The sequence below is a fragment of the Vicia villosa genome, unplaced genomic scaffold (genome assembly GCF_029867415.1).
Source record: "Vicia villosa cultivar HV-30 ecotype Madison, WI unplaced genomic scaffold, Vvil1.0 ctg.000321F_1_1_1, whole genome shotgun sequence".
Taxonomy (NCBI): Eukaryota; Viridiplantae; Streptophyta; class Magnoliopsida; order Fabales; family Fabaceae; genus Vicia; species Vicia villosa.
In genome coordinates, this window is record NW_026705143.1 from 91651 (window position 1) to 163739 (window position 72089).

Below are 72089 nucleotides of genomic sequence, written 5' to 3' on the forward strand. Positions count from 1 at the left end.
AGAATTAAATCTCGGTCTTGATTATTTCTGAACTATCTCTGGAAGAAATCCAAAATTAAGTATCAGAATTGAATCTTTGTCTTGATTATTTCTGAACTATCTCTGGAAGAAATCCAAAATTAAGTATCAGAATTAAATCTTTGTCTTGATTATATCTGAACCATCTTTGGAAGATATCCGAAACTAAGTATCAGAATTTAGATTTATGTGTTGATTATCTCTGAGCTATCTTTGGAAGATATCCAAAATTAAGTATCAGAACTAAATCTCCATCTTGAATGAGCGTCAGAATTAAATCTTTGACTTGATTATCTCTGCACTATATCTAGAAGACAATGTTTATTTGATTGCAAAAGTAGGCTGAAAAAGGAACATTAGTTTTATGCAATGTTGTGATGCATGCATTATAAATTTTTTTTGAAATGAATGAGATTGTTATGCATATGTTATTAATTAACTATGATATATGATGTATGAACATGAGTTATGCTATTTTGAAGTATCTTGATTGAGAAAATAAATCTCTAGGTCGTTGCGACTCTGATGCCTGATTTTGTTTTGAAGATACACAGCTGGGGATTTATGATTTCTGCTTGGGGATGATCAGTAACTTGATATACCCGGACTGGGGATTAGAGATATTAACAAACCATGTTTGGAGCGGAGAAGCAGGTCGGGGAACAGACGATGTCAAATATGTGAACTCTATTGAGGAGCTATGTCTTTGTCGGGACTAGAGCATTTGAAGATATCTTCTTGAGGATTGCTCTATGGGGATATGATCTTGTGAAGTTAGGAAGGCATGGATGCCCTGAACATTGCCCCCAGTATTATAGTAACTACCATTCCTGGATTCGTATTGATTGGGAGACACCAATTTGATCGAAGTGTTGAACATGCCTTGTGTACTTTTCCCTCAGCTAGTAAGAACTTGAAGAGATTCACCTTGCGAGGATTTTATGAAGTGTATATTGTAAGTGACATGCCCCTAGTAATCGTACACTTAGGATGGTGCCCCTGACTGTTTGGCTTTTGAGAGATTCTTGGAATCTTGACTTGATTGCCCCAGATTGATTGGGAAAAACATGTCATGCCCCTTGTATGCGTAGGAGACATTGCTTCTTGGAGTAATATCGTCTGTCGGGATAACTTTCAGTCATTAGTTATACCCTGTGCAAATTCTTTCTGTTGCTAACATTTGAAATTATGTAGCAGAATTTGTTTAATAATGAATTCATGAGATGCAATGCATACGTTTGTCTTGAGTTTTTGAAAAACATTAAAACAAGAGATGTAAAAGTGTGATATTTATAAAAACATGATTTTGTAAAAATATGAAATACCAACTCAGTATTTGTGGTAAACCTTAAGGAGTCGGGATACCTTTTTGGTGACAGTACGCTTTCGAACTAACCATGCTTCAGTTAGGACTTTCAAGGGTTGTAACGTGGCTCGGTTCACGGTTTTAAGAAACAAAGGATAATGGCTCAAAATTTATTTATACCCATCCTCTTCTTCGTGATGTTCTTTAGTCCTAAGCTCAGCTAATTCAACTTATGCATTCAGGTTCCAAGAGACTTTCGGATTTGCACCTATGATCATGATGATGGTTCACAAGCAAAGAGAACCTTTGAGATGGCAGACACAACATTGTGTTGTTTAGGAGTTTATTGACTTCTCTGTTTTCATCTTTTTGATATCCCTAACTTTTGCCTAAACTGTTTATTTTTGAGCTTACAGTCAGCGGGATGCCTTGATTTTTTGCCTAAGTCATCTTTTGATTTTTTGACTTAGCAGGCTTTTCTTTGTAGATATGTTTTTCATTTTTTCTTCTTTTGAAAGATAATGACTGCCTTGCTTAATGATTGATAAACCATTATTGGATTTTGATTGACATCTCCAACACTTCTTTGATGTATGCGAATGAACGCTTGTGATTGAAACCCTTGTTGAAAGGTGTACTGAATGATTCTCTTAAAATAGAATGCACTGCCAAATTAACTGAGCACTACCCTGCCCCAAGTTATGATCAAGGGTTTTAATTAGTACAAGAAAGAAACTTCTACTTTTTAGGCTCAAAGGGGTTGACGAGGGATTAACATCCTTATATCTCCACTATTTAGGAATTGAAACAATGCCTGTACATCGTCAGCATAGTCCGCTCAAAAGCATATTGTATGAGGTTGCGGTATCGTTTTCGTCATCCTCCCTCAAAAGGCTTACAGCTTAGCAAGAGTTGAATAAACACAAAAGATATGCAAAGTAAATACGTGATTTGAAACGAATGATAACGAAATAATGTATTCAAGACAAACATATGCAATGCACTGATGATAATTATTAAAACAGATAATGTCTATCATAAGTCGAATGTTTAAACAAACAGAATAGAAATTGCAAACAAAAGTAAATCTAATAATCTAAAAAGTTCATCCTTCTAGCCATCCATAGCATTAGCAATCTTGTTGTGATTAGGCCTGGGAGCAGTGATCACATTAGGAGTTGCAGGAGGGTCGAACTCGATTTCACCAGCGTCGATCATATCTTGGATCTTGTTCTTCAACGGCCAACAATTCTCTGTGTCATGCCCAGGACTATTAGAATGATATGCGCACCTCGCATTGGGCTTATAACTAGGAGCAGAGGTGTTAGGATTCTTAGGAGGATCCCTCAGGGTGATCAAATTTGCCTTTAGCAGATGTTGTAAAGCTTGAGCTAGCGACGTGTTGATCTTTGTGAATTGACGTCTGGGTGTAACTTGTTTGTCTTGATGACCTTGTTGAGGCACCGGTGTGGAGCTCAGAACTGCCCCAATAGATTGATCATGGTTTATCCTTTTCTGCCCATACACAGCATTGGAATCTGACCTCCCATTGAAATGCTTCTTTGTAGTACCTGGGGATGTAGCCACTTGAATCTTACCACTTCGAATGCCATTCTCGACACGTTCCCCAATCAGTATGAGTTCAGTGAATCCAAATGATGAACTTCCCAGTAAATGATTATAGAAAGGTCCAGTCAGTGTATTCATGAACATATCAACCAATTCTCTGTCAGTCAAGGAGGGTTTGACTCTTCCAGCTAGATCTCTCCATTTTTTAGCATACTCCTTGAAACTTTCCTCGGGTCCCATAGACATGCTTTGTAGTTGTATGCGAGTTGGTGCGAGGTCAGCATTGTATTGGTATTGTTTATAGAAAGCAACAACCAAATCTTCCCAAGTATGGATGTTGGTACTTTCCAGTTGATAGTACCATTCGAGTTGAGTTCCAGATAAGCTTTCCTGAAAGAAATGGATCCAGAGCCTCTTATCAGCAGTGTGAGGCTGAATCTTCCTTACATAAGACCTCAAGTGTAGTTTAGGACAAGAGACTCCATCATACTTAGCAAAGGCGGGAGTTTTGAATTTTGGAGGAATAACGACCCCAGGCACAAGTCCAAGTTCTTCAAAATCCAGCCCAGGTACCTTCTGAATTTCCACACTTCTCAGACGCTCTTCTAACATCTTGTATTTGTCAACGGGATGTTCGCCCTCATGGTAATAATCCTCTTCTTCTTCAGAGAGTTCGGCAGAATCGTGGTTACTTTTTGCATCGGTTTTGATACTAGCATCATCATCTTGCTCATCCTCATCACTGTCTTCAGAGGTTTCGGCATCCCTGAGTTGCAAGATTGGTCTAAGCTTTTTCACTCGAGTCTTCTTACCCTCTTTGGGAGCTTCAGCTTCTTCAACCTTTTTGAGAGGGCCTTTGAACCTTCTTCCTAGATTGAGAACACCTTTAAGTTTCTTGGTCTTCTTTTCCTTCTTAGTCAGAAGGGATTTCAGCTCATCTTGCCCCTTGGACAAATTCATAATCAAGGCTTGGAACTTAGTGTTTTGAGCTTGGAGATCCTTAACTGATTGTTCGAGATTCATGATGCTGAAATAAACAGCGAGGAAGGATGAGAGACCTATTGTAAGAAACCTGTTATGCGATGTTATGAATGTAAATGCAATGCTTTCGAGGATCTATAGGAAATTTAGTTTGCAACGTTTAGACATTGAATCAAACACAGCTATGTCTAGAGAATTCTGGCTTTCGTCTTTGGACGTCCTTCTTTGAGAATCAAGCTCACCATATCGAGTGGGTCATCGCCTCTGATTCGGGATACTTCTGAATTTAAAGGTACATGGCTAGAGGAAAATAAATCCTCTTGCCCCTTGATAGGTATCGAGTCTTTGAATTGGAAGGCACGTGGCCAGAGGAAAATAAATCCTCTTGCCCCTAGATAGGAATTCAGTCCTTGATAAGAGCACCTGAAATTGTGCGCCCTAAATTCCTAAGATCCTTGAAAGGGTTAGTTGATCATGTTATGCTTATGATGTCATGATGTTATGCGAATGCAGTTCATTAGTCATAGTGTGAGATAGTAAGGACAAACAAGTCCTTTCAACAAAACCTGCGAGAAAATGAAGGTTAGTAGCAAACACAAACAAGTCACACAAGTCAGGCAAGTCACACAAGTCACACAATTTTGCCTCATGGTTAGGCTTGCACGTGGTTCACAGGTACGTACCCTCCCCCTGAAGTTTAGTTGGTTCAACCTGTCCTATATAAAGATCGGGTTCTAGGGAGCTCATATCATTGACCTTTCTCGAAGGCGCTTATCTCAGTTCGGCAATCGAATCACCAACCGAGAAGGTCCTGAAAGTCCAGTCCATATGAGTGTAGCTTCGAGTATCAACCAACTTCAGTCGGAACCAAAGCCAGCCATCTCGCTACTTTCTAATAGGCCAAGGTCAAGTTCGACTAAGGTTCTAAGGGCGAATTAGTGCTTAATGACACCACGCGGCAGCCAAGCATTTCCTCAGGTCGGATCCCAAGGAACACCAGGACAAACCAATGTGTCACACTAACGATGGCCATCAAGTCAACCACATCAGTATACGCTGTGCAGTCTCATTGATCTCATGCCATTTACCTAAGGTACTCAGATCCGGGTTAGGATCTTTCACACAACAGAATACCCAAAACAGCCCTGCAAAAGTAAAGCAAACAAAGCAAACAATAGAAAACATTTAAGTGATTCCTAAACTTTTAAGGTAACCCCTCTTTTATCGAAATTTTTTCCCCAGCAGAGTCGCCAGTTCTGTAATACGGTGAACTGACTTTTTATCGATCGGAATGTCGCGGTAAGCAAGAGTCGCCACCGACTTTTATTTTATCCAAACAAATTCGGAAAGGCAAAAAGAAACAGAAAAAAACCTTTTTAAAGAAATCTAAGTTCGGGGGGTAATTTATGCAAAGGGAAGGTGTAAGGCACCCTTTGCATCCATGGTTTTCCATGGGCTCTTAATTGCTTTGCTTGCTCGTTTGTTTTTTTAAAAAAGGTAGATGAAAGAAAAAAGTGGACTTTAGCTCGTAAATGAGCGTAGCCAGTTTTCGAAGAATTGTGAGAAAGAATATTAAAGACGAGCATTGCAAGGCAATTAGGGGCAATTACCTTAAACTCAGATGATAGGTCTCTTTTTAGTCTTTCAGAATGAAAGGGTCTATCCTTGCCATAAGAGGGCAGGAAGCCTTTCGTTTGGAGGTTGAAGGGTCGTCGAAGCATCCTTTGCCATGAGACTGTCCCATGCCATAGAAGGGCAGGTAGTCTAAGGCAAGAATCAGAATAAGCCATTTTCGTTAGGCAACCAGAAGATACCTCAGCCTTTTTCCGTAGGCAACTTCCGAGGGTCGAGGTCATTTGTGTATCGAAGGCAGCATCATTTAGGGTCGTGACCTTTTTATCGAGGCAACATGACTGAGGTATCCTCGTATTCGAGGGACTTGGCTTATTCTGCAAAAAACACAAGGCAACAGGCAACAAGGCAACAGGCAACAAGGCAACAGAGAGGTTACCCAAAAGCGTGCGTGTGTGCACCAATCACGTGATTATATTCAATTATATTATCTTGTAAATTAGCGATTCTAAATTCAATTCATGGTTGCCACTCCCTATTTTACTAACCACGCAGATAATATAAGGCAAGAAACAGTAATATGGGGAGGGAAATTGTAACCAGCGGATCCCTTAATAGGGTTTGACACAAGTAATAATTAAACAGAAAAATAAAAGGTTAGGGTTTAGGGTTACCAAACTCGTGGCTTTGGCAATTTGACAAACCCTGGAAAAGGCAAACAAAATAGGGTGAGTGCATTTATCGGTTCGAAAGCGAACACAGTCAACCCTAAAAATAAGGATATAATGTATTTAAAATAAAATAAACAAAAGTACTTAGCTTGATTTGATCTGATATGGTTAGCGGGAAGCCTCGGAGGTAACCCTAAAAAATGGCAAAGGCAGACAATAGGTGAATGTATGCATAGTTCAAGAAATATAAGGGCAAACCTTAAAATCAAAAGGAGACCAAATAGGCTTTTAAAATAAAATAAATTAAATACTTAGCTTTGATTGGAAGGTTGATAATCGAGGGTTGTCTGAAGCATTGACTCTGACCCTCTGAGGATTGATAGAAAAATAACAGGAAGCAGTGAGTGTATGGCTAATTCAATGGCAATTAAATTTAACCCTAATTTGACAAAAAAACAAAATTAAAATAGAATGATTATTTAAAATAAATACGAAATATGACTTAGCTTTTAATTTGATTTGATATGATTCGTAGTCGGAGGTAGCCTTGAGGTTAACCCTGAAAAGGCACAAAGAAAGAAAGAAAAATTCTCAGTGTGGGAAGGATCCTTGTAAATCCTGATTAGGGCGTAAATTAAATAAGATAACAAATTGATTTAATTAATTATTGGTTTTCAGCCTAATTAATTAAATCGGCAAGAATAAAAAAAATTAATTATCAAACCCATTTATCTAAACCAATTTTAAATCAAATTTAACAATAATAATAATAATAAAACTAATTACCAAATTTTATATGAAAAACATAGAACACTAATTTACAAACCTAAATTACATTTAGTTATAATAAAAACAATTTAAAAGTAATTATGTAAAAAAACAAATAAGAGTAATAAAAATTAAAAAATAAAATCAAGAACTCAGCTTTGCTTATGTGTGGTTGAATGCTGATGGAACATGATGGACTTGCGCCCTCCTGGTCGTCAGATCTGAAGTAGGTGTTGATCCAACGGTAGATATGTGAGGAGTACCGTGTGCGCTGATCAATGAGGAGCGTTGGATCTTCGAGTCATGCCCTTGATAGAAAAATAATACCAGGGAACGTGAAGACTGGGGATCGAACCCGTTCCCTTAAGGTTGCTAGCGCTTCCCACTTGCCATCAAGCCAGATGCGTTTCGTTGCTTAACATGTACTTCGCAAATATTATAATGAAACAATCAAATTAAAACAACAATAAAAAAAATGAACTCGCGCGCAGTAGCCAAGGAGTCATCTTCTTCATGGCCTTTTTTCTGCAAAACGTGGATGCTTATACCCACGGTTTTCATGACTAACTAAAAACCTGCAATCATCAAACTCGCCATATATTCCAGATAAATTCCAATTGAACACATAAATCGAGTAGAAACTACCTCCTGAACATGATGAGGCTATTAATTTTGGCTAATTTTGTCCCTATTTACGGTTCCCAAATCAAAGGTCATGAACCCTAATAATGGCGAATCACTCTAATCGCAACAAGAATCAAATTAAACACAAAGACACGATCTAAACATTAACCTGAACATAAACACATAACCAGAATTCGTTTATGATGCATAAAAGACCGTAATCGAAAAATTATAAAAATTGCAAACCGTGAGGGTTGAATGAGTCAATCCGGAAAGCTCTGACCGTTGATATTGATCCGGTTGGCTTCAGAAAACGCCCAAGAATCTTGTTTGATGCTTGGAACGATTTGACTCGGCTTGGAATTCAGTATGCAAATTGCTTTTTCTTCACGTTTTTTTTCTTGTTTTTCACAGAGTTCTGCCACCAAAATCCTCTGTAAATTCGTCCTCTGTTACGGTTATATATTGGAGTCCATTAGGTTAACTATTCTTGGTCCAAATCCTTGCAATTATGGAGATTGAAAATATGATTGAAAGAGATTTTAACATTTTATCAAAATTTTCTGATTTTGTATCCAATTATCCCAATCAGCTCCAATCATCTTCTTTGGCCTTTTAAAATAAATATTTGATTAAATAAATCAAATCATGCGCCTCTCTCCCTCTTTAATGGATATTTATTTGATTTATTTATTTTTTATTTAATTTGTATTTAAACAAATAAAATCCAAAACAAATAAAATAAATAATGTAGCTATTGCAAGGTGGGTTTAGAGGTCATGGGCCTGGATCAATTTAAGTTTAATGGACTTCATTTCTATTTGCACGCTTAAAAAAATCTGGAGGGCAATTTTTGGGGTATGACACCTTATTTAAGGTGTGATGTAAGTTTCATATTTGTCCATTCACAAAAATGTAGGTGTTGAATGTGTGATCTCCGAAGCTGTTAAGCAAGGAGAGTAAGTGTCATTTCTCATAAGCTTTTAAGCATTGAGAATTGTGTGTCTTGGAATAGTGTCTTCTACTTTTGATTGTTTGTGTTTTTTGTCACTGGTTGTGATTGAGGGGATTTGACGAGGGCCTCATACCTAGGTGCGTCTTAGGTAGAAGTCATAGGAAGGGTAGTAATTAAGTGAAAAGTTGTAAACGGGAGAGTTTAACTTCAAATTGATACTATCGTATATTGATTTCATCATTGGCTTGGTAGCCCCCAGAGTAGGAAGGTTGTTCCGAACTGGGTAAACAATTCCTTATGTCTTTTACCTTTCTGCACCATTTTTCGTTATTATTACCAACTTGTTCCATAGGCGTTTGTTCTTAGATATTTGTGTCGTGACATCTCATTCGACATCACATATCTGATACCAGAATTTCAATTTCAATTATTAAGGTCATGTGGGCCTTTACCTTTTATAAAGTTTATGCTTAGTTTATTTTAGTTTCAAGTCCGGGTGGATCATTGCCTATAAAAGGATCATTTGTGTCTTGTTAAAGGCATTTGAGTTTTCAATCTTAGAACTTGGAATTCTTGTTTTGACATCCTTTGTAAGTATTTTTTATAAATAAAATCATGTCTTTTAATATTTTCAATGCCCTTCTGCATCTAATTATTATTTTTATTAATGTCCATATATATATATATATATATATATATATATATATATATATATATATATATATATATATATATATAGGGGACGACTCAAGTGAGAACACTTGGTTATTATGAGAAATAAGAACAATAAATCACAACCATTAGATTCAGATTTGTTGATTTTAATGGGCAGGATATGTTTCTCTTTTTATGTTGATTTAAAATAAATAATAAGAATCCTAGAAAGAGAAACAAATCATGTCCATTAAAATCAACAAATCTAAATCTAATGGTTGTGATTCATTGTTCTCATTTCTCATAATAACTAAGTGTTCTCACTTGAGTCGTCCCCTATATATATATATATATATATATATATATATATATATATATATATATATATATATATATATATATATATATATATATATATATATATATATATATATATATATATATATATATATATATATATATATATATATATATATATATATATATATATATATATATATGCGCACAACAAGATTGAACATAAATTATTTCTCATCCTAAGCTTTCATACATAGTTGTTGTATTGTTCATAGACTTGAGAGTTTCTTACACTTGTATGTCCAAGAAATCTCATGTAACAAGATCTTTGTTTGTGCAATATTATTTGTACCTCTGATTGTATATCAGGTACATCTTGTTGTAATCCTAAATATTTTGATTAGAATTTGTAAAAGTCTTAAACAGTGTGTTTGAACAAGTGTTAGCTGGAGATTTCGTTTAAGAAGTTGATCTTCGAAGGTTTTAAGTTCGAAGAATGATGGTTACTGATGACCATCTTCGAAGATTTAAAAAATGGCTACTGATGGCCATGCTTCAAGAAAATGTCTAAGTTGAAATGAAGGAGAGAAGTATCGAAGCTAACACGGAAGATATCTTTGCCAAGACTTAGACATTTCGCGGAAAATTACATAAAGTACTGAAGCTTAATGTATTTCCGTAACATTTTCGAATATAATTATATGGCCACATGTCGAAAAGGACTTGAGCGGGAAGATTTGAATTGCGAAACGGTTTATGTAACTGCACATAGACAGATGGCATCCCCAGAGTTCTCGTGGATAACGTGGCATTAGATTATTGTATGACCGTTAGGGTCAAATTTAGTATAAATAGGAGTCTTAATGATAGGATTTCGTGTGTTCATTTTGTACAAATCACTCACATATTGCTCAAGTATCAAGTGTTAAGAGAAAGAGTTCGCTGAGAAATGTACGTATGACACCACCAATTTGAATACATGTGTATTTACTTTTATCAAATATCTTTTCGATTTCTTTACTTTCCTTGTTTAAACTTTTACTTTCGAAGTCATTTAATTTCATGCACATTACTTTCCTGCAATTTATATTCTTGTGACTTACATTCTTGCATGTTAATTTTCTTGCAATTTACATTCTCGCAATTTACATGTTTTCTTATTACGATTTATGCGTCGAAGTTACACTAACTCATATAACTAGCGTTATCTCGAATGATTAGTCATTTGAACATAAATTTCTCGAAATCAAAACAAACAGGTATGAACCAAATCATATCAATAAACCTTTCGTTTGACCATGTCCTAGGATCAATCTAGTCGATCCTGCGAGTAACCAAATCATATTTATTATAGTTTGGAGGACTAGCGGTTGTTTACCGGAAATCACCGTAAACAACAAGGAAGTCTTGATTTGTGAGTTTAGGCAAGAAAGTCTCTTTCTGGTTAGATTGAGCAAGGAAGTTCTGAGTTGTGAGTTAAGGCAAGAAAGTTTCTTTCAAGTGTGATTGAGCAAGGAAGTCTCTTTCAAGTGTGATTGAGCAAAGAAGTCTTGAGCAGTGAGTTTAGGCAAGAAGCCTCTTTTCGGTTAGATTGAGCAAGAAAGTCTCTTTCAGGTTGATTGAGCAAGGAAGTCAAGAACGTGTGTATTTAGGCAAGGAAGTCTCTTAGTGCGATTGAACAGGAAGTCTTGGACTGGTATGTATAAGCAAGTTGTAATCAGGTTTTGATTATAGTGAAAAGCTCTTGTGTGACAAGGGAACTGAACTACTCTCGTTATAGAGAAACTAGGATAATTGTTGTATGTGATTTACTTATTGCTTCTGCACTTTAAATTATTTCGTTGCTGCTTACTCTAGCTTAGAATTCGAACTTGGTTAGATTCACAAGCTGTTGATTCTAGAAAAGCAAAAGTTATTAGATACACAATTCAACCCCCCTTCTTGTGTATTTTCTCACCTTCTGATATATGAGATCTCTCTTTCTTGTGGTTCTGGAGCATTGGATGCGTGTTATTGCACCTAACTCTCCAGTCTCCTTAATATGTGGTATCAAAGCCATGATTCACATTGATGGGGGAGCGAAAGCTGGATCATGTGTTAGATCTTGTTATAGGATGTGGAAGACTCACATTTGTCAAATTAAGGTCTCACTTCCCAGTACGCATGTTCCATTATATCCTTATCGGTGTAGAAAGACTTGGTTCATAGAACCTCGTCATCCACCCAACAATAATATTCAATGCCAATGGATAGTTCCATGGGTGATAGTGACGCCTTTTTCACTAGGTCTTCTTTATTTTTTTCATGCACTTGAACTTTCTTCCAACCACCATCTCACTTCATAAAAAACAACCTTATGCTTGAATTGAATTTCTAAACCCCTGGAAAAGGCACACTAATCACTCATGTACAAGTATACCCTTATCCTTGAGCACCAAATAAGAGCACAACCCTCAATCCATCTTGACTTTTGATCCTCGTCTAACGGTTGCCCACACACCATGTCAAACAAGTTGAGAATAATTAAATTGTCTCCTCTATATAAGTGTGGCTCTGAGTTATATTTAAATACAAATTCACTCTGATTTATAAAGTTTGAGTGATATATTGACTTAAACGTCATGGTGATAACCTTTTCTGCACATACCTTTCTAATAACTGAAAATCATCACCACCGTATGCCGAAAAACTTATCAAGGTAGTCGTTCTCAACACATTATCTATTTTCTATTCTAGTATATCTATTTTCTATTCTAGTATGGAAAAGTTATATTAAATACTATTGAAAATTTTCTATTATCAATGTCAATGTCATCGTTTATGTATAAGTTAAATGGTTTGTGTCTTATAAATAAAATTCATGTGACATTTGTAAAATACACCATTAATGTCATTATTCATGTATAAGTTATATGGTTTGTCTTATAAATAAAATTCGTAACATTGTAAAATACACCATTATGAAAAGTTGTTCTATAATCCTTTTTTTCCCTTCTATATTTTATTTTATGTTTTCGTTTAAGTTTAATTCCTTATGACGACTTTTGGGTAGTTTTAGTCTTGGTATTTGTCTTTAATTTGTCCTTTTCACTTATGAGACGAGAATGCGCCATAGTGAGTCTAATAAGCTACTAGTACTCTTGTATTATTGAAAGTATGAAAATTCTCTTCTAAATCGAATGATAATGAACCACCAACCACATGATTAGCAGTAACAAAACATACCTATTGCCTATTAATCTACAATCTCAAATAATTGGTCTATTTTCCAGCTAATATAATACTCAATCCAAAGCATATAAAACTCATATACTATAGACTATGGTCATGGAGTAAGTGGGTCTATTTTTGACCTTTTCCTCAAGTTTTTTCTCCCACGCTTGAGACTTTTCTTCTTGGACTATCGCCCCAAACATTTGTTTTTTTCTTTTTTTTTCTTCACATTATTTTCAACTGTCTCAATTTGAAAACTTGAAAAATACCCTCCATTCACTTTGAACTTGTGAATGGAATAATGTACCTTACAATAGCTGTCTATACATTAATGGCAGTCATAAATTCTAAGGTAAGAGTAATGAGGGTAGATATACCAACATAAATGAAGATAACTTTTTCTTGTGTATTTTATTTTAAACAAAATCTTTTTGTTCCAAGAGTAGTACTATTACATTTCGAAAAGAAGGATCCAAGGGGACCAGAGCTGATAACTTCAAAAATTTGAAAATCAAAACAGAATTGATTTGGGGATTGATATCAAGCAACTATCTTTAATATACCATGTGCTACTTATAGCAAGTTTTCAATCCATTTAGCTACATCTAACTACTAAAAATATTGCTATTGGGTTAGACTCTTCCCAAATACATTTACAAACGGTGCTAGTATAATTTATTCTCTATCAATGACAGCTAACATGTACTAGTAAATTGCTAATCACATTAATTGATAATTATATTTATTTAATTTTTAGTACTAAAATAGGAAATGACTTCATGAATTTGATGCTCTAGTGAAGACAATTATCATTAATAATTATATATTACTCCATTGGTTAACAAGCTTAAGTGAGATATTGTCTCACCTATTCATTGTAATATATCGTTAATTGATAGCGATAATAAATTATTTTAAGTGGAGCAAGTCAATAGGTCATGAATTGAGAATTCCATTTTAAAATATCCATAATTTACGCAAGTGTAGTAAACTGGTTGGCAAGCAATGAAAATATGACATATGGGCTAATAAGTTATTATTGGCTTTTCAAGGGTTTAAAGAAGAAAAATCATCAAAGGCCCCTTCTTTTTGTTGAAATGTATTTGCCCTAATAGAGAGTAATAGTAGGTGGGTATGAGATTCTGATTTGATTCATAGAAAATAAAAAAGGATATAAGGTTTGGTAAAGGGAGGAAAAACGTTCCAATTTGACCCCTTTTAAGAATTTTGATCAAGGTTCATTTGTCCTCTTTGAGTTTGTGGATTCCATTCTGTTTTACCGCTTTTTTTATTTTTTATAATAACTTTTTATTATTATTACTTTCCTTTTTCTTAAAGTATAATTTCTTCCTTTGTTTTGTTTCATAAAAACCTCAGCATAAAGCACAAACAAACAATTTCTTTCATTCTCCTCTTCTATTCCTCTTTTTTCCAATTGATATTGAATTGCTGAGTACTAGTAGTACAAGTCAAGTCCATTTCACCTCTTCAAGACTATCATAATTCTGGGTACTATCCACCCCCACATAATATTTCCAGTGTCTCCAGTTCTAACTGAAAGTTTTACTATCCTTGTGATATTCATGGATCTGACTTTTCACTAACCTAGTTTGAGATTCCTAGAGAAGAAAGAATCATATATAACTTACAGAGGAAAAATGTCATCATCTGAAAAACAACCTAGCTCCAAAGGACAGGCATGGTTCTGCACAACTGGATTACCAAGTGACATTGTTGTTGAAGTGGATGACATGACCTTTCATCTCCACAAGGTAAGTTTAACAAAATACAGAACTAATCAATTTTGTTTTATGCAATTGAAAATATATACACAAAAACTTGGGTTATTTCTCACTATAGTAGCTACTGAAATTTGTTTTCAATATCTATTTCAGTTTCCTTTGATGTCAAAGAGCAGAAAGCTTCATGACCTGATAACCCAGCAAGAAGCGGAAGCAATAACGCATTCTACCGTCCCACAGGAAGAAGATGATGAAATCGTGGAAGAACAGTGCCATGTGACGTTTACTGATTTCCCTGGCGGCTCTGAGGCGTTTGAGATGGCGGCTAAATTCTGTTACGGTGTTAAAATGGAACTGTCACCGTCCAATGTAGCTTCGCTCCGTTGCGCCGGCGAGTTTCTTGATATGACAGAAGATTACTCCGAGGATAATCTCATCTCCAAAACAGAGAAGTACATCTCACAGCATGTGCTAAAGAGTCTCGGCAACTCAATCAAAACCCTAAAATCCTGCGAGCGGGTGTTTCCTATGGCGGACGATTTGGGAATCACGGAAAGGTGCATCGATTCGGTTATCACCAGAGCTTCGACGGCGGATCCTGCGTTATTTGGTTGGCCGGTAAGTGAAGCCATTGCGTCTGCGTCTAAGCAGATTCTTTGGAATGGAATTGATGCTGCCGGGAGAAGAAACGGTGCCGGTGCCGGTGCCGGAGAGTCTTGGTTTGAAGATCTGGCGCTTCTGCGTTTGCCTCTGTTCAAGCGATTGATTCTAGCAATGAGAGATGCAGAGCTTAACCCTGAGATTATCGAAACCTGCGTAATGTATTACGCTAAGAAGTACATTCCTGGTGTTTCGAGATCGAGCCGGAAGCCATTATCGTCGTCCTCGTCGGTTTTATCAGAGACGGAGCAGAAAGAGATTCTGGAAACAGTTGTTTCGAATCTTCCACATGAGAAGAATTTGAATTCTTCCACGGCGACGAGGTTTCTATTCGGATTGCTGCGAACCGCGAACATACTGAACGCTTCGGAAGCATGTAGAAACTCGTTAGAGAAGAAGATAGGGTTACAGCTTGAAGAGGCCACACTCGATGATCTTCTCGTACCGAGTTATTCGTATCTGAACGAAACGCTTTACGATGTTGATTGCGTAGAGAGGATTTTATCTCATTTTCTGAATGCCTTCGAAGCGAGAAACGCCACCGATGAAACAGTCGTAGACGTTATCGAAGGAGGTGAAGCCGCCGCCGCGAGGACTCCGGTGATGATGCTCGTCGGAAAACTCATAGACGGATACCTCTCTGAAATTGCTTCAGACGCGAATCTCAAGCCAGAGAGATTCTACAAATTCGCAATCTCTCTTCCAGATCAAGCAAGACTCTTCGACGACGGTCTCTACCGTGCAGTTGATGTGTATCTCAAGGTATGAATCAATTTCCGTTACGAATTTTCATTTTACATTTTGAGAAACCGAATATTCAGATTCATTGTGTTAATTGCATATTGCAGGCACATCCATGGGTTTCGGAATCGGATAGGGAGAAGATTTGCGGATTACTAGACTGCCAGAAGCTAACGCTAGAAGCATGCACACACGCGGCGCAAAATGAGAGGCTTCCACTACGCGCGGTGGTTCAAGTACTTTTCTTCGAGCAGTTACAGCTTCGTCACGCCATCGCCGAGACGCTGATAGCGGCGGAGACAGGTACGGAGATAGGGCGTCAATCGGCAGCACTGAAACGCGAAGAGGAAGACGGAGGAGGAGGAGAACCATTACGGTTAACGTTAGAATCAGAGCACGTGCAGGAAGAGAACAGCACGTGGCGTGTAACGGTGAGGGAGAATCAGGTGTTGCGCTTGGATATGGATAGCATGAGGACGCGAGTGCATCAGCTGGAACGTGAGTGTTCCTCGATGAAAAAAGTGATTGAGAAGATTGAAAAGCCCGCCACACACGGCGGTGGCTGGAGGGCGTCGCTGGGGAAGAAACTCGGTTGCAAGTTTAAAACTCAGGTTTGTGACTCGCATCAATCGGCGGTTGTTGATACGCGCAAGGGACGACAACGCAACTCGCAGCAGCAACAACAGCATTCTCATCATGAATAAGCACCACGCTCAATTTCTCGCGTGAGGATCATTGTAGTTGGTAGAGTAAAGCTGATACGGGTCCCACTTGTAATTGTTCATTTTTCCCTTTCTTTTTAATCTTCTACATAAAATTTTAATTTATCACCATCATAATTTTACTTTATTATAGTTAATCATCATAGTTAAGTTGTTAAATCTGAAAGTAAAAAACACGATTATTTGTAAGGGAGTGTTTGACTCCTGTGCGGCAATTATTGGGACGACTAGGTTTGAAATGTCGGGGTGACCCAGCTTTTAAAGTGATGGTGATGTGGTGAGAAGCACAAGACATGAAATTATAGAAAATGAATTATAGTGGGTGGCATGGTGGAGACAGATAATAGGTGATGGAAGTTTTAGATGCTTTTTGTTCGAGGTTTATGTGATTTTTGTTGTTTGGTACATTGCTGAATCACACTCATTCTTGCTTCTAGTAAAAGATGGGGATACATCAAAGTGCTTTTTCTAAACTGAAAGCACACATGGTGATTAATCATGAACCGCAGAAACAGCAAGAAAGGTTTCTTCTACTACGCTTTATGAGTTTGATGCCGGAAGAATTGTTGCATTGCTTCCATATCTTAGCAACATTAGCCTTTCTGTGATTAGGTTTTAGGGAGCAGGGGGGAAATGTCATGATTCAAATAAATGGAATAAAGGATCACTCTCTTATTACTAATCAAATTAAAGGAATAACTCTCCTAGTGTATGAACTTAGGAGCACCAGTGAGTGATTAGGGCTGGTCAAAAAATCCATAAAACAGTACTGAACCACAGAATTAAACCGAATCGTTGTTAAAAAACTTAATTATTCTCATTGGTTTATGAATCGAACTAATGTTTGTCAAACAGTTCAATAACCAAACCGAACCGTTAATCGAACTAAAGTTTATTGAACTGAACCACTATTAACTAACCATATTTATAATATGATATTAATTGTTGCAACTTTAGTTCATGATATTTTCTCCAAATTAACTTTTTAACATTGAAGTTTATTTTAAATATTAAAAATTAATTTTATAAAAAATTAATTTTTAGTAGTAATAGTATTAAATTTCTTATATGTGGTAGTATGGTAAAAAAATAAACTGAAAGATAAATTATTTTTCATGTAAATTTTACTGGTCCTTCTCTTGCATTTGTTAAAGCTCCCAATGAAATTTACAAGAAAGCAGAGATACTGTATCCAATAGCAATAGCAGTTCAGTTTCGGTCGATGCACCGAAATTGAAATTGATTAATTTGTCTAAAAAATTAATCTATATAAATAATATTACGTCTATTAATATTTTATTTTATATGATTTTTAATTTTTTAAATAAATTTATATATTAGTGGTAAAAAATTACTTACAAAAATAGTTTTAAAAAGTTTTAAATGATTTTTTATTAAAAAATTCAATAAAAATATAATATGTTTTATTCATTATACAAGTGGTTCTCTTAAAAAGTGGTTACTAATAGTTTGGTACGGTTCAGAATTAAGAACCGGTATACTGAACCAAATTATTTGGTTCAGTTCAGCTCTTAACAAATTTAAACGGTTTGGCTCGATTCTTACAATCTTTTATTATGGTTCAGTTCGGTACAGTTTGGTTTTCTTAATGAACTATACCATGATCAACCCTACTAGTGACCTATAAAGTTTCAACGAAGTAACAGATAAAAGCTTCTCACAAGGGACATTATATATTTCGCCTCCAATGAATAGCCTCGTTTAGTTACATAATCCATTCGTCCATAATATATATATATATATATATATATATATATATATATATATATATATATATATATATATATATATATATATATATATATATATATATATATATATATATATATATGTATATATATGTATATATATATTGCTCTAACTATATTGATTTATGACATTTAGGTATGAAGTCCTTACAATACTTTCACCATTAACAACAATTTTGTCTTTAAAGTTAAAGTTGAGATAGTTCAAAATGAACTCATGCAAATTCTTTCATGTAGCATGTTGCTCATTTAAGTTACACATAATTTGACATGGATCTAACGCACGAGTTAAGAGCCTTGAATAATAGTGTGACGCTCCAAAATCATATATGGTTGCAGCACTAGGCCAAGCTAAATACTAAAAAGAGACATTGGAGCGTAAGGAGGTGCGCTTGTACCATAGAATGACTTTGATTGCGAGCCATGAAAAACACATTGACTTTTCTTCTTGGAGAGAGGTTTAACCTTGTAAGTCATGGTTGAAGGATAGAAAAACACTTAGAAAGGGGGGGTTTGAATAAGTGTAGCTTTAAAACTTGTAAGATAAAAACAATTTGCACAATGATTTTTATCCTGGTTCGTTGTTAACTAAACTACTCCAGTCCACCCCCTTGGAGTGATTTACCTCACCTGAGGATTTAATCCACTAATCACACGAGATTACAATGGTTTTCCACTTAGACAACTTCTAAGTCTTCTAGAGTATACTGATCACAACCTGATCACTCTAGGAACAAACTGCTTAGATATCCTCTAAGACTTTCTAGAGTATATTGATCAACAACCTGATCACTCTAGTCCTTACAACTTAATGTAAACAAATTCTAAGAGTTACAATGCTTCTAATAAAGCTATTATCACAACTGTGATTTTCTGTTAAGTTTAAGCTTAATCTCACTAATATATTACAACAGCAATGTAGTGAGGTTGATGAAGTTTGGGAGCTTTTGATTTGAACAACGTTTCAACGTTTTTGCATAAAGTCTTGTATTCATAATTCGTAACTTAGCTTCTCATCAGAACTTCATATATATAGGCGTTTGAGAAGATGACCGTTGGGAGCATTTAATGCTTTGCATATTCCGTACAGCATTGCATTTAATGTTTCACTCTTTTGTCAACTACCTCGAGCCTTGCTTTCGCTGTGTCTACTGACGTTGCCTTTAATAGCTTTCAACGTTCCTTTTGTCAGTCAGCGTAGCCTGCCAGCTAGTACTTGCTTCTGATCTGATGTTTGTGTAAACAACGTTTGAATATCATCAGAGTCAAACAGCTTGGTGCAGAGCATCTTCTTGTCTTCTGACCTTGAAGTGCTTCTAAGTGTGATACCATGAGAACTTCAGTGCTTCTGCTTCTGATCTCAAGTCCTTCTGATGCTTCCATAGACCATGTTCTGATTCTGCTTGACCATCTTCTGATGTCTTGCCAGACCATGTTCTGATGTTGCATGCTGAACATTCTGAGTCAGTGCTTCTTGCGCTGATTTTGTGCATACTCTTTATATAATTCCTGAAATGGAAATTGCATAGTATTAGAGTAACACATTATCTCATACAAAATTCATATACATTGTTATCATCAAAACTAAGAATATTGATCAGAACAAATCTTGTTCTAACAATGGTATCATTGCAAATAACAATAGGTAGAAGTCTAAAATACTGTAAACCCAACTTCTGATTTTAACAAAATGCAATAGAGATTTGTCTTTACGACTGGAGGTCTACAAGGATCTAATCACATATTTAAAATTCTAAGGGACGAAGCGTTTTATCTGCATTAAAATTCTTTCATCGTTGGTCATTTTCTTCCATAATATGTGTATATGCTCTAATTGAAATGATTTCCTCACATTTGCTTGAGTATTTGTGGTCATTGAAGTGTGGAGTCCATACGATACTTCCTCCATTAACAATAACCTTTCTTCAAGGTTGAAGTTGAGATAGTCCAAAATGAACTCATACAATTTTTCTCATATCGCATGTTGGAACGTAATGAGGTGTGCTCGGTACTAAAAAGAGACATTGGAACGTAATGAGGTGTGCTCGTACCACGAAACGACTTTAATTGCGAGTCATGAAAAACAAGGTGATTTTCTCCTTTTAAGATAACTTTAACCTTGTAAATCATGGCACCATTATGGATAACACTAAGAAAAAGTCCAAAAATTTTTAAGCCCAACTTCTAATTTTAACGAATTGTATGTCTATACGATTGGAGCTTTACGGGGACTTGATCACCTATTTGAAATTCTAAGGGATGATGACCTATATTTACATAAAACCTCTTATATTGTTGTTCATATTCTTCCATAATATATGTATTTGCTTTAAGTAGATTAATTTCATCATAATTGGTTGAGTATTTAATGTCATTGAAGTGTGGAGTCCTTAAGTTGCTTGATAACGTGCGATGTCACATGCAAGTATACATGTATGTTTTAAGTATCAAGTGATACAATAGTAAGGATTTCAATCGCACAGGGAATGGAAAGTAACTTAGATTAATTTTGTAAAGAACTATCTATTGTAAATAAGCATAAGTAGGGTAAAAATAGTTTATGGTTGTCATAGGTTCAGTTTAGATCAAACAAAGGTTAGAATAGTTTTAAGAAAGTAAATGAGTTCAGTAATTGAGAGCATGTTGGACAATGATCCATCAATATAAGTTTGTTATTTATGTGTGCATGATGTGTTGTGTGATGCCAGGAAAGGTCAGAAAGTGATCTAAGGGTGTATCTTTACATCATTGAAAACATATACATCAGGGCAAGAGAACAAATCTAAGTCTTGCTTATAACCCTATAGCATGTCGTTTTTATTCTAAAGGTCCTTTATGATTGTAGCTATTTATCTCTGAGTAGATAATCTAGTGAATATCTCTATCATACTATTTTCAATCACTCTTATCATGAAGTCTACTTGTTTTTGGATCTCTCACAACAACAAGCTTGTATCTTTTTTCATGTTGATCAATCAAACAAATTTATAACAGTTTAAAAGATGATAAAACAAAGCATTAACAACACATCATTTAATCATAAAGACTACATAATATTAACTTTTCATTGGTCCACATAAAAGGTTTAGCTCATAATGAGCTTATTACATGCAACAATATTAGTTCTTAAGCTAATCATTCTCAAACACATAGTGAAAAAGAAATAACAATCTAAGAGAAACTTCTTCGTTTTCTTTCAATGGTTAATCACCAAGAGAGAGCTTATGTCATGTCATATATCAGCAGTAGGCACTTGAGGTGATGAGAAGAAGAATCTCCATTTTCACTCTACTCATTCTCTTCGCTGGTTTCTTATAAGTGTTTTTCTCTACCAATGTTGAACTCTTTTTCATATTACCAAGAGTTGTTTTATAATTGCTATAGCTAAGGTTTTGCACATTGTCTTGGATCATGGGCTTGAGAATAAATATCAAATCAGGACCACAAGAGAATCAGTAACATTCTCTCCATTTCTTCCCATTCGTACAATAGTGGAATAAGCTACAGACAATAGTGAGAAACAAAGTGCAGCGTGGGAGTCTACTGACACAGACAAGCAGATATTGTTGTCCTTATGGAAGTGTGGTGAGTTAGTGGTCGTACTATGTAATGGCTTTTGTCTTCTAGTGTCTCGTTCTTATCCTTTCAAACCACACTACTACCAAAAGCACTTCTAACATTGGACGCGAATTGCATTTTACCTCGGCAAAAGAATCGAGGTAACAAAGGGCGTCATGAAAAGTAAAGACTTAACACCTCAATTTTTAAATCACCAAGGTAAAGGGTTGATTATGGCATGAGTTTGAACTCCAACTTCTGCACTTTTATTATTTACAAAAACTAGCGCCTTTTATGCCAATGGCTTTCATTTCTTCATTACTCCATCACTGATTGCAATGACAATCAACTGTCTAGAGACAGTTTATTGTGTTGAACACTTTGAAAATAACAATGTCTACCCAATCCAACTTCACCGAATTTATGCCAAAAAAAACCTCTCAAGTCCTACTTCTCTACTCCGTATTGCAAAATTTTGGTTTCAACTTCTCATGGCAAATCTCTGTCCAAGAGAGAAAGACTTGGAAACGCTTACTTGGTATGACAAGTATCTCTTGTTATTCCTCATCTACAACATGATAGTTAATCTTTCTATTGTAATTTTCAACTTCTTGAAGGAAATGATAAATACTTCTCGGGAGGAAACGACTTTCCTCATACCTTATGTAAGAGTTCTTTCTAAACTTTTCCATAAGTTAGGGATAGTTAGGGGTAATGTTGAAGTTGAGTGGACTGAGAAGTTTGAATTTGTTAAGTAGTTTTCTTTGTTGTGTTATTTTTTTATTATTATTATCAAGGGAATATTTCTTTTTTCTTTTATTGTCTATTCTTGTTTATTGATAACAAAGTTTTAAATGCAAAAACGGGGATTCAAAGCGAGGTTCTTATAGCTATATTATCTCAGTTCTCAAGAAAAATGAGATAACAGGTTTATTAATTTGTTTATGGATAAATAAAGGCGCTAATTTATAGATGTGTTATCTATGTTATCTTGGTTTTAGTTGACAAGAGAACCTTCACTTTCAGTTCCAATGATTGCTAATTGCTATAGTTTCATTTTGTGTATTGATAAACTATTAAGTATAAATTTTGTAAAAGTACAAGGTAATAGATTTCTATTTACCCTTAAGCGGGACTACCATTTATATGATTTATATTAATATAGTAACGACAATAAATTTGTTGCTAAATTCTTCCCTAAGATGAACATTATTATAAATCCAAAAATATTCGCTAATTCAATATCTAAATATATCACTAATTTAAAACATCTTTCTTGAATATTTTCAATCCTAAGGAGATGCTTATATGACCAGAACTTCAAATTTTTTTAATCATCTTTTACATGAAAGTTTATTGTATTATAAGCATCTCTCACAAAAATTGATTTTTTTATGGGGATGAATTAAAATATGAATTTTTAAGCGTCGATTTTTTTATTAAATGGAAACAATACAAACTTTGACCTATGATTGAATTTTGAAATAACTGTTTTGCATGGACTTCCCTCCTAACACATAAAAATAATCTGCAATATTTTGTGGCATTCTAAATAAATCCCAATTTGTGTTGATTTTTTTAATACTTAACACATAAATAAAGTTTTTTCTACAAGCAGAAACAAAATAAACATAGACCTACACATCAAATTTTAATCTAATTTTTTTATAGATTTCTATTACAACAAATAAAAAGCAGTGCAAAGTTTAATCGCATTCTAGCAATGCCTCACTCTATTGTTTTAAGAGGAAGAAACAACGAAACTATATGTCTACGCATCATATTTTTATCTTGTTTCTTGTAGGAATTTCTCTGACAACAAATAGAGAGAAAATGCAGAATTTCATAGCATTATGGGATACCTTAATTTATTTTTATTTGTTTCCACCTCTTGAAAAAATATATTTATATTTGTATCAATCGAAAAATCAAAATAAATCAAGACTTATTAAAAAATGACATGAAACCTTGAAGACCCTTTATATGTATTATGAGGTAAGTTCGTGCAAAAAGTTCGTTCAAAATTCAATCAAAAGCTAAGGTTTGGGTTGTTTCAGTTTCATGAAAAATTGACGCTTAAAAAATTCATATTTAATTTATCCCACTTCAAAAAAAAATCCAATAATTCTAAAAAAGTTACTTAAAATGTAATAGACTTGCTGCAAAAAAACATGAAAAAAAAAACAAAGTTTATGTCCTTATATATAATTGTTTAGGATGAAAAAAATTATTAAAAAAATTGTTTAAATTAATGATCGATTTAAAGACTGAATTAATGATCATCTATAAGTTTAAATATGATATTCGTCGAAGAATTTACCATCGTTATATAGTTAATTAATGTTAATAATATAAAATGATTTTAAAAATTGACACATGATATTATGCTATGTTGGCATCTTTATAATGACATTGTCACGTGTATGTTTAATCACCCAAAAAAAAACTTCTATGCAATATTTCACATCAATTTCTGTTAATGAAAAATTATAAAAAACCAAAAATATTGATGAGAAACATTAGGACTAAGATTGTTTAAAGAAAAAAATTTAAGAAAACAAATAATTTTTTGGTATATTTAACAACTTATTTACCCCAATAATAATAATTGATATTGTAGCACATAATGTATCAAACCAAATGTCGTCGTGGCTATTTAAAAATAAAGATCATTGTGGAGATACTAATAAGCATTTGTCACTCTACACGGGCATAGAACTAGGAACTGAAAGAAAACATGCGTCACAAAAAATGGTCAAAGCTTAGCAAACCTGTGGAAATAAAATAATAACGGATCTGAAACTTCGCATTATTTTATTCCCTTACCATTGGTTCATGAAACTTTTAATAACCACCGATCAACACTTTCTCAATTACCATCTTTTAAACTTCCACAATCAACTCATTTTCACTTGCTAGTTCCGTAAACACAACCTTAACACTTAGTACATTGTCATAACATTGTACTTATATCTATACATTGTGTTCATATATAACTAACTTTTTTAGTTTTTGCAACCGTGAATACAATGGGGAGAATTTTAATGCAGTATTTGACCTCGAAAACGGAACCTGTTGTAGCCAATTTAATAGATTCTGATTTCAATGAACTCAAACTTGCAGCAACAAAACTTTTTAATGATGCAACTATGTTAGGAGGCAAAGGTTTTGGCATGTCTCTCCTTAGATGGATCGCTTCCTTTGCTGCTATGTAAGATCAAATTATTCAAATCACGCTGTTCAAACTAGGATTTTCAATTTAGTTATAAATATATAATATGACGGATTATTTACGTAAGCAAATGTTGATTTCAGTTATCTACTGGTTCTGGATCGCACCAACTGGAGAAGCAATATGTTGACTTCATTATTAGTGCCTTACATATTCTTCAGTTTTCCTGGTTCTTTATTTCACTTTTTCAGGTAACTGCTAATACTCCCTCTGGCCGTTAATATAAGAAAAAAATGTTTTTTAGATTCATTGAATAACTAATATATCTGGTTTATATTAAAGTGGAAATTTCATTTTTATTATTCAGAGGAGAAGTTGGAAAATGGATTGCTTTCGTTGCGGTCGTGTTGAGGCTTTTCTTCAATAAACATTTTCCAGATTGGATGGAGATGCCGGGATCAATGATTCTTCTAGTGGTAGTGTCCCCAGACTTGTTTGCTCTAAAGTTTAGGAACAATTGGATTGGAGTGGCAATTGATCTTTTAATTGGTTGTTACTTGCTACAAGAACATGTGAGAGCTACAGGTGGATTCAGAAATTCTTTCACACAAAGACATGGAATATCTAACACTCTTGGCATTATCTTCCTCATAGTTTACCCAATTTGGGCATTGTTTATCCATTAATTATAAATGCATTATTATACCATATAGTATACTACTATAGTTGGTAATAATGTGATATTTTGCTGGAAAATAAGGTGAAGTCTTAGTGTAGCTGAACTTCACAATTTTTTTTAGACAATATGTTAATGCAGAGTTGATTGTAATTTCATCCTAAAAGTTATATATATTAGAGAATATAATAGTCACTTGGCAATTATGAAGGTTTTACATCAACACTAGGGTGAACAAATATATCGGTGGATATTTGAAACATTATTATTATCATCTTAATATATATAAATCCAAGGTTGTCATCATGGCAACCCTAGTCACATGTCACCTTGGTAGTATCTCTAAATAAAATTTAGCCACATGTCACTTTTATAATAAATCTAAACAAAAATCTTAATTTTGACTTTTACTAATTTAATCATATATTAAAAATAAATAAATATAATAATCATAATAATAATAATATAAAAATAATATTCAACCACAAATATTAATAATAATTATATAAATATGTAATATATAATATTTATAAGTTTATATTTTATTAATTTGTTAAAAAAATTTAAACTTTTGTTATAAATAATTAATAATATTTTATTTAAATTAAAAAATAAAATGTAAGTAATCTGTAACAATAAATTAAAAGTCCTTATTATTTAGTTTATTATAGATTTAAAAATAAAAATAAATTTAACATAAGTTTATATTTTATTAATTTTTAAAAAATTCAAACTATTGTTATAAATGATTAATAATATTTTATTTAAATTAAAAAATAAAATATAAGTAATTTGTAACAAAAAATTAAAAGTCCTTATTATTTAATATATTTTAAAGCATTTGTTTTATTAATTTTAAAATTTCCATTATTAATAATAATATATTATCACCCTTTCAATTAGTTATCTATCTTTTTATACTGATTTTAAAATTTTCATTTTTGCTATTTTTTTATTCTCATATATTTCCTCTTTCATTTTCTAAAATTTATATCATTTTTTTAATATTTCATGATTTTGGAGTTCATATAATTTTTCTTAATTTTATATTTAATTCATAAAATTATTTAAATAATTATAAAAACAAAGATCAAATCTAACAATACCCCTATTTTATAAACATATATTTTTTAATAACAATGTAACTATTAAAACGTTTTTCTCTTAATTTTAATAATTCTGTATAATAACAATTAATATATAATTTATGAAACCATAAAAACCCATTATAAATTCTATTTATTGTATTTTAAAGTATTTATTTTATTAATTTTATAACTTCCACTCTTATTAATATACTATCACTCTTTCAGTTATTTTCTATTTTCTTAACTATACATCTTCACTAACATGACTCTTTATATACAGATTTTTCATTTTTCATTTTCGCCATTTCTTTTTCATTCTCATATGTTTCTTCTTTCATTTTCTAATATGTGTATCATTTTTTTAAAAATTTTATGTGCAGATTTAGGAGTTTATATGTTTCCTCTTTTATTTTTCAAAATGTGTATTATTTGTTTAAAACTTCATGTGCAGGTTTTGAAGATATATATGAGAACTTTGTTGAAAGATCAATTCTCTTACAAAAAGGTAGACACTATAACTTTTTAATTTTGTTTCTTTTATTTTTCTTTAACATTACACCACTAAATATATATTAAATTATACTAACCACTTTTCTTTCTATTCACTGTCCTTTTTATGTAAGCTTTTAAGTTATTGCGGTGTATTGTAAAACTTTCATCATAAGCTATATACTTTTTATGTATTTTTAACCTTGAGTGTTAATATTATGAATTGCAGTTGAAATATAGATTATAATATGAAGATTTTTTTCATTGCATATCAACAACAATGTATAGGGTGAAGATTATTTAACAAGGAGTCTACATTTTTTCACCTTTCTATTAATTTTGGTAACTTTCAATTAGTATTACTATTCATTTTTGTATCATCAATTACTATTACAATGGTCATGTATACGTTTTTTTAATTTTTTGTAATGTAATTTAATTTATATTTTTTATTCCTCACATAAATTCAATATTCTCATATCTATGTGTTAGGATAAAGACTCAACTTACTATATTGTATTAATTAATGAATATTTTAGAAAACATTTTTATATGTATTGCATTCAATATTTGACTCTATTACATAAAAGTGGATTGAATTTTTAATTATTTTACTTACGATTATCAAAGTATTCCTTTCTTATTAAAATATATTACAAATCAAATTTGGAATCTATATATGGTGTTATATGCATATCAAATATCTTGAAGTGTATTTTGTGGATTAAATAATAAAATCAAAGTTGGAATTTACATATGATGTTATATCCATATCAAATATCTTGAAGTGTACTTTCTGGATTTAGTAATATAATCAAATAAAAATAGAATTTTACATTTACATATACAGGCAAAAGAATCTACATATATTATGATATGACGACTTTCAAGAGACAACCAAACTTAAGAAACAACTGAAAAATATATTTTATTTTTTTAGCAAATGTTTTTTTTTTAATAATTTAGTAGTCATTCTTTATTATATCTCATTATTTTTTATTTTACTTCGGTTTTAAAAAATTTTCATTATCTTTACTTTATACAAATTTGCATAATAAAAGAATTATAATACTATTAACTACATTCATGTTACATAATGAATGAGTTATAAACCTATATATTATAATTATTAATTTTATTAAAAAAATCAATTTGTGGTACACATGTATTTATTAAAATATTTTCAAATTTATAATTTATAGAAGAAAACCACGTATGTATATCTTTTAAATAATTATTTTTTTATTACAATCTATTAGAATATTAGAACAAGAATTATAAACTCAATTTGATATCTAAATTAAAACTCAGAAAATAATTTTTTTTTTAATTTAGTTGATACATGAAAAAATTTTCTTTAATATATGTTAATAAATATTAATAATATAAATAAAATAAAATAAATAGTAGTTAATTTATTCAACAACTATAATTAATTATTTAATTGATTCAAAGAAAATATATTGTTGTATTGAATTGTTTCTTCACAAAATAAAATTTTAATCTAATTTTTTACATTCATAATAAATTATTATATAGAACAATTATTTGGTCACAATTTTATTAATTCATCTTAAAATTTGAATATTTAAAATAAAAAATTGAATAAATGACTTACTAAAATACATTTTTCACTTTTTTTTTTTTTGAACTTCTCATATTTCTCAATCTCGCATTTCAAATGCTTTATTAATTTTTATTACTTTCAACTAATATTATTGATAATTTTAATAACGGCTTAATAATATTGTTAATAATTTTTTAATTTTATTTACTATTAAATTCATATTAAAAAGTGATATATGAAAGTGTTTTTTGTTGTAACTATAAAAATGAACTAGTGTTTTACCCGTGCGTTTGCACGAGTACCCGTCGTTTTCGCGCATTGTGATTGAGGAAAATAAAAGATGATAGGGAAAATATTATTTTGTTTAATATATATTGTAGAAGTAAATGTCCTAAAAACAAATATAAATATAGAAATTTCTTTTCAAATAGGTCAGGTCAATGTTTGGGATATATTGATTAATAAATATTATTTTCCCCTTAATATTCAATATTTTGATCAGTAACTTCATGTTCCCGTTAATATTCATTGATCAGTAACTCATGTTTTCGTTAATATTGAATATTTTATTCAGTAACTTCATGTTCCCGTTAATAGTCAATATTTTGATCAGTAACTTCATGTTCCCGATAATATTCATTATTTTGATCAGTAACTCTGTATTCCCGTTAATATTCCGAATTTGTTCCCGTTAATATTTAATATTTTGATCAGTGACTTCATGTTTCCGTTAATATTCATTATTAATGTTTTACCAATAGTAGAACAAAATGTGACATGCATAAAGAACAGACAACACAATGTCGATTGTCCAATGCAATAAACTTATTCAATAGAACCGTTAATATTAAATATTTTAATTAATAACTCCATAGTACCGTTAATATTCAATAGTTTCATTAATATCTTCATGTTCCGGTTAATATATAATATTTTGATCAGTAACTTCATGTTTTCATTAATATTCAATATTTTGATTTGTAACTTCATGTTTCAGTTGTTATTCAATATTTTGATCAATAATTCATGTTCTCGTTAATATTCAATATTTTATTCAGTAACTTCATGTTCCCGTTAATATTCAATATTTTGATCAGTAACTTCATGTTCTCTCTATTCATTATTTTGATTCGTATTTGCGTATTCCCGTTAATATTCCAAATTTTCTCCCGTTAATATTCAATATTTTGATCAGTAACTTAATATTTCCGTTAATATTTATTATTTGGTTATTGAAATGCAAAGTCCATTAAATACATAGTTAATAGAAAAATACTTTGACCAGTAATTCCATGTTTCCGTTAATATTCAATATTTTGATCAATTGATCAATAACTTCATGTTCCCGTTACTATTTAATATTTTCATAAATAATTTTAAGTTCCCGTTAATATTCAATATTTTGATCACTAACTTCATGTTCCCGTTAATATTCAATATTTTAATCGATAAACTTCATTTTCCCATTAATATTCAATATTTCGATCAGTAACTTGATGTTCCCGTTAATATTCAATATTTTGATCAGTAATTTATGTTCTCGTTAATATTCAATATTTTATTCAGTAACTTCATTTTTCCGTTAATATTGAATATTTTGATCAGTAACTTCACGTTCACGCTAATATTCATTATTTTGATCAATAAATTCGTATTCCCGTTAATATTCCAAATTTGTTCCTGTTAATATTTAATATTTTGATTCGTAACTTCATGTTCCCGTTAATATTCATTATTTTGATCAGTAACTCCGATTTCCCGTTAATATTCATTATTTTGATCAATAACTCCGTGTTCCCATTAATATTCATTATTTTAATCAATAACTTCGTGTTCTATTAATATTCCAAATTTGTTTCCGTTAATATTAAAAAAAATTATCAGTAACTTAATGTTTTTGTTAATATTAACAAAAATTATCAGTAAATTCGCGTTCCCGTTAATATTAATGTTTTCGATAATATTTTTTTAATTTGGATAAGTAATAACTATTTAATATATTTGATTAAAATCAATTTACATGTCAAATATATTATTCAATATATAAAAATATTTGAATCAATAGTTAATTATTTCTATATATAAATATTTTTGTTTTGGAATTATTTAGAAAAATATTTAAATCAATAGTAAATTTATTCTCGTTATTATTCAATATTTAAGTAAATGTGTTAATATCAGTACCATATGCGCGTACCATATAATTACATGTGTGTATCTGTAATATATTATTTTGTATTTGAATGGAATTGACCCCATTAAAGTTTTAATTTTAATATTTCAATTATATTATATTATATATAGATAAATATATATTGATTATTGATGAACTTGTCCCGTTAAAATTTTAAATTTTATAAATGACAAACAAATTGTATGATAAATAAAAAATATCATACAATTTTGATACTATTTATTCATACATTATTTATGTTTATTCTATTACTATTTATTCATACAGTACTTATGTTTCATTCGATTACTTATGTTTATCTAATATATTTATTTTATTTAATAGTTAATTATATTATATATATATATATATATATATATATATATATATATATATATATATATATATATATATATATATATATATATATATATATATATATATATATATATATATATATATATATATATATATATATATATATATATATATATATATATATAATTTTCATATTTTATATTTCAAATAAGTTATGTCCATATTTTTTAAACATTGAAAATAATGTGGACTGATAAAATATAAAATATAATATATGTCCAATGCATGAATTCCAAATGGATCGTGGATTCGGATGCATGTATGCACACGACTAATGTTAAATTCTTAATCAACATTAAGCTAGTTTTCTTCATGTATTATAAATAATGACTTGCATCTCAATAGTGAGAGAGTTCTTATGTACTATCAATCTATCATAGTTAATCATATGAATGCAAATCAGTGACATCTCTTTATGCATGATATATTCCATTGAACATATAGATTAAGTTTCACCAGCAATCATTGCATGAACAAAATCCATCTTTAAAATGATGAAAACGGTTTCTATCTCTTGCAATTATTTCCCTATTGAAAATCTTATAAATTAGCTTTGTAGTCGAATGACAGTTTCCACAAACACGGAGATTCTTCACGATCCTAAGCAATAGCCAATCTCTCACTGTGATGACTCAAAGCGCCTTCCTTTCACTCTTCATCCATATCACATAGTACCTCAGAAGTATCAGGCACAAACCCATTTTCCTCCAAAAGCTTATCTACCTCATCCAACATTTGATAAATATTTTTGCATTATTCGGGGTGGAACTTATCACCGACAAGAAACTCATGAACAATACCATCAATTGGATTCAATTTAGTATTGAACTGAAATATGACTCGCGCGTACCGTAAGGGTGTGAATCTATTACACACATGAACAATTGAATTTGACTAATCAACCATTATTTATTCAAAATTGAATATGACTTCTTATAAAAAGTATATTGATGGCAATTGTACCAGTTCCCATTTTTGTAACCTGCAAAGATGAGAAAATCAGAAGCTATTTTGGTATTATTTTTAATTTTTCTTTTTAAAAAGATAGAAACTATTTTGTGTAATTGAATTCTAAGAAAATTATTAAAGACATTGCAGACTTTACCGTTCATTGTAGAGGATTGCTATGAAGCAGAGAACTAATGCAGCGGAAAATTGACCATGTCATGATGAATCTTCTACAAAACAGATCCGCACATCACACCGCAACCCTGTATCAGTCCAAAAGCCACCTAATTCAGCTCACCAAATAATCACACAGCAGAAAAAGAACTAGTTCTGCAGAACCGAAAGAAAACGGAATAAACATCAAAACCATCCATACTCACATCTCAAGACCATATCACATTGATTACATTGGACATACATACATTGATAGTATCGATGTACCCTTCAATCAGCCTAATAAAATCAAATTGATAAATATTTATATGGTTTAACGATAAAACGGGCAAAGCAATAGATTAAGTAATACTTACATGGCTTTTTGAGATGAAGTCAAGTCTTGGTATGGGAAAGAATCTTCCAACCTAAAACTCAACCAAACATAGAGATTCAAGACCTGCAGTTTTGGGACCAAGAAAAACTCACAAATATACTCAGAAGCTAATTAGTTAGAAATGAATTGGTGTATATATATTTCCATCAGCAAAAATAACACGTTTGGGAAATTGGTAAGTACAATGCTGCACCCATGACTTGATGTAATTAGTCTTTACCGAACAACCACACTGGTTCAAGGGAGTGTTTAATTAAGTGTTTATTGAATAACTATTTATTATATAGTCATTATGTATAGACAAATTTTAAAATCAAATAGGAAACTTGCTTAAACAATTTTCATATAAGTCGTAAGCTATTTAGAGATGACATCCTAGCGAAGAAATATGAAAATCATTTATTGAAGTGGCTTGGAGAGGTAAGTTGCATGTTTAGCACATGTACACTCTTCTCCCTACAAAAAAATAAAGCGTTGTCTTACTCATTGAAATCCTAGCACCTGTACAGTCTTCACCACGTAAAAAAGTAGGCATGTTTAGCAGTCACTGATTTTACTTTTCTGAATATTGAAGACATCTTGTCTGTATAGCTAAAACAGAGAGGTTATTACTTGTACATATTTAAATGAGATCGTTCATGAAACTGCTAAATCCCATCGCCCACCAATTTTGATTTTCTGCATATTATTGACACAATGTATTTGTATAGATAAACCTAGTTAATGGATGGAGAAGCACTCATCAGAAATTGAACTTCACCAACCTATGTAGGCAAAATTGAAAGAAAGCAGAGAGCCAATCTATATATAGGGGGCACGCAGACACATAATGTGAGAAAGCCATTAATAATGACCTCATTACCTGTAATTGTATTCATTTTCCTATTGCTTTTACATCCATATCCACCACCCACAAATTTTATCGACCATTTTTTCATAGCGTTGCTTTGATCGGTTCATGATAACAGAAAAAGAAAAATGCTATGTTAGGACTTATCACTTCACTGTCTTCACCAGGGGCTTGTCCAGAGCTTGATCCATCATAGTTCGACTTAGGAAGCTCAGAGGGATGCTAAACAGGTTTTGATATGGTCTGAGAATAAAAAACATACATATAAGATTACAATGAATAGCATGAGATAGATTAAATAATACCATAGTATGAATATTCATTAACATACCCTTGAAAGTGGAACTTAGTGGAACTTCTATCTATGACATGGATAAATGATGAATAAACACATTAAGTACTATCAACAATAAAATTCAACACGGATTGAAAGTGGAAGTAGTATTCTTATTCAAACATTGAAGAAATAGGTGGTCCTAAAAATACTACATTTTATATGGTAAAAGGATTTGTAGAGAAAGCAAGAAGCAATAGAACAATGTAAAAATACTCACTCAGAAAAATCAAGAGCAATAGAGAATAAGAAAGGAAGAAACAAACCTATCGGCATTGATCTCTGAAAACTTGTGTGGTTTCCAAGACATGATCAACTTTCCAACACAAAGCAAACTTCCTTCATACTCAACACCATTTACAGTTAACCTAGTATCATTAAACCTGCAATTTCATTTCATTTTCAAAACAAACAATGCATTTCATCTCTTACCTATCATCCTCACTATTGATTAGACGATATGCATTGGTATGAACAGAAGGAACATTGAACCTTGTACGCAATTCAACAGCAGCGTCAATTCTTGTTTCGAGCAGTTTCTCCATGTTCAATGCACATGCTGAATCACTGTCATAAAAAGCCAAACATCAAAATTGCAATTGGAACATATGATTCAGGGTCTGCCGCAACAAAGGTGGAGCGCGCGTATATAACTGTAACAGAATTGTTAAACAAATTTAGATATCGAGAAATATAATAGTGTTATAATTGAATAATTAACTTCAAAATCCGAAAGAGAACCGAAATTGAACAGATCTGCGAGTGTGCAAACAAACCCTAACGCTAATTGAATGAAATAGATGAGGGAAAGATAAAGGTTACCCTTTCGTTGGCATCTTCGATGGAAGGGAGGAGGTTCTTTGTTCTTTTTGGCGCCGAAATCAACGGGTTCCAATATTGCTACGACAACCTTTACAAAACCGAAATCACAAAAATCTTTACACGACCGCAACGTAAAAGAGACCATTTTATAAAACCTTGAATCAAAGGTGATTTTGTTAAACATGTAACACTTAAACAGGTAAGTATAGCAAATATTTATGCATTAGCCATTTAAAAATCATTATGAGCAGAAGTTTAAATGGAAGTTATATGTCATCTTGTCGCTAACATCAATGATTTTCTTCCACTTCCTTCCGATGCTCATCTGAAATAAAATTTCAAAACAAAAGCTCATATCAAATGTCATGGTGCAAAAGAGAGGATTCTGATGATAATATTTTCGGATTACGGAAACAAAAGTTGCACCATGTGATATTGTGAAATGTGCTGCAACTTTGACTAACATTTTAAGTTAAATAGGAGTGTTTATGAGACAAAAACCTATTTTTAGAAGGAGAAGGATTAGATTCACAAATACTATCTTCAAGAAACAAAAGATTAAAAAAACCCTCATTTGCAAATACCCAGCAATCTGGGTCGATCTTCTAGAAACCCTGTTTTAAATTAGAAAGGAAAAAGAAATAGGAGTTAGGTCACACCCACTGTAAAAAAACATGTTGTTCTCAAATGTGTTACACAACCTTTCATTCTGACTTGTTCACCATGTGATGACCATAGCCGACGCAACCTCAAAATAGGATTCAAACTGCTTCCATCCGCTAAAACCTAAAACGATGACAAACTCTATGAACTGTGCGTATCACTGTAAAAAACGCAGTCTGATCAAGGCGACATGGAAAAGAGTAAGAAAAAGAAACAACATTGGATGGGTCATAAATATGCAATGTGGACAATCATATCCAACACATCACATTATGTAGATAGAGCTAATAGTTCAAAATTTCAAAAACATTGTTTATAATTAGAGATACGAAGAATCGATCACTCACCGGGAGAGTAATCTTGCAACAAACATATAAAATTTTGCATACCTTGTGATCTGTTGCTTCAATTTCGGTAATAAACGGTCCAACATCTCAAGCTTCCCACAAAGTCTAATAATTGGTGGCAGATAATTCTTAGGTATATAGTTATCTACCTGTAAATGGAAAGAAAAGAAAAAGTTATATTGTACATACATTATAGCATACCCTGTCTCCTCCCTCCTTCAAAATAGTAACAAATATAGAATCACACAAAACTTAACCTCTTGCTGCAGTAGTCAAATAAATGTAAATCTTGTTTCGACACTGCCGCAAACACCATACGCGAAGTTATCCATCGTTGACGAACCTCAAGCAACACCGCCGTGAACAGGAAAGCAATTATGCAATAATCCAAAAGAATTGAAAAAAAATCGATAGAAGAAGAAGAAACAATTTTGTATGAAGATGTAGAGGAAGAGGAAACAAATCGATAGAAAGAGAGCATCACGTTTTCTAATAGTCAAAATCTTTGTGAGGATTCTTTCACCACCTCCTCAGTCCAACTGTACATAACAAAGATCACCTTTGAGAATGAAATCATACAATAATCATCACGTTCAATCAACAACCATCATCTCCTTTAATCTGCAACGTATTCAACCACATCGAAGAACAACATCAACACGCAGAAATCGCAGAAGAATCGAAAACAAAAATCAAGATTAAACGCTTACCTGAAGAGTGATGTATGTGTTGTTATGAATCGAAGAAACGGAAACAAAACCCTAAATGAAGAAGCTACAAATTTGTTTGATGTGAATAATAAAATGGGAAATTGATAATTTAAAATCATAATCAAGAAACAGTTGTAGACGAAGAAGATGGAGAGGAAGATTGCAAGTGGTTGATGAATGATCAATCAGGTTCGTGCCGTTAGGTCTTGCAATGACGGTGGAGAGAGCCGAGTGTGAAAGAGAAAAAGAGTTGGAAACGGTTTTGAAAGAAGAAGAGGAATGGTTTCAGAAGAGGAAGAGGATGGTTGGTAACTGTCAAATTATATAATGGAGGAAGAAGTTAATTTGGAGGAAGCTGATGTGGAGTTATGAGAAGACGGAAGCTGATGTGGAGTACTTGAGGATTGAGAAAAAGGGAGATTTTTCTTATATGATAGATGATAATGTATACTATTACTTTTATTTATTAAAATTTAACTGATACATGATTTCTAAAATTATAAGCATAAAAATAATTAATACATAAATTCTTAATTATGCAAACAACCGCGCATCGCGCGGGTCACAGTCTAGTATAGTATACTACTAATGAATTACATCAATGGATTCTTGAAGCCAAGATAAATAATAGTATAACAAACCAATATAACAAACTTCTAAAGATAAGAAAATAAATATAGTTGAATAATTATCCATAATACCACGTCATATTATTGATACTAATTATTATTTAAAGAAAAGTAACTTAAAAATTATATTAATAAAGAGAAAACGAGTTTTATTAAATGACTTATATAATCCATAGAATGAACAACTAAGTGTCTTGTTTGATACAAAATATTGTGAGGATTAAAGAGAATATTAAAATGAAGGTGGGGAGGAAAAAAGTTACTTTAACTACGAGGATTGATACTCCTCGAAAGAACGTACAATATTTAATTTTTACAAAAAAAAAAATTATTATATCTAGAGGCGGTAATAGATGTTTAATAATCATCTTAAAAACATTTAGAGATGAGGCGATAAAGAAGGCGTGAACGTTTGGAAGGAACCTTGGTTAGGGAGCATCCCCTTAAAGTCTAAGTTTTCTGGTTTGTTTTCAATTTCTCTTCAGTTAGATGGGTTGATGGAAGAGATAAGTGTGGTTGTCTTGGGGTCTTAACTTGAAATCTTAAATGGCGGAGATCCTCTTCCTTAGAGAAATACCCTTTTTAAGAGTTTTTATCTTTGCTTTGGGATGTCATTCTTACCATAAAAAGAGATAAGTGGATCTGGAAGCACTCTAGAGAGAGTACTTTTCCAGTGACCTCCGTTTATCTTGTCCAAAGGGTTAGTTCGACCATTTTAACGGCTCCTCATTCATAAGATAGCTGAATTCTTACCCTCATTTGGAGTGGTTAGGCTCAGTGATCTTGATATTTTCCTAGAAACTTATGCAAGATAGACTCACGTATAAAGTTAACTTGTCTAAAAGATGGGTGGTTTCATAACCTAGTAGGATTCCATGCCCCTTATGTTGATATTTGGTTGAGACAGACTCTCATCTTTTAATTAGTTGTGAGATAGTCTTGTTAGTATCATATAAAGTGCACCTAGGGGGATGAATTAGGTTTTTAGAAATGTTATTGAGAAAGTAACAAACTTTTTCCTTGAGAATTTACTAGTTTACGCTTACTAGTTTTATGTGAAATGAAGCGATAACTTAATTTTCTAGTTTAATAAATAAAAGTGATAAACAGAAAAATAAATGCAGTAAAGTAAATTGCACAATAATATATCCGGGTCTCTCTTTCCAAACAAGCGTACTCTAGTACCCTCACACCCCGTGAGATATTTCACTATGTTAGAAACGTTAATGTCGGTCCACCAGACTCTCTTAACTTCCTACCACAATCACAAAGGCACTCCACCTTGTGATGTTACAAACACCAATATAAAGAACTTTACTTTCTCTCAAAGGAAGGGTTTGCTCGCTAAGCGAGCTAGAGGCGTGCTAAGCGAGGTTAATGCGACCAAGATTACTTGAAAATAAGCTAGCATTTATTAATGAAGAAGCTTGTATGTGTGTTAAGAAATATCGTAGCCTCACTTAGCGAGAATGGCAAGTCAAGACACTATAAATAAGGGTTCACATTGTTAAATTTAAGATAACTTGGTGTAACTTGATGTAATTTTATAAAATTAGTTCTCTTGGCAGGAGGTGAAAAAATACATTTTGGACTATAAACACAATAGGAGAGAAAAAGAGAGGGAGACTAGTGTAATATATTTTTAACCAATTTTATTCTTATTATTTTAACCTTACTAATGAAATAATAAAATAAAAAATTATTATAATAATATTTTATTTCTACCTTCATTTTATTTAATGAAATAAAATACCATTGTTTATAATTATTCTAATAATTCTTTCAACCCATCTATTCTCCACGCACTCCACCTTTTATTTCTACACCCCACATATCATAAGACAATCATTCGATTATTTCAGGTAAAACACATATAATCTTATAAACACTCAAACTAATAAAATTAAATAATTAGACGAAAACGGGGTGTAACATTATACTCAATTCCTTGGTGTATAACTCACTATTCTACACTACAACTCCTTAATCCCCTAGGTCAGCAGGATAGTTAAAACATGAAATATTTGGTGCGTTAAAACTTGAGTCAAAACTTTTAAATTTTTATTCCTGATCAATTACTAAGTTGAACAATTAATTTAGACCTGATTCATAGAGTTAGGGTTAGTAATACCTACTATTTTAAGTTCATTATATGAGCTTATCAACACATAAAGCAATAAATTTGAAATTAACTAAATAACAATTACTAAATAATCAAAATGTGAAAATAGTACAAGACTTAGACATATGTTACAAGAGATTCGTATAGGTTCATCTACCAAGTCCTTATCAATGGAAAATTATATACTAATACTAGTAGGAATCATATGTATAAAAGAAGAGAAATAATACATGAATTCTAGGTCAGAATTTGTCTTTCAATGATGCAAACCTTCGTTTCCAGAGCTTCAATCTTCTTCCTTTTGGTGTCAAAACATTGTGTTAAAAATCCAACCCGTATAAAAATCCATGTTTATGCCTTTTAAGCGTGTAAGCAAATTGAATAAATCGTACCACCATGCCTTTTCATCGTGCCATGATTTAAGTATTAATGAAACATTGTGCCATGATTTAGGACATGATTTTTCAAGGAATTAATTATATTTTTTCTTTACAAATTCTTCATAAAAAATCCTTTTGCCATGTTTCTTTAACTTCTCAATTTTTTTCCCATTTTTCTCTTAAAACCAAGACATATTATACTAAAATTACATCAAAACATCAATTAATGTTCAATAAAATCAATTGATGACAGTCAACTATCAGCCATACAAGACACCCCTCTTGTAGGCCTGAAATCTAAATTGGATAATATCTTGCGCTACCCAAACAATCAAAGGCTGGTTAAGATCTTGTACCATTCACCCTCGATTGATAATCAAGGGAAGATTAGGTTCGGTAAACTCGTGCAAGAGAAGGATGAAGATCTAAGTGTTATGTGGAGTACATTTCACCATTACGAATCAAATGGTCCAATTGAGACGAATGCATAACTTACGAGATCTAGAAGGTGAAGAAAAGTCCCGAATCATCTATCAATAGTGATTAAATGTCTTGTTAGATTAAATTATGTTCATGTTAGGTCATGTTATATTAGATTAGGTTAATTTATGTTAATTTTACGATAATGTAATGCTAACTATCGTGTAATATGCAATGTTAAGTTAAAGTCTCAAGAAAAAACTAATTCACTACAACATAAAATAAAATAGTCGAATTAACTCAAAATAATGTAATAGAGACAACAAATGATGAACAAGCATATAAAACTATACTTCTAAAAAAAGTACAATAATGTAGTCATGTGTTTATAGGGTTGTTATACATGTTTAGAATATTTGGGCAACACATAGGGCTTTCTCCCACATAGTGGTGAGAAACTCTGGATGAGGTATTTATAGATGTTCTATAGGTCTAGGCTCGAGAGTGCTTATCCTTGCTCTTCTCTTAGATATGTGGCAAAGGAAGGAAATTACCCTTCCTTGAATCATGGAGGAGGTGGTTACCCTATTTAACTTCTTCTCTAAATTCATTATAGTGGGACACTTCATTTCTCATGTCTACTAGAAAACGAATAATAGGAATGAGCTCATGCGAACAAAGCCTGATCGGGAGAGCTGCGACTAAGGTCTAGGTGGCCTCAAGACCCCTCTCGGGCAGGTTACAGCGTCCCAAGGTAACTCGCCCCTCGCCATTATATTTGCTTTCCTTACTTTACAAACTATCCATTCGTGGGATTCAGTAAATTTTACGAGACAAAAATCTAAACAGGTACCCACAAACAATGTGTGCTATTTGTGGGAAAAAACGACATGGACCCATACATATATCGTATTTTTAAAAAATTTGATATAAAAATTTCTATTCTTACTATCAACTTTGAAACAATCAATATGCCCTATACATTTTTATTGACAATTTGGAAAATTTTGGTATGCATTTTTTACCGACAATTAAAAAAATTCGGCAAAATTTTATGGGATTGTTAACGAATTTTTATAAAAATACAATAAAAGTGCAGCCAAATCTATATATTTTTATCAAGTAGTCTAGTGACTGAAATTCACCATTTAAAAATGAATAAGTGTCGAGAGTTATAACCTACGCCTTTACACTTGATTGAAGTGTATCCAAAATATTTCGTATATATTGGATAATCCTAGAAATATGCGGTAAACACTCTTAAAGTTTAGAGGAAATTAAAGGAAAAAACTACTTATTTGTAAAAATCTGATATTTTTGAACAAATTTCTATTCAAAACGTAGTTTTTGAAAAGTTCTAAAATATGTGATTTTATTTGGAAAAAAATGAATTTTAAGATTTATGGATATTATATAGCCAATTTATTGGATATGTGGGGTGCGAATTTCACCTATAGAGGTGTTTGATAGATACCGTCTCTAAATTGAAACATAAAACGGGTCAAATGAATGTTATACCAGGCCCATTAAAACATCTACAATATAAGAAAGTTTGATGTTCTGGAAAATCCCAAAATGCCCCTTTGCTTATATGTTCAGCCACGTGGATGCTGTCTTTGCAAATCTTGCTCTTTCTATGCTACCTTCCACTAACTCATCTTTCTTGCAACAAAACCAAAAAGCTGATTCGTTTTTTCTTCTTCCTTGGAAACCCAATCTTACTGTTTGCTTTACTCAACCTGTCTTATCATTGCAGCTTCCTCTTTCCCATGCCTCTCCAATCTTAGTCTGTCTTTTACTTCCTTCTTCCCCTTTTCTCCCTCCTCATTTCTCACCAAACTGCGCTTCATCTTCATCTTTCCATTTTCCTCTTCTGTCTTCTAATCTTCTTCGTTCTTCCTTTTTTTTCTTCTGTCTTCTACGACATGACTTTATGATTTCAAAAACAAATCTACATTTGTTATTAACAATATTGCTAACGAAACTCTAGCCGAAGGTAAAAGAATGGCTCGAAGTCTTCCTACAGATGTCAGTTTGCTTTTGTCGCATTTGTGACCGGCATCCACCGTTTGGGGTCTAAATAATCCACATCTGTTGATTCAATGGTATGTTTGATAGTTATTGAGATTTCAATTTTAGGGTTTTTCTTTCTTTTTGTATTTTTGTTGGAAAAATTCAATATTTTTTGGATTTTGAATCATCGATTTTCTTTGTTTTGTTATATTCATTGGAAAAATGTAATCTTTATGGGTTTTGAATCTTGGGTTATTGTAGGTTATTACGGAGAGGTTGTCCAAGGAAGAAATTGGTTGTTTAAAAGAGTAGGTTTTACACTATGTCGGTGTTGGTTCGCAGCGGACGATGATTATTATTCTGAAACAGATTTGATTCCAACTTTATCTTTTTTTTTCTTCTGATGTTGTTTATAGGTGTAGATTTCAAATTTGGAGTGGCATGCCCTTTTGATTTTGATTTAGTTTTTGTTGTTTTAGGTTTAATGGTGTTGGCTCAAGCGAAAAAAGGGGAGATTCGCGGCGGTTTGGTAAGAAAAGCTTCACTTTTTATATTTTAGATTTGGGTCTAATTGTTTTAAAGTATTTTACACTCTCTCCGCCTTTGTGAACCAGCATCCACCGTTTGGGTTCTGAATAATCAACATTTGTTGATTCAATGGTATTGTTTAATCTATCTCATGCTATTCCTTGTAATCTTATATGTATGTTTTTTATTCTCAAACCATATCAAAACCTGTTTCGCATCCCTCTGAGCTTCCTAAGTCGAACTTTGATTTCTCTATTCTGCTTGCGAATATATAATATTGATTTGATTTTTTCTTCTATTTTGCATAGCACACTTTCGTTCACTATTATCCTACTGTGATCAGTTTAATTTAGGAAAGTCCTAATATCCATCCAAGTCTAACCGTTAATACAAACAACGGGATATGTGGAAGGTACCTGTGGCTTATATATTTGGAGCAATTATTCCAGTTGATGATAACGGGTTTATACTTTTTCGATCATGCAGTATTAGTCGAGCAGTCGAAGCGATGCAAAAGCCAAAGGTTCTGGAACGAATTTGGGAATATCTGGAAGCTCAATTGTAAGGAATATATACACCGTTTCAGTTACAAATCTTTGATATTTGATATCTGTGGGTGCGATTTTTGGTTTTAGGTGTGTTTCGACGGTTGAGAGCAAACATATGATTGGCGACCATGGTTTCAGATGTGTTCCGACGGTGTAAACGGGCTTCAGAAGATGATTGTGGTGATAGCCCAAGTGATGATACCGCCAGTCTAAACCACTTGAGATTTCTTCCAAAATTCAATTCACCGTGACAGAAAAGAGTTTGATCAAAGTTATGTCATGATTTCAAAACTATGCATTTAACATAAACAGTTTATAGTTTGTGTTCATAATTATAAATCTTTTTTCTAAAGGTTAGTTTATGTAGATGCTAATTTTCTTTGATTGCTTCAGGACCCGTTATCATCATGGCGGCATCATTCCCGACATGAAACGACATCATTTCTCGATGTTTGCATAGGTTCAAGTGATGGAATTGTCAGTGTATGGGAGGTTGATATTATGTATTGTTGTTATGTGCAGTTTTGGAAGACATCTTCTACCGAGTATTTGAACTCTGTATTGAATTTTTTGATGGCCTTCATGGTTATGCTACTGGTGTGCTTACAACAGCATATTCGAATTATCCGGTGATGCTTAGAATTTGTGGTTCAGATTTACATTGTGTCACGAGGAAAAAGGAATCAAATTCAGCATGTGGTACTGGTATAAGTGCAAGATCGATAAAGGACTAAGCTTAAATTTGTGGAGAAGTGGAAGAACAAATATTTGGCAGCCCGCTTTAATGTTCAAAACATGAAAGTGAGTCATTCTGCATAATCTGAACATGAAAGAAGAGATAATAAATGTTTGGATCTCACCCTGTTTCTGAATGTTTAGATCTCAGCCCGCTTTAACGTCTCTTTGATTTACACACTTCTGCTATGCGTATCCATTTGTCATGTTTGGTTTTTATGTATCATCTTTATACTCATTTAATGCCTTCTGTATTTTACATTGGTAGATTAAGGAAAATGTGGATGAAGCTACTGCTATTGATGAATGCGATATTATTACGGTTATATTATAGTTCCTACTGTTTTATCAATCTGAATTGCTTACTCACCTAAACTTATACCTTAGTGTTCTAACATTGATTATCTTTAACAGCAGGAAATTACTTCTAAGTTGCACCCCGAACCAGTAACACCTACTCCCAACCCGTGTTACTCCCAACCCTGAATCATTAACACCTACTGCTAAAGGACAGAATCCAGATGGCTCCAGTGAATCAACCACTCTTACCAGCACTTGCGAAGGAGAATTGTCGTCAACAAAGCTTAAGAAAGTACTTAAAGTGGGAAGGAAAATCGTGAAGGTGGAGAAAAAGTAGCAGCTTCTATAGAGACAACCTATGTTTTTTTGTGGAATCTTTAGATTTTGTTTAATTGGATTTTCACGTTTGATTGTTTTTTAACGGTATAACCATTTTCATTACGTACTTTCAACCATTCTGTTATATCAACTCATATCATTACAATTTTATTCTCATTCTATGGATTCTGTGAATGCTGATTCAACAATTTCATTTAAGTTATCTCTATGTCTATCAGTATTTAGTTATGTGAATGATATGTATTGCTGAGAGCAATAATCTCACAATAAATGACAGATGGGTCTTTTATGCCACCCTACAAAAACTTTATAAACTTAAGGAAACCAAATAACTTTCCAAACCTGTGTTTCAATTATAAACTTAAGGAAACCAAATGAATTTCCAAACCTCTGTTTCAAAATACCTTCAGCAATAACTGACACCGTATACTTAAGGGTGTATGCATTTTCAGTAACCCAAAATCACTTATCCACCAGGTGCACCGAAAATAGCATATACTTGCTTAAAGGTAGGACCATTTTCAATTGGATAGAAAATAAAATTGGAATGCTTTATAAAACTAATATCTACAAGTTAATAGTACGTATCAGACCTATTGCATGTTGGGTACAAGCATATGTATATACGAAATAGGCCACCTTTTGCCATGATGTGACACCAACTTTAGCCATACTCTGAATACCGAACCACTCATTCTTCACTTCCATCGATACTAATTTATTTAAAAGGATCATAACATGTAAATACATAAAGTCTTCCATCTGTTATGCAGTACACAATACTGCTATGTATATATGCAGCTGTCCACAGGGTACCTTTTTGTTTATCTATCAAATAAAACAAACCACAACTCTATGCAACTTTAACTTACTCTTAAACAATTTAATCCAAAATTATTTGGAAAACAGTCCACACATATAGTATTTGGAAAACAGTCCACACATATATTAACCCAATGCGTTGTCAATGTCACTCATTTTTTTAAAATTTGTCTTCATCTCTCTCTCTTCTCTTTCATCTCTAAAATCTAACTAAAAATTGAAAATAAAAAATTAAGTTTGAGAAAGAAAAACGAAAACATAATTACTAATAAAAATTAAATTTATGTTACTATTATATGATGTTAACGTAAATTCATTATTATAATATTAAAAAAGTTCATTATTCTTTTTGAAATTTGTTATCTATTTTTTTAATATCATTCATTTATATAACAAAAAATAATATACAATTTTTTTATTTTCAATATTCAATTTTTTTAATATTAGTAATTTTATAATTTTTTTTTATTTTAACCCAAATTTAATCTTTTATTAATATTTTTTATTTTTCCATCATAATTTTTTTTAGCTTTTATTTTTTATTATATTTTTTTATCTTCTATTATTCGCATATTTTATATTAAATTTTTTTATTTATCTAAATGTTTTTACGGGTACTAGACATTTTTTTATACATTTAATTAATTTTTTTACGGGTACCAGACATTTTTTTATACATTTAATTAATTTTTTTTACGGGTACCAGACATTTTTTTATACATTCAATTATTATTTTTTCACGGGTACCAGACACTTTTCTATACAATCAATTATTATTTTTTCACGGGTACCAGACATATTTCTATACATTCAATTATTATTTTTTCACGGGTACCAGACATTTTTCTATTAAAAATATACATCTGAAACAAATGTGCGTCCCGTTCCAGAACCCGTGCGAACGCACGGATTTATTATTTTTTTGGGTAACCCTCACATTGTTATCACAAGTTATATTTATTTTAAATACTTCAATATATATATATATATATATATATATATATATATATATATATATATATATATATATATATATATATATATATATATATATATATATTTACAACTCCCCCATAATATCTGGTATGCAAGTATTCTCTTTGGGACAGTGATTTCTTTTACTCGATATTTACTTTTGAAATCACCAAAAATATTTTTGGAGTTTAGCTAGTTGACTATGAAATTATTCAAATGATTAGAGGACTTTTTGTCTAATCGATTAGATACTTTCCCTAATCAATTAGAAAAGTGATTATTGAGTCTATAATCGACTGTGATAGTCTCTTAATGACTAGTAACAACTCTATATATAAACCTTCTTATTTTGACACAAATAATTGATTATTTGCATTTTCTAATCGATTAGGTCATTTATTCATTTCTGTCATTTAAAGTTATCTAGAAAACTTGAAAAACCTTACTTTTTATTTCTCTAAATCATTTATACTTTATCACATATCTTTGCCATAGTGCTTTGAGAGGGTTCTTCAGTTTGATGACAAATTTTTTATAGGTGCGAGCTTTATTGTAAATTTACCAAGAGTAGTATTTTATCTTACGTGACTCATTTTTCCTTAAGAAGTAATTATTTTGGTTTAGAGCTAAACTAGTGTAAAAGATCATTAAGGGATTATTATAACTCTCGATTTGGTTCGTGAGCTCCACCATTGAAGAAATGCCCTCTCTTGGGTTCGTGAAGAATAACCACAGAAAAATCTTCACAATAGTTCTTGAGCTCAACCTAGTCAAATTTTTTTATTGTTTTGAGATCATCCTAGTATAAAATATCACCCACTTTCTGAGTTTAGCATGTGTACAAGCTTAATAGATTTGAGATAAGCCCGGTAAAAATCTCGGTTTGGTTTGTGGTCGTTCCGTGTAAAATCTTGGTCTGGTTTGGAGGATAGCCAACTCAAAACTTCATCTTGTTTTGTGATCATCCATTATAAAATATATGATTGGCTAGAGATTAACCGCTTGAAGCTCTGCTCGTTGCTTATTTTGAAGACTAACCGCTTCATTCATATGTTTGTTGTTTGGTTGGAAGTTAGACTGAAACTTCAATCCCTTGTATAGTAGGGTTTATGGGATTAACCTTATAAAAGCTCTCAAGCATTAATGGATACTCTCAAGATCTTTTTTTAGGGAGAGGAGTATGTTATTTCTTTAAGACTAAACCCCTATAAATTCTTGATGTCGTTCCCTCTTCCCTTATCTCTTTTACATTCCACTTAATTTCTTTGTTTTGATTTTCTGTTGCATATTCAAATGTTCTTGATACAATATTTTCAAACTCTAATTTAGAAAATAATTTTGTTTAAACTATCATTTTTCAAACCTCCACAATTTACCCCCTCTTGTGTATGGAGTCGCATGTTCAACAAACTTGAGAAAGGCAATTGTTTGAGCCTTCCAATAATCATAGTTTATACCATAAATAACCGATGGTTAATTCCCAAATCCTTCTTCTTTTACATTTTCCATCTTAAGTAGAATGTAGAGAAAATCCTAGAACCCAACCAACCAAAAAATGGTGCGTGCTCTATTGCCAATTAAACTTTTATTCGATCAATAAGAAGATGTCACACACAATGTTAGAACAATGTGTCTGACAATAAGTAGTCATAACAACAAATAACAAATAAACAAAATAAACAACACAAGTAATTGTTAGCCTAGTTCAGTGCAAAGTCATCTATATTTGGAGGGCATCAGCCCAGTGAAAGCAAACTCATACCAGTCAATAGTACATGACATTCTCATCAGAACATTCCCAGCTCAATGACTTTTCCTAATACTACATGTGAACTTCAATACAAGCTCCCCTTAAATCTAAGACCCCTCTCAATTTCACTTAAACACTCTCCTAAGGGTTCGTACAATGACAAAAATATATGGCATGATAAATCATAATTACAAACAAATACTTCATCCTTCTAACTTATGAAAGATATCTCCATAGTATAGCTTTTGCAAACACAAAACAAAAGACTCAATGAACACAATAAATTGGCAAGCTTCAATTTATATGGTTTGAGTCTTCAGACGAGGTAGAACACCTCCTTAAATAGCAGTAATGTTCAGCATAAAAGCATAGTAGCATTTTGGCACAAAAATGACTATTTTCCAAAAACCGTAAGAAGGATTAATCTTTATTAAGATGATTCTGAAACTTGAGTAATTAAAATTTAATTAAATCTTTATTTTACATAAATAAGAATTCCATTCTGTTCAACAAAGGATTTAGAATAAAATCTTTTCCAAATAAAAACACGCTCTAAATCAAATATTTCATTGAACTAAAAAGGAAACAAAATTCTTGTTGGAGCAATATTCACTCGTTTAAGAAATACGCTCCAAGAAGGCAAACTTAGACAAAAGTCTCTCATAATGTCAAAATATTTTGGTTAACATGTTGCCTATAAAAAATTGTCAATCAAATGTAATAAAATGTTACAAGCTAAAACTAATAAAAAGCTTGTTTGTAGATTATTGAGCTTGACCTATGTAAAAAGGTTTGTTTAATGGTTCTTGAGCTAAGCCGGTGTAAAATCTCTATATGTTAGTTTTTGAGCTTAGTGAGTGTAAAAGCTCTACCTTTTTGTTGTTGAAAGTTCGTAGGCTAATCCTGTGAAAAGCCTAAGTATTTTTTTAGTGGAACTCTTAAGAGAAAAACCTTAGGGACAAGAGTAGATCAAGTGGTTGGGTCAAACTTGTATAAATATCTAGTTCACTATCTATATTTCTTCTTTCTTTAATTTTTGATGTTTATGTTATTTCTGGTGCGTATCTCTCTTCATCTCCATCTTTTATTTTATTTTCACTGTAATATCTCTGGTGTTACTTGAATTAAATAATATTATTTCAAAGAACAAAGTTTTTATACATTTGCTTCGATTTTTGAACTATATAGTTCACCCCCCTCATGTGCTTGGATTCACTCGGTCAACAAGTAGCATTAGAGTCCAACTTCTCTTATAAGACTAATTATCTCTGAAGGTAGTTTGATGATTTCAAATATTTCTTCGTTTAACAAAAGAATTTTCATAAATACATCTCCTCTATTTGATGGTGAAATACTTAATAAATGGAAAGAAAGATTTTTTTTTTTTAATTATATTGATTGTGATTTATAGAATTTTATTTTAAAACATCCTTTTGTTCCTACTCATTTTGTTAATAATGAAGATGTAGACAAACTAAATTATTTTTGGACCATAAAAGAAAATATAAAAGTGTAACAAGAGATTTCAAGTTAAGTACTTGATGACTAGTGTGTTAATCACTATAGAGTTTTATTATGTTTTTAATTGTAGAACAACTAAACAAGTGTAAGATACCCTTAAAAAACTCTATGAAGTTCCAATTGAGATGGAATGGGAAAACATATGTATCCAAGAAACCGAGACACCAAGTACAAGTAAAGGATGATTCTTAAATATTGGAATTAATCTAAAAACTTACACTTCTAATAAATATATTAGATTCATTAACTGGTATTAGAAACCTCATCCAACAATTGCCTACAAAGGTACAAAAATTGTTAATGATTTTTAAAACAAATCAAGCAAGAAAGAAATCATCGAAAAGATCAAAGAATTGATTCAATTTCTTAAAGATTATGAAAAGATCAAAGTAGAAAGTTCAGATGCATTTGAAGAATCATCATCAGAATCACATGATGAAGCTTTTGAAACATCTTCAGTGATAAGTGCATTTTGATGCACGTTCCCTATAAAATTCCAATTCCCTAAATGGGTTTGATCCTATTTGACTACAAAAACTACTAACAAGCGCAATAGCATTTATACGAAGTCTGTCCCTGAATTCCGGATAAAGCAAGCAGATTAAAAGCTATTGTGAATTAAGCAAACACAATATGATCGAACGCGATAATGCAAAAACTACACTAATCACGAAATTGATTCAAGAACAGACAACAATCAAATTAAAGAATTCTATCATATAAAAACAATTAAATTAAACAAGCAATTGTAATTATAGATTGGATTCAAAGGAACAGATTAATGGAAAATTATAAAAGAACCTTAAAGCGGCATCTGGTTACAGTGAATTGATCCTCGAGGTTTAGTTCTCCATTACAATTGTCAAGCTCTCAAAAATTCGTGAATAGAAAACGTGAATTCTGAATTGTACGACCAAACCTAGGTACTAGAGAGAACCAAACGGTTTACAACCCAACTGGGTCAAATACATAACTCAACCCAATATAAATGACCCAAACTAAATAAAAAACTATTGCTGCAACTTCAAACGCAATTCTGGAAAATATGCATTCTGAATCTGACTTTGACTCCAACACAAAAGTTGTAACTCTTTCTCTTTGCTTTCCGACGATTACTAGAACGCGTCGATCGGATTCCCTGAGCTTCAATTATGATTGTTTCCGTGCAGACTGCTAAAGCTGAAAAATAAAGCGCGAAAATGAAATTAAACCAAAAATAAACTAAATTAGAAAAACATTATAAAATATAAAAATAAGCAAAGCAAACCATAGAAATGCCTAAGTACAAACATAAAGGAACGTGCATCAAAATGCACTGATCAAATTCCCCCACACTTGAACTTTTGCACTCCGAGCAAAATTAAAATTCAAAAGAAATACACAACAACATTTACTCATTCTAGGCTACAAACTCTTCTGCGGTTAAGGTTGCATCAATAGGTACTAATCTTGCACACTAAGGATATCGTAGGAACACAAATCCGCAATTATCGGTCATAAGCCTCCTGAACACACAAACCACTTCGAATCATGTCATTATGCCAAAACCTAACTTAATCATCCTCCTTTTTACTCTTTTTCATTTTGGCGCAATCACATTAAGCCCGTTATCTCTACACACTCATAGTAAGGCTACCGGTTAGTGACTCTGATTCTTTTTTTGCATGGGGTTCTGGTACCTAAGTGGTATACCCCTTTTATTCCCCAATTGTAGTTGCGGGGGATCGGACAGTAATCCTCCCTACCAAGTTCAGCACCAGAAACCTCTGAACCAACTAACAAGGGGACTTGAAATCTTTTTTTGTAAGTTCTACAACCGTTAGGTTAAGTGACCGGGTGAGAGTCACCAAACTTAGAAGGTGCATTCTTTTTTTCCCTTTTTTTTAAAACTTGGATCACTCACTTATTTTCATCGGTTTCCTTACGTAGATCATGTGTGAGATGGTGCCGACTGCAAAGATAAACTACTAAAGAGCTATTAGAGAATGATAATTCAAGGCTATGTCATAACAAGTATTCAAAAAAATTTCCATACTCAGGAGACTTACGGTATTAAGATGATACCGATCTTGTGAACTTTTCCCAAGTCTCCACAACTAACCTCATATTAATCTATAGCCCAAAACTTTCAAAGAAGCATTTTTTTTTTGAATAAGTAAAAATAAAACAAAACAACGAACAAAAGCGAAGAAAATAAATGGCTCCCTCCCCCACACTTAAGACATACATTATCCTCAATAAAAGAACATAAATATAAAATAAGAGTGAGAGAAAGGAAAGAACACACCCGAGTATTCAAGGAGGATATGTGATCACATAAACAGTCTTTGCTAGTGAAGGCTCTTTTACAATCTCTCCTTCCAAAGTAGGGCTCTCATGGAATAGCCTAATACGGTGTACATTGACCTTGAAATTTATTTTAGTGCCTTCACCTTTTATTCCGCCTTTTATTCCAGGATCAAAGGACAATCTCCGAAAATTAAAAGTGTCGAATGCGCACGTGAAAGTGATGTCATTTCTCACAACATCAAAGATCAATGGTTGAAAGGGTTGCCTCACTAATTTTTCTTCATCTGAAAGTGAGATCTTATGCACATTACATGATGGAATAATATCAAGAATGTCAATCAAAGTCCATCCAATTCCCTTCTTATGTTTCTTCAATGATTTCTCTTCATTCTCAAATTCAATCTTTGATGAATAATTTAAATCTTCAGGAAGTAGTTCAGACTCTAAAGAACGTGGTTGTTCAACGGATAGTGTGTTTTGGGCAGCCGAGATTTCAAATTTAATTGCATAAACAACTTCATCGACAACTTCACCTGTAGGAAAAATGTCACCCTGCAAGGCAACATCAATCTCAGCACATACAACGCAAAGGTTAGAGTTAGTACAATCAGAACATGAGTAAACATCATCAAAACTAGAAAAAGATGGAAAATTGACAGCTGCAAACAAATCATAAAAAGTGTCATCAACAATCTCATAATCAATTTTAGGAATGGACTTAACCACCTCTTTATTTTTTCTATTGCTGGTTCAACTTGTTCAACACTCTTTTCGAAACTCAAGGAAATCACACTTACATTAGGACCTTTAGGATTCACTACTTTTTGGGCAACTAGTTGGTTTGATCCTTGAGCTTTCATGGAATTCATTGAAGTTACAAGTTGTCCAACTTGTGTCTGCAAATTCTGAATAATAGAATCTGTTTGTTCCTAAAATTGGAGATTATTCATAGCCATTTGCTTGACAAGGTCCTCTAGTGAAGGTCCGAAAGATGCAAAAGTGGTAACTTGGGGAGGGAAGAATCTTTCTAAGAACACTTTTTTGAGATCATTCTAGCTTGTAACACAATTCGGCTCAAGGTAGTATAACCAATCTTTTGCAGCACCTTGAAGTGAGAACGGGAAGACTCTCAGCTTGATATGGTCTTCTGTTATTCCTTTAGGTTTCAATGGTGTAGAACAAACAATCTGGAATTCCTTCAGATGCATATGTGGATCCTCACCTGCAAGACCACTAAACCTTGGCAACAAGTGTATTAAACCAGATTTCAATTCAAAGGGAACAACAACGTCAGCATATTCAATATATAAACCATTATAATTAACATCAAGAGCAGCTAGCTGCCTTAGTGTTCTTTGATCAACCATGTTATCAAAATTAAGTTCAAAATCAGAATCAATTAAGCAATGCAACAACAAATGCGAAAATGCCAACAATGTCCTATAACAGCCATAAACAAATAGAATGAAGGAACACGATTAAAATAAGTTCAGAAAAATATAAAAACACAAAATTTCATCTAATTAGATGAAATAAGAATTTTGAGATTTTTTTTGGATTTTTTTGAAACTTCAAAAACAGTAAAAAAAATTAATTAAAAATAGAAAAAAGAGGAATTTGGCGATTTGTGGTCGAATTTTCGTACTCTCCTAGAGTAAAGGAGTATTGATCGCATGATTTTTCTACTCCCAGTAGGCAAAAGTTTTTTACAATCGAACACAATTTTTCCAAAAACTGAATTTTTCAAAAGTCTTTTAGGCCATAGTTTCCTAAACGCGAGAACACTAGACCTATGACTCTAATATCAATTAATAACGACAAGAATCCCCGGCAACGGCGCCATTTTGATCTGCTGTCGCGCGCGGATCAAAACGAGTAGTTTTTCTAAAACGTAGTACAACGACATTATATGAAGGAATGTAACAATATATGAAGGGTCCTCTAAAGAATCGACATTAGAAGAATCATGTGATAAGTCTACTCCTTAATGCAAAAGTCTTGAATGACATGTGAAGAATCTGTTGAAGAAAGAGTTGAATCATCATCAGAAAATTCTCATGAAGTACACTGCAAAAAATTAGATTAAGATGAACATTTTTGTCTTAAAGCTACTAATGCTGAAGACAATGAGAAAACCACTTTTTTCTAAAAGAAATTATTTAAATTAATTATTGAGCTTATCAATGATCATTTTGAAAGAAATATTGAAGGATTTAGAATCATGTTAAATTAACAAGAAATCAAGTAGATTTAAGTTTGATGAGCTAAGAAAACAAATTTTAAAAATCAAGTAGATGCGAAAAATGTGATGAGTTAAGAATGAAATTGATAACTTGCATGAAATTTTATTAGAGGTAAAGATAATATTTATAAAATTTTATCTAACCAAATGGCTTCTTATAATAAAGTAGGTTTAGGCTATCAACTAAATGATAATGTTAAATTGTTTTTAAATATTTTTCATACTAAGTAGACAAAAAACTTCCTATGTATAAATGCAATTTTGGTCATAGGCATAGTCATCTTGAATTTTTTTATTTTTCTAAAATGCTTGATTTAAGATGGTCAAATGAACATCTCTCAAATGACTCAAATCTTAAATCCCCTAACTCTAATGGATTCAGAAAGGTTTGGGTACTAAAGATAAAATCCTAGATGGTTTTGCAAGGATGTCTTGTAACTTCAAGGACCAAAATGCAAATCAAGAAAAATTGTACAAAAGCATGAGTTCGAAGATTTCTCTAAAGAGATGATATATTGTTTAAATAAATTATTTGGAGTTATTTATTGAAAAGAAAGTTCTTCGGAAGATATTTAACAAAAGGGGATATGGATTTTTAGATTTTATCTGGTATCAAACGATTTAGAGAGATGCATAAAGAAAAAGATTAGAGCTTGATTACATAATTTCAAGGGGGAAGAAATATTTTCTCAAAACTTTCTTGTGATTTAAGATAAAATCCTTTGTATAAAATTAAACTCAGAAAACTTCAGTTATTCCTCTAATAAGTATTAAATTAATGGCTTATCCCATTCAGTTAGTTTATACTAATCAATTGTTTTAAAAATGAAGTTTTTAAGCAAAGGGGTATGAAATCCAAGAAGAGGAGGTGAAAAAAGAAAAATCAAGGTCCGAAGTCTCTAAAGGCCCAAACAAACCATGGTACATGAAAAATAAACCTTTAAATAAATTAAATCTAAAGGATAATCGATTAGGATTTTTGAAATTCAAAATTTTTCCCCAAGTAATCAATCAAACCTCAGGGATTAATCGATAAAAACCCTAGAGTTGCATGCCGCCTCTATTAAACAATTAGAATCAATTCTCATTAATGCTTTAATTAATTGAAAATCCACTTAATCGATTTAAAACAACCTATAAAGAGGTAATATGAATTCTCTTCTTCCTGTCCTTCTCTTCATCCTATTGCTTTTGTGTGTTTGTGTTCTTTGTTGTTTTTGTGTTACTCTTGTATCTTCATCATCACCACTACAATGACACCCAAAAGAATCTAAACCTATGGCAGTTCTTCAGCTCTAGCCTAATTCTCCAATGATTTATCTTTTCAAGATCAAGAAGACAGGTTTTATATGAATTATGCTACTAAGAATTCACTCCAACCCACTATGTGGTTAAGAGTGTGTTTGGAAAGTGTGAGTTATTTGAAGCTTTTGTTCACGCCAACTTGAAGATCTTCATCCACAACACTCCATAAGATATGTTTCCCAATTTTTTTAAAATGTTGTATGCTCATCTAAGCCACAAAAATGGAATCATAAAATAATGATGTATATAAGCAAGAAATTTCTTTATCTTCGGAAGAGTTTGCTGAAATCTCATATCTACCCTGTTTTGGTTCTCTCTATAAGACTGATGATCTAGAATCTGGTGATGATTTTGATTTTTCCTCTCCTTCTCAATCTCTTCCATATTGGATATGTGCATCTAGATGCTCGTCTCATTCACTATGTGGTGACTCACATTATCTTTCCTAGAAAATTCAATCTTGTGTAAGTCTCTAAAACTGATGTTGTTTTGACTTTGTTACTACCTAACATGGGTAAAATAAATTGGGCTTGTGAGTTTATCTATCACATGCGTGATTACCATATGATGACCTGATAACAAAAAATTCTAGAACAAATTTGTTTTAATCTTGAAGAGAAAGAGTCGATAGATAACTCAACAAGGATAAGGAAGCATGCTTTAGGTTATATGTGGATGACAACCAACAATGGAGTTTTAGTGCCCAAAGCAAGGAGAAGTTCTCAGAGTCAACAAGCTCCAACTCAGTAAGAAGTTCCCCAACAAGGAGGACCTTCAAATTTGGAGGATTTAGATTATGAGATCCCTCAAACTACGACGACTGAATCTCTCCTCAACACCATCATAAAAAACAAACTTGTTCACACCAAAATCGTAAATCAGACAAATGGTAAAATTGATTACATGGCTCACAAGCTTGTTGAAATTGGAGCGCCCTTGTATATGAAGGATAGAAAAACACTTAGAAAGGGGGGGTTTGAATAAGTGTAGCTTTAAAAACTTGACAGATAAAAATAAATTGCACAGTTATTTTTATCCTGGTTCGTTGTTAACTAAACTACTCCAGTCCACCCCCGCAGAGATGATTTACCTCAACTGAGGATTTAATCCACTAATCGCACGGATTACAATGGTTCTCCACTTAGTCAGCAACTAAGTCTTCCAGAGTCTTCTGATCACACACTGATCACTCCAGGAACAACTGCTTAGATACCCTCTAAGACTTTTCTAGAGTCTACTGATCCACACGATCACTCTAGTTACAACCTGCTTAGATAACCTCTAAGACTTCCTAGAGTATTCTGATCCACACGATCACTCTAGTTCCTTACAACTTAATGTAATTCTAAGAGTATTACAAATGCTTCTTGAAAGCTATAATCACAACTGTGATATTTCTCTTAATCGTTTAAGCTTAATCTCACTAATATATTACAACAGCAATGTAGTGAGCTTTGATGAAGATGAAGATTCTGAGTTTAGATTTGAACAGCGTTTCAGCAAGTTTGATATGAGTTGTTTTGGTGCAGGATCGTTCTACTTGCTTCTCATCAGAACTTCATATTTATAGGCGTTGGAGAAGATGACCGTTGAATGCATTTAATGCTTTGCGTGTTCCGTACAGCATCGCATTTAATGTTATACGCTTTTGTCAACTACCTCGAGCCTTGTTCACGCTGTGTCTACTGACGTAGCCTTTAGTAGCTTTTAACGTTCCTTTTGTCAGTCAGCGTAGCCTGCCACTTGTAATTCCTTCTGATCTGATGTTTGTGAATACAACGTTTGAATATCATCAGAGTCAAACAGCTTGGTGCATAGCATCTTCTGATCTTCTGACCTTGAAGTGCTTCTGAGCGTGATACCATCAGAACTTCAGTGCTTCTGTTCTCTTGTTCTTCTGATGCTTCCATAGACCCATGTTCTGATTCTGCTTCGACCATCTTCTGATGTCTTGCCAGACCATGTTCTGATGTTGCATGCTGAACCCTTTGAGACAAAGCTTCTGAGCGCTGAATTATGCATACTCTTTATATATTTCCTGAAAAGGAAATTGCATTGGATTAGAGTACCATATAATCTTAAGCAAAATTCATATTATTGTTATCATCAAAACTAAGATAATTGATCAGAACAAATCTTGTTCTAACAATCTCCCCCTTTTTGATGATGACAAAAACATATATAAATGATATGAATTTGCGATCAGAAAGAACAGACGGCAAAAGACAAATTACACAGCTATAGCATAAGCATATGAATATGTCTCCCCCTGAGATTAACAATCTCCCCCTGAGATAAATAATCTCCCCCTGAAATAAATACTCGAAGAACTTTAATAAAAGACTTCCCTGATTATTTCGGTAGAGACGACCATATAAGCTTCTGTCTTCAGAGAATTCATAGCTTCTGACTTCTGCTTCCATAGGACAGCTTCAGAGCTAGAATTTCTTTAGATCCCTAGAACACTCACAGCTTCTGATTCCTGCTTCCATCTAGGACAGCTTCAGAACTTGAATTTCTTTGATCTTCTGAACATTCACAACTTCTGATTTCTGCTTCCATCTAGGACAGCTTCAGAACTTGAATTTCTTTGATCTTCTGAACATTCACAGCTTCTGATTTCTGCTTCCATTTAGGACAGCTTCAGAACTTGAGTTTTCTGGATCTTTAGAACATTCACAGCTTTGAATTTCTGCTTCTCTCGGATAGCTTCAGAGCTTGAATTTCTACCAACATCACTTCATGCTAGATTTGTATCAGAACATTGTTGAATGTACCAGAGCATCATCAGAGCATCTCTACATCCTGAAATGTTACAGAACAAAAACTAAACGACAAAAGTCAGCATGAACGAGTTAGAACATAAAATGTATATTCGAACACATTATATGTATCAGAGCCATAACATTATATGTATCAGAGCAAATAGAATTTTGTCAGAACAAATAGACAAATATGGATCAAATTCTATTATCAGTGCTTCTGATTCATTCTTCTTTCTTGCTTCTGATTTCTGAAGCTTGACAGCACTCAGCTTGCTTCAGTTTCCATGGTTTTGCTTCTTGTGTTTGCTTTGAAGATTCTTTTCACTTCTTTATACCTGCAAAACACTTAAACCATATAGAACTTGCAGTTCTTGTTAGTGAATATGTGGGAGCTTTACCCAGCAACTGATAGATTAATCAAAATCATTTATCATTTATCTTCTCCCCCTTTTTGTCATAACATCAAAAAGAATATTTCAAAAGATTCAGATGCATAAAACGACAAATAAAATCACTGGAATGGAAAAACAAGGAAACTTTTTATTGATTATCAAAAGATATTACAAGAAGATGTTTAACAAGCAGATGCAACAAGGAAAAGAAAACTACAAAGACCAAAACCTAAGACCCTAGCTAAGACAAAGTCTGTGTCAGCATGCCATGAAGGAGTAAAACGCCTCATTGACTGCTTCTTGGGCTTCCAGGCGAGGGATCAGGGAGACTTGGTTCTGATGCAGATCTGCCACAATCTTTATCAGAGACAACATTCTCAGCGGGTGAAGATGAAGAGATTTCTTCGGAATGGGTTAAGGGAGAGGAAAGGTTAGATGAAGAGGAGGTTGAGTCTAGAAGGAAACAAGATGAGGAAGAAGATGGAGATGATGGAGGGCTTTCACCAGGGGGTTGAAACACACGTCTGGAATAGTTTCCAGATAACATTGCTTCGAATGGATTCACCTTGAGAGGATCATAGGTGATTTTTATCTTTTTGGGTTTGGAAGGTGATGTTTCAACAGCTTTTCTCTTGTTGTTTTGATCATTTTCATGATTTCCTGGGCTTGATGAGGAGTTCATGATGGATTTGCAGAAAATGAACAGGTAGAGTTTGATATGAATGCAAAAAGATAGAGTGAATAGAGAAAATATGAGAGGGAAGGAGAAGTGTTTGAAGAGTATTTAAAAGAAAATAAAATGAAACTAATGATGAATAGCATTTAATGTTACGTGACGTGAGGAGAGATAATAAAGACAAATGAGGTGACTAGCACAGTTACCTATGGTCGGCGTCCCTTCAACTGCACGCACGTTTATCCATGAATAGTAACGACAGGTTTACCATCCCGAGATAAAAACGTAACAGCTGTTTTGCTTTAAAAGAGGTTCTGAATCAACTTAGACAATGAAACGTTAGTAATAACCGAATCATAATTTCTAAAAGATTTCAATCAGAACTTCTGATTAAAAAAAATTAATCCATTTTCATTTCAGAAGATACTCATACATAAGAACTTCTCATCTTCTCATTCTGGGCATAAATCCATACTGATGTTCTTCAGAATGAACTTAAACCTATCTTCAGCCAGGGGTTTTGTAAAGATATCAGCCCATTGATGGTCTGTATCAACAAAGTTTAAAGATATAACACCCTTCTGAACATAGTCCCTTATGAAATGATGTTTAATCTCAATATGTTTAGCTTTTGAATGAAGAATAGGATTCTTAGATAAACATATAGCAGACGTATTATCACAGAATATAGGAATGTTACTCTCAAATATCTGATAATCTTCTAACTGACTCTTCATCCAGAGCATCTGTGTACTACAACCAGCAGCAGCGACATATTCTGCTTCTGTTGTTGATAGAGCAATAGTTGCTTGCTTCTTGCTATACCAAGAGATCAAATGACTTCCAAGAAATTGGCAACTTCCTGAAGTACTTTTTCTTTCAATTCTGTCTCCAGCATAGTCAGCATCGCAGAATCCTACTAAGTTGTATTCTTTAGATTTTCTGTAAACTAAGCCAACATTAGTAGTACCTTTCAGATACCTTAGAATTCTCTTAACAGCAGTTAAATGAGATTCTCTAGGATCTGATTGGAATCTAGCACACAAACAAACACTGAACAGAATGTCAGGTCTAGAAGCAGTCAAATATAGAAGAGATCCAATCATACCTCTGTATAACTTCTGATCTACCTTCTTACTTACCTCATCCTTACTTAGGATGCATGTTGGATGCATAGGAGTTTTGGCTTCTTTGCAGTCTAGAAGATTAAACTTCTTCAGAAGTTCCTTCACATACTTGGTTTGGTGAACATACGTTCCTTCTGATGTTTGATTTATTTGTATTCCAAGGAAATACTTGAGTTCTCCCATCATGCTCATTTCAAACTCAGCCTGCATAGACTCAGCAAACTCCTTTCCAAGTGTAGCATTAGATGTTCCAAAAATAATATCATCTACATATATTTGACAAATTAAAATATCCCTTTTAAAGGTTTTACAAAAGAGAGTAGTGTCCACTTTTCCTCTAGTGAAACCATTATCCAGAAGGAAAGAACTTAAGCGTTCATACCAAGCTCTGGGAGCCTGTTTCAATCCATACAATGATTTCTTAAGTTTAAAAACATGATTAGGAGACATAGAGTCTTCAAAACCAGGAGGTTGATGGACATAAACTTCTTCATCTATATAACCATTTAAGAAGGCACTCTTAACATCCATCTGATAAAGAGTGATGTTATGTTGAGTGGCAAATGAAATTAATAGACGAATAGATTCTAACCTGGCCACTGGTGCAAAGGTTTCTGTATAATCAATCCCTTCTTGCTGACTATAACCCTGAGCCACCAGTCTGGCTTTGTTCCTTACCACTTCACCTGTCTCACTGAGCTTGTTTCTGAAGACCCATTTTGTACCAATTATATTGAATCCATCTGGTCTAGGAACAAGATCCCAAACATCATTCCTTGTAAACTGATTCAGTTCTTCTTGCATAGCAATTATCCAGTCTGGATCTTCTAGAGCATGATCAACAGAAGTTGGCTCGATCAAAGATACAAGACCTAATTGACAATCTGCATTGTTCTTAAGGAATGCTCTTGTTCTGATTGGATCATCCTTCTTTCCAAGAATGACATCTCCTGAATGACCAGAGATGAGTCTGGATGATCTTCTGACAGATGGTTCTTCAGAAATGCTTAGATCCTCCAGAGAAGCTGATACTTGATCTTCAGATTCTTTGCTTCTGAGAAGCTCTGCTTCTGATGCGTTGCTTCTTGGCTCAACAACTTCTGATATATCAATATCACAATCTGCAAAATTATCAAACTGCTTTGGTTTTTCAGAACCAAGCTTATCATCAAACCTGATATTGATTGATTCTTCACCAATCAATGTTTCTGTATTGTATACTCTGTAGCCTTTTGAGCGTTCAGAATATCCAAGAAGGAAACATTTTTGAGCTTTGGAATCAAACTTACCAAGATGATCTTTAGTGTTCAGAATAAAGCATACACATCCAAAAGGATGGAAATATGAAATGTTGGGCTTTCTATTCTTCCACAATTCATAAGGAGTCTTATTTAGAATAGGTCTGATAGAGATTCTATTCTGAATATAGCATGCAATGTTTATTGCTTCTGCCCAGAAATGCTTAGCGATATTGGTTTCATTGATCATGGTTCTGGCCATTTCTTGCAGAGTCCTATTCTTTCGTTCTACAACCCCATTTTGCTGTGGAGTTCTAGGACAAGAGAAATCATGGGCAATACCATTTTCTTTGAAGAATTCTTCAAAGGATCTGTTCTCAAATTCACCACCATGATCACTTCTGACCTTTATGATTTTACACTCTTTTTCAGATTGAATCTGAATGCAGAAATCAAAGAACACTGAATGAGTCTCATCCTTGTGTTTCAAGAATTTTACCCATGTCCAGCGGCTATAATCATCTACGATGACTAATCCATATTTCTTCCCTCTGACAGATGCTGTTTTGACTGGGCCAAACAGATCAATGTGCAAGAGTTCTAATGGCCTTGAGGTAGAAACAACATTCTTGGACTTGAATGCAGGTTTGGAGAACTTGCCCTTCTGACATGCTTCACAAAGAGCATCCGATTTGAATTTCAGATTAGGGAGTCCTCTGACCAGATTCAGTTTGTTAATCTGGGAAATCTTTCTCAAACTAGCATGACCTAATCTTCTGTGCCAGACCCACTGCTCTTCAGAAATAGACATAAGACAAGTCACCTTCTGACTCATAAGATCTTGCAGATCTGTCTTATAAATGTTGTTCTTCCTCTTGCCTGTAAATAGGATTGAGCCATCCTTCTGATTTACAGCCTTGCAAGACTCTTGATTAAAGATTATATCATAACCATTGTCACTCAATTGACTGATAGATAAGAGGTTATGTGTTAATCCTTCTACAAGAAGTACATTAGAAATGGAAGGAGAGTTACCAGACTTTATAGTTCCAGAGCCAATTATCTTGCCCTTCTGATCTCCTCCAAACTTGACTTCTCCTCCAGACTTAAGCACCAGGTCTTGGAACATAGACCTTCTTCCTGTCATGTGTCGTGAGCATCCAGAGTCCAGGTACCATGACATGTTGTGCTTTGTCCTTTTTGCAGTCAAGGATATCTCTTCAGAATCTGATTCTGATGTAGATTCTGATCCGTCATCTTCTGTCGCCATCAGCGCACAGTTGGCCTGCTCATCTTCAGAGTCTGAATCATCTTCTGACTCATCCCAGGTTGCCATAAGACCTTTCTTCTTATGAAACTTCTTCTTGGGATTTTCCTTCTGAAGATTTGGACATTCATTCTTGAAGTGTCCAGGCTCATTGCATTCATAGCACATGACCTTCTTCTTGTCAAATCTTCTGTCATCAGAAGATTCTCCACGTTCAAATTTCTTTGAACTTCTGAAGCCTCTGAACTTCCTTTGCTTGGTCTTCCAGAGTTGATTTAGCCTTCTGGAGATCAAAGACAGTTCATCTTCTTCTTCAGATTCTGATTCTTCAGGATCTTCTTCTCTAGCCTGAAAAGCGTTAGTGCATTTCTTGATATTTGATTTTAATGCAATAGACTTACCTTTCTTTTGAGGCTCATTTGCGTCCAGCTCTATTTCATGACTTCTCAAGGCACTGATGAGCTCTTCCAGAGAAACTTCATTCAGATTCTTTGCAATCTTGAATGCAGTCACCATAGGACCCCATCTTCTGGGTAAGCTTCTGATGATCTTCTTTACATGATCAGTCTTGGTGTATCCCTTGTCAAGAACTCTCAATCCAGCAGTAAGAGTTTGAAATCTTGAAAACATCTTTTCAATGTCTTCATCATCCTCCATCTTGAAGGCTTCATACTTCTGGATTAAAGCTAGAGCTTTAGTCTCCTTGACTTGAGCATTTCCTTCATGAGTCATTTTCAAGGACTCATATATGTCATAGGCCGTTTCCCTGTTAGATATCTTCTCATACTCAGCATGAGAGATAGCATTCAGCAAAACTGTTCTGCATTTATGATGATTCCTGAAAAGCTTTTTCTGATCATCATTCATTTCTTGCCTTGTCAGCTTTACGCCTCTGGCATTTACTGGATGTTTGTAACCATCCATCAGAAGATCCCATAGATCACCATCTAGACCAAGAAAGTAACTTTCCAGTTTATCTTTCCAGTATTCAAAGTTTTCACCATCAAATACCGGCGGTCTAGTATAACCATTGTTACCGTTGTATTGCTCAGCAGAGCCAGATGTAGATGCAGGTGTAGACTTTTCACTTTCATCAACCATCTTTTACTGAAGCGTTTTTCTCTTCCTGAATCTTTTCTAAACACGGTTAAGTGCTTGCACCTTAGAACCGGCGCTCTGATGCCAATTGAAGGATAGAAAAACACTTAGAAAGGGGGGGTTTGAATAAGTGTAGCTTTAAAAACTTGACAGATAAAAATAAATTGCACAGTTATTTTTATCCTGGTTCGTTGTTAACTAAACTACTCCAGTCCACCCCCGCAGAGATGATTTACCTCAACTGAGGATTTAATCCACTAATCGCACGGATTACAATGGTTCTCCACTTAGTCAGCAACTAAGTCTTCCAGAGTCTTCTGATCACACACTGATCACTCCAGGAACAACTGCTTAGATACCCTCTAAGACTTTTCTAGAGTCTACTGATCCACACGATCACTCTAGTTACAACCTGCTTAGATAACCTCTAAGACTTCCTAGAGTATTCTGATCCACACGATCACTCTAGTTCCTTACAACTTAATGTAATTCTAAGAGTATTACAAATGCTTCTTGAAAGCTATAATCACAACTGTGATATTTCTCTTAATCGTTTAAGCTTAATCTCACTAATATATTACAACAGCAATGTAGTGAGCTTTGATGAAGATGAAGATTCTGAGTTTAGATTTGAACAGCGTTTCAGCAAGTTTGATATGAGTTGTTTTGGTGCAGGATCGTTCTACTTGCTTCTCATCAGAACTTCATATTTATAGGCGTTGGAGAAGATGACCGTTGAATGCATTTAATGCTTTGCGTGTTCCGTACAGCATCGCATTTAATGTTATACGCTTTTGTCAACTACCTCGAGCCTTGTTCACGCTGTGTCTACTGACGTAGCCTTTAGTAGCTTTTAACGTTCCTTTTGTCAGTCAGCGTAGCCTGCCACTTGTAATTCCTTCTGATCTGATGTTTGTGAATACAACGTTTGAATATCATCAGAGTCAAACAGCTTGGTGCATAGCATCTTCTGATCTTCTGACCTTGAAGTGCTTCTGAGCGTGATACCATCAGAACTTCAGTGCTTCTGTTCTCTTGTTCTTCTGATGCTTCCATAGACCCATGTTCTGATTCTGCTTCGACCATCTTCTGATGTCTTGCCAGACCATGTTCTGATGTTGCATGCTGAACCCTTTGAGACAAAGCTTCTGAGCGCTGAATTATGCGTACTCTTTATATATTTCCTGAAAAGGAAATTGCATTGGATTAGAGTACCATATAATCTTAAGCAAAATTCATATTATTGTTATCATCAAAACTAAGATAATTGATCAGAACAAATCTTGTTCTAACAATCTCCCCCTTTTTGATGATGACAAAAACATATATAAATGATATGAATTTGCGATCAGAAAGAACAGACGGCAAAAGACAAATTACACAGCTATAGCATAAGCATATGAATATGTCTCCCCCTGAGATTAACAATCTCCCCCTGAGATAAATAATCTCCCCCTGAAATAAATACTCGAAGAACTTTAATAAAAGACTTCCCTGATTATTTCGGTAGAGACGACCATATAAGCTTCTGTCTTCAGAGAATTCATAGCTTCTGACTTCTGCTTCCATAGGACAGCTTCAGAGCTAGAATTTCTTTAGATCCCTAGAACACTCACAGCTTCTGATTCCTGCTTCCATCTAGGACAGCTTCAGAACTTGAATTTCTTTGATCTTCTGAACATTCACAACTTCTGATTTCTGCTTCCATCTAGGACAGCTTCAGAACTTGAATTTCTTTGATCTTCTGAACATTCACAGCTTCTGATTTCTGCTTCCATTTAGGACAGCTTCAGAACTTGAGTTTTCTGGATCTTTAGAACATTCACAGCTTTGAATTTCTGCTTCCCTCGGATAGCTTCAGAGCTTGAATTTCTACCAACATCACTTCATGCTAGATTTGTATCAGAACATTGTTGAATGTACCAGAGCATCATCAGAGCATCTCTACATCCTGAAATGTTACAGAACAAAAACTAAACGACAAAAGTCAGCATGAACGAGTTAGAACATAAAATGTATATTCGAACACATTATATGTATCAGAGCCATAACATTATATGTATCAGAGCAAATAGAATTTTGTCAGAACAAATAGACAAATATGGATCAAATTCTATTATCAGTGCTTCTGATTCATTCTTCTTTCTTGCTTCTGATTTCTGAAGCTTGACAGCACTCAGCTTGCTTCAGTTTCCATGGTTTTGCTTCTTGTGTTTGCTTTGAAGATTCTTTTCACTTCTTTATACCTGCAAAACACTTAAACCATATAGAACTTGCAGTTCTTGTTAGTGAATATGTGGGAGCTTTACCCAGCAACTGATAGATTAATCAAAATCATTTATCATTTATCTTCTCCCCCTTTTTGTCATAACATCAAAAAGAATATTTCAAAAGATTCAGATGCATAAAACGACAAATAAAATCACTGGAATGGAAAAACAAGGAAACTTTTTATTGATTATCAAAAGATATTACAAGAAGATGTTTAACAAGCAGATGCAACAAGGAAAAGAAAACTACAAAGACCAAAACCTAAGACCCTAGCTAAGACAAAGTCTGTGTCAGCATGCCATGAAGGAGTAAAACGCCTCATTGACTGCTTCTTGGGCTTCCAGGCGAGGGATCAGGGAGACTTGGTTCTGATGCAGATCTGCCACAATCTTTATCAGAGACAACATTCTCAGCGGGTGAAGATGAAGAGATTTCTTCGGAATGGGTTAAGGGAGAGGAAAGGTTAGATGAAGAGGAGGTTGAGTCTAGAAGGAAACAAGATGAGGAAGAAGATGGAGATGATGGAGGGCTTTCACCAGGGGGTTGAAACACACGTCTGGAATAGTTTCCAGATAACATTGCTTCGAATGGATTCACCTTGAGAGGATCATAGGTGATTTTTATCTTTTTGGGTTTGGAAGGTGATGTTTCAACAGCTTTTCTCTTGTTGTTTTGATCATTTTCATGATTTCCTGGGCTTGATGAGGAGTTCATGATGGATTTGCAGAAAATGAACAGGTAGAGTTTGATATGAATGCAAAAAGATAGAGTGAATAGAGAAAATATGAGAGGGAAGGAGAAGTGTTTGAAGAGTATTTAAAAGAAAATAAAATGAAACTAATGATGAATAGCATTTAATGTTACGTGACGTGAGGAGAGATAATAAAGACAAATGAGGTGACTAGCACAGTTACCTATGGTCGGCGTCCCTTCAACTGCACGCACGTTTATCCATGAATAGTAACGACAGGTTTACCATCCCGAGATAAAAACGTAACAGCTGTTTTGCTTTAAAAGAGGTTCTGAATCAACTTAGACAATGAAACGTTAGTAATAACCGAATCATAATTTCTAAAAGATTTCAATCAGAACTTCTGATTAAAAAAAATTAATCCATTTTCATTTCAGAAGATACTCATACATAAGAACTTCTCATCTTCTCATTCTGGGCATAAATCCATACTGATGTTCTTCAGAATGAACTTAAACCTATCTTCAGCCAGGGGTTTTGTAAAGATATCAGCCCATTGATGGTCTGTATCAACAAAGTTTAAAGATATAACACCCTTCTGAACATAGTCCCTTATGAAATGATGTTTAATCTCAATATGTTTAGCTTTTGAATGAAGAATAGGATTCTTAGATAAACATATAGCAGACGTATTATCACAGAATATAGGAATGTTACTCTCAAATATCTGATAATCTTCTAACTGACTCTTCATCCAGAGCATCTGTGTACTACAACCAGCAGCAGCGACATATTCTGCTTCTGTTGTTGATAGAGCAATAGTTGCTTGCTTCTTGCTATACCAAGAGATCAAATGACTTCCAAGAAATTGGCAACTTCCTGAAGTACTTTTTCTTTCAATTCTGTCTCCAGCATAGTCAGCATCGCAGAATCCTACTAAGTTGTATTCTTTAGATTTTCTGTAAACTAAGCCAACATTAGTAGTACCTTTCAGATACCTTAGAATTCTCTTAACAGCAGTTAAATGAGATTCTCTAGGATCTGATTGGAATCTAGCACACAAACAAACACTGAACAGAATGTCAGGTCTAGAAGCAGTCAAATATAGAAGAGATCCAATCATACCTCTGTATAACTTCTGATCTACCTTCTTACTTACCTCATCCTTACCTAGGATGCATGTTGGATGCATAGGAGTTTTGGCTTCTTTGCAGTCTAGAAGATTAAACTTCTTCAGAAGTTCCTTCACATACTTGGTTTGGTGAACATACGTTCCTTCTGATGTTTGATTTATTTGTATTCCAAGGAAATACTTGAGTTCTCCCATCATGCTCATTTCAAACTCAGCCTGCATAGACTCAGCAAACTCCTTTCCAAGTGTAGCATTAGATGTTCCAAAAATAATATCATCTACATATATTTGACAAATTAAAATATCCCTTTTAAAGGTTTTACAAAAGAGAGTAGTGTCCACTTTTCCTCTAGTGAAACCATTATCCAGAAGGAAAGAACTTAAGCGTTCATACCAAGCTCTGGGAGCCTGTTTCAATCCATACAATGATTTCTTAAGTTTAAAAACATGATTAGGAGACATAGAGTCTTCAAAACCAGGAGGTTGATGGACATAAACTTCTTCATCTATATAACCATTTAAGAAGGCACTCTTAACATCCATCTGATAAAGAGTGATGTTATGTTGAGTGGCAAATGAAATTAATAGACGAATAGATTCTAACCTGGCCACTGGTGCAAAGGTTTCTGTATAATCAATCCCTTCTTGCTGACTATAACCCTGAGCCACCAGTCTGGCTTTGTTCCTTACCACTTCACCTGTCTCACTGAGCTTGTTTCTGAAGACCCATTTTGTACCAATTATATTGAATCCATCTGGTCTAGGAACAAGATCCCAAACATCATTCCTTGTAAACTGATTCAGTTCTTCTTGCATAGCAATTATCCAGTCTGGATCTTCTAGAGCATGATCAACAGAAGTTGGCTCGATCAAAGATATAAGACCTAATTGACAATCTGCATTGTTCTTAAGGAATGCTCTTGTTCTGATTGGATCATCCTTCTTTCCAAGAATGACATCTCCTGAATGACCAGAGATGAGTCTGGATGATCTTCTGACAGATGGTTCTTCAGAAATGCTTAGATCCTCCAGAGAAGCTGATACTTGATCTTCAGATTCTTTGCTTCTAAGAAGCTCTGCTTCTGATGCGTTGCTTCTTGGCTCAACAACTTCTGATATATCAATATCACAATCTGCAAAATTATCAAACTGCTTTGGTTTTTCAGAACCAAGCTTATCATCAAACCTGATATTGATTGATTCTTCTACAATCAATGTTTATGTATTGTATACTCTGTAGCCTTTTGAGCGTTCAGAATATCCAAGAAGGAAACATTTTTGAGCTTTGGAATCAAACTTACCAAGATGATCTTTAGTGTTCAGAATAAAGCATACACATCCAAAAGGATGGAAATATGAAATGTTGGGCTTTCTATTCTTCCACAATTCATAAGGAGTCTTATTTAGAATAGGTCTGATAGAGATTCTATTCTGAATATAGCATGCAGTGTTTATTGCTTCTGCCCAGAAATGCTTAGCGATATTGGTTTCATTGATCATGGTTCTGGCCATTTCTTGCAGAGTCCTATTCTTTCGTTCTACAACCCCATTTTGCTGTGGAGTTCTAGGACAAGAGAAATCATGGGCAATACCATTTTCTTTGAAGAATTCTTCAAAGGATCTGTTCTCAAATTCACCACCATGATCACTTCTGACCTTTATGATTTTACACTCTTTTTCAGATTGAATCTGAATGTAGAAATCAAAGAACACTGAATGAGTCTCATCCTTGTGTTTCAAGAATTTTACCCATGTCCAGCGGCTATAATCATCTACGATGACTAATCCATATTTCTTCCCTCTGACAGATGCTGTTTTGACTGGGCCAAACAGATCAATGTGCAAGAGTTCTAATGGCCTTGAGGTAGAAACAACATTCTTGGACTTGAATGCAGGTTTGGAGAACTTGCCCTTCTGACATGCTTCACAAAGAGCATCCGATTTGAATTTCAGATTAGGGAGTCCTCTGACCAGATTCAGTTTGTTAATCTGGGAAATCTTTCTCAAACTAGCATGACCTAATCTTCTGTGCCAGACCCACTGCTCTTCAGAAACAGACATAAGACAAGTCACCTTCTGACTCATAAGATCTTGCAGATCTGTCTTATAAATGTTGTTCTTCCTCTTGCCTGTAAATAGGATTGAGCCATCCTTCTGATTTACAGCCTTGCAAGACTCTTGATTAAAGATTATATCATAACCATTGTCACTCAATTGACTGATAGATAAGAGGTTATGTGTTAATCCTTCTACAAGAAGTACATTAGAAATGGAAGGAGAGTTACCAGACTTTATAGTTCCAGAGCCAATTATCTTGCCCTTCTGATCTCCTCCAAACTTGACTTCTCCTCCAGACTTAAGCACCAGGTCTTGGAACATAGACCTTCTTCCTGTCATGTGTCGTGAGCATCCAGAGTCCAGGTACCATGACATGTTGTGCTTTGTCCTTTTTGCAGTCAAGGATATCTCTTCAGAATCTGATTCTGATGTAGATTCTGATCCGTCATCTTCTGTCGCCATCAGCGCACAGTTGGCCTGCTCATCTTCAGAGTCTGAATCATCTTCTGACTCATCCCAGGTTGCCATAAGACCTTTCTTCTTATGAAACTTCTTCTTGGGATTTTCCTTCTGAAGATTTGGACATTCATTCTTGAAGTGTCCAGGCTCATTGCATTCATAGCACATGACCTTCTTCTTGTCAAATCTTCTGTCATCAGAAGATTCTCCACGTTCAAATTTCTTTGAACTTCTGAAGCCTATGAACTTCCTTTGCTTGGTCTTCCAGAGTTGATTTAGCCTTCTGGAGATCAAAGACAGTTCATCTTCTTCTTCAGATTCTGATTCTTCAGGATCTTCTTCTCTAGCCTGAAAAGCGTTAGTGCATTTCTTGATATTTGATTTTAATGCAATAGACTTACCTTTCTTTTGAGGCTCATTTGCGTCCAGCTCTATTTCATGACTTCTCAAGGCACTGATGAGCTCTTCCAGAGAAACTTCATTCAGATTCTTTGCAATCTTGAATGCAGTCACCATAGGACCCCATCTTCTGGGTAAGCTTCTGATGATCTTCTTTACATGATCAGTCTTGGTGTATCCCTTGTCAAGAACTCTCAATCCAGCAGTAAGAGTTTGAAATCTTGAAAACATCTTTTCAATGTCTTCATCATCCTCCATCTTGAAGGCTTCATACTTCTGGATTAAAGCTAGAGCTTTAGTCTCCTTGACTTGAGCATTTCCTTCATGAGTCATTTTCAAGGACTCATATATGTCATAGGCCGTTTCCCTGTTAGATATCTTCTCATACTCAGCATGAGAGATAGCATTCAGCAAAACTGTTCTGCATTTATGATGATTCCTGAAAAGCTTTTTCTGATCATCATTCATTTCTTGCCTTGTCAGCTTTACGCCTCTGGCATTTACTGGATGTTTGTAACCATCCATCAGAAGATCCCATAGATCACCATCTAGACCAAGAAAGTAACTTTCCAGTTTATCTTTCCAGTATTCAAAGTTTTCACCATCAAATACCGGCGGTCTAGTATAACCATTGTTACCGTTGTATTGCTCAGCAGAGCCAGATGTAGATGCAGGTGTAGACTTTTCACTTTCATCAACCATCTTTTACTGAAGCGTTTTTCTCTTCCTGAATCTTTTCTAAACACGGTTAAGTGCTTGTACCTTAGAACCGGCGCTCTGATGCCAATTGAAGGATAGAAAAACACTTAGAAAGGGGGGGTTTGAATAAGTGTAGCTTTAAAAACTTGACAGATAAAAATAAATTGCACAGTTATTTTTATCCTGGTTCGTTGTTAACTAAACTACTCCAGTCCACCCCCGCAGAGATGATTTACCTCAACTGAGGATTTAATCCACTAATCGCACGGATTACAATGGTTCTCCACTTAGTCAGCAACTAAGTCTTCCAGA

The 72089-nt window shown here is 33.5% G+C and overlaps 2 protein-coding genes and 2 long non-coding RNA genes across 27 annotated transcripts; 3 read left to right on the forward strand and 1 right to left on the reverse strand.

Annotated features, from left to right (window-relative positions):
• Window positions 1-13713: 13713 nt before the first annotated feature.
• Window positions 13714-16638, forward strand: LOC131626789 (BTB/POZ domain-containing protein At5g66560-like). The gene is made up of 3 exons (XM_058897625.1): window positions 13714-14400; window positions 14524-15792; window positions 15879-16638. The coding sequence occupies exons 1-3, from the start codon at window positions 14287-14289 to the stop codon at window positions 16473-16475; spliced, it is 1980 nt and encodes a 659-aa protein (XP_058753608.1). The 5' UTR covers window positions 13714-14286; the 3' UTR covers window positions 16476-16638.
• An 8111-nt stretch (window positions 16639-24749) lies between these two features.
• Window positions 24750-25913, forward strand: LOC131626780 (cold-regulated 413 plasma membrane protein 2-like). The gene is made up of 3 exons (XM_058897617.1): window positions 24750-25031; window positions 25136-25243; window positions 25360-25913. Exons 1-3 carry the CDS (start codon window positions 24850-24852, stop codon window positions 25676-25678), a joined length of 609 nt encoding a protein of 202 aa, XP_058753600.1. The 5' UTR covers window positions 24750-24849; the 3' UTR covers window positions 25679-25913.
• A 5727-nt stretch (window positions 25914-31640) lies between these two features.
• LOC131626790 (uncharacterized) lies at window positions 31641-36971 on the reverse strand. 21 transcript variants are annotated; one of them, XR_009291290.1, is made up of 13 exons: window positions 36588-36971; window positions 36135-36498; window positions 35920-36026; window positions 35569-35653; window positions 35369-35481; window positions 34868-35192; window positions 34478-34612; window positions 34312-34384; window positions 34043-34073; window positions 32842-33954; window positions 32692-32764; window positions 32469-32574; window positions 31641-32345 (listed from the first exon to the last, which is right to left on the reverse strand). It is a non-coding gene; the product is annotated as an uncharacterized LOC131626790 (long non-coding RNA). The 21 variants fall into 21 exon arrangements; XR_009291289.1 differs by having other exon boundaries at window positions 32842-34073; XR_009291288.1 differs by lacking the exon at window positions 34043-34073 and having other exon boundaries at window positions 36588-36970.
• A 4771-nt stretch (window positions 36972-41742) lies between these two features.
• LOC131626781 (uncharacterized) lies at window positions 41743-44725 on the forward strand. 4 transcript variants are annotated; one of them, XR_009291276.1, is made up of 5 exons: window positions 41743-42243; window positions 42413-43240; window positions 43315-43498; window positions 43621-44284; window positions 44377-44725. It is a non-coding gene; the product is annotated as an uncharacterized LOC131626781 (long non-coding RNA). The 4 variants fall into 4 exon arrangements; XR_009291277.1 differs by having other exon boundaries at window positions 43621-44028; XR_009291275.1 differs by having other exon boundaries at window positions 42413-42680; window positions 43166-43240; window positions 43621-44725.
• The last annotated feature ends 27364 nt before the right edge of the window (window positions 44726-72089 follow it).

Coding starts and splice junctions, on each gene's coding strand:
- LOC131626789 (XM_058897625.1), top strand. CDS start 14,287: ATGTCATCATCTGAAAAACAACCTAGCTCCAAAGGACAGGCATGGTTC. Junction 14,401..14,523: donor TGACCTTTCATCTCCACAAG/GTAAGTTTAACA, acceptor TATCTATTTCAG/TTTCCTTTGATGTCAAAGAG. Junction 15,793..15,878: donor CAGTTGATGTGTATCTCAAG/GTATGAATCAAT, acceptor TGCATATTGCAG/GCACATCCATGGGTTTCGGA.
- LOC131626780 (XM_058897617.1), top strand. CDS start 24,850: ATGGGGAGAATTTTAATGCAGTATTTGACCTCGAAAACGGAACCTGTT. Junction 25,032..25,135: donor ATCGCTTCCTTTGCTGCTAT/GTAAGATCAAAT, acceptor TGTTGATTTCAG/TTATCTACTGGTTCTGGATC. Junction 25,244..25,359: donor TCTTTATTTCACTTTTTCAG/GTAACTGCTAAT, acceptor TTTATTATTCAG/AGGAGAAGTTGGAAAATGGA.